The sequence below is a fragment of the Furipterus horrens genome, unplaced genomic scaffold, assembly GCF_987537825.1.
Source record: "Furipterus horrens unplaced genomic scaffold, mFurHor1.1.pri manual_scaffold_5, whole genome shotgun sequence".
Taxonomy (NCBI): Eukaryota; Metazoa; Chordata; class Mammalia; order Chiroptera; family Furipteridae; genus Furipterus; species Furipterus horrens.
The window spans coordinates 142232911-142299345 of NW_028327175.1; the positions used below are offsets into that span (position 1 = coordinate 142232911).

Consider the following 66435-nt stretch of genomic DNA (forward strand, 5'->3'; position numbering starts at 1 on the left):
GAATAGAGAACATGTGAGGAGCAATATGGGTTCCTTGAATGTGCTGAGTTCACAAATGTAGAAGCAGTGATAAAAATATGTCATACATACCCACTACACAAAACAAAGAGGTAATAGTGGTACCAAAGGTAAAAATGTACCATATAGCACGGGGTCGTGTGAAAGAGTTATTTGTATTAGGACTTAATTTGTTGGTGTGAATTAGTGGGAAAACTTGGGATTTGGAGTCAGGCAGACCTGAAGTTAAGCCTGGTCCAATGTTTGCCTTAAGATTTTGCACATACAGTATATCCTAAGCATCCATTCTTTGTAAAATTATTATAATGTTACCTATTTTGTACCATTTTTGTAGGAATTGTGATGCCATATTAAAGTACTTAGCAGTTGTAATTTTCCCTACTTTACATTTGTGAACTTTTTAAACACTTAATTACATTTTCAAAGATAAAATCTTCACAATTTTTAACACAGGGACTTAACATGCTAAGTAAAATGAGCACAAGCACCATCTACTGATTAGAGTAGGTAAAAATCTAAGTTTAAAGGGAATATTTAAGCAAATCTCTAAGTCTACCCTCTTGTGGCAAATTTGGGTAACTGCATAGTTTCTATAAATTGTTTTTGTTGTTAAAATTGATTGTGAATATGAAAATACGTGTTTTTAAATAATGGTAAGTGCTTTCCTTATAAGAATAAGTTACATGTACCTGTTTGACCACTTCCAAACTTAATAGAATGGTTAAATTTTAGAGCTTTAAAAACAAAACCTGCCCTGTCTGCTGTGGCTCAGTGGATTGAGTGAGCCTGTGAACCAAGTGTCGCTGGTTCGATTCCCAGTCAGGGCACATGACTAGGTTGCACGTCAGGTCCCCAGTTGGGGGCGCAAGTGAGAGGCAACCGCACAGTCATGTTTCTCTCCCTCTCTTTCTCCTTTCCCCTCTCTTCAAAAATAAGTATATAAAACAAACAAATAAATAAGTAAATTATAATAAAAAAATGTTTAAAAAAAAAAAAGATAAGGAGGCAAGGCAACACAACAGAGCCACCCAATTCTTTGCAGATATTTTTGCATTACACTTCTGCATGACGTAGGTATGAACCTTGTCACAGTGACATGAAGTGAATAAGTTAGGCAATGCGATGCTGCTGACTCTACTGGCATACTTGAATTGTGTTCACTTCAATAAAGAGCAGTGGATTGTTGGAACTTGTAGGGAGACCTTGAATCAAGGAACTTTAAAGAAGCATAAATGTCTCTCTTAAATGTCAAGCTCACAGATAGGGCAAGTTAATGAACTCCGGTTTGGAGATCCAAGTGGATGATATCATAGATGAGATGAGAATGTGGGAAGAATGAGCAGGCAAACCAAATGAATACAAGAAGAAGAAAAGAAATTTTTAGATGCTTTTCAGTGTTGGCAATAAACCTTGAAATAATTACACAAGAAGCTTAAAATTCAGAGTAATATAATTCACTAAGTGCCAAAATGTATAAAATTAAAATGAAATAATTAGATGGAGGCCAACTGGTTCCTCAGATTGGTCTATCTTGGCTCCCTAATTCTGTGTAAACTTTGACTTTCCATTTTTATTCATATGACTTAATTAATTTACATAAGATAATCATGCTTTAAGGAACTGATTTATAGTAATCAAAATCACAAGCAGACTGGATAACCAGACTATCAATGCTTTATGTGAACAGAGAAATCACTTGCTGTTTAGAAGATTAGACACTTATATTGGCTGCTCTACAAATTCCCACTTAGTAGGCTAGTCTATCTTGAAGCCAGGTTACTAGAAGAAAATTGTGTCGTATATGAGAGGAAGGAAAGATAATCTTAACAGGGAGTTCCTTGAAGCTATAAAGATAATGAGTACTACTGACTGAGTGCTGCCATGAATCATGCACTAATTGGAATGTCTGGCATAGGGAAGCCACTCAATAGACATTTGTTCAATATATGACTAAAGAAATCCTCACAACAGCCTTATGAGGGAGATGTGATTATTATTTCCACTGAGGAAATTGAGGTTTAGGAAGGTAACTGTTTCCATATAATAAATTGTGACGTAGGACTTGAACCCAGTTCACTTTGACTTCCTAGTTTATGTGATAACAATTTTGTAAAAATGCTCTCTTGAAAATGTACGTATTCTGCTCTACCTTTAAATTGACAAGAATATACTCAGTTTGACATTACCATATATCCATAATTACTCAAGATCTTATTATGACTTTACCTTGTCATGATGCCTTGAGTTGTTTTACAGTTTGTTTTAGCTATAATTTAATATTTATGATGAGATTTTGGACTCACTGCTATTACCAGCAACTCATCTGAAAACTACTTTTTAGGGTGGGTTATTTAGCAAATAGAGCCCCTCTCTTTTATATTTTAATTTGTTTTTCTAAGAGCTACTTTGAAAAGAAAATTCTAGCATGCCATCTTAGTTGTATGCCTCAAATGCTTCTCCCAGCTTAGTTTAGATCATACGTGGCTTTTACAATCTGACTGTTACAGAACCTCAGCCTGTGCTGTTCTGGAACAGCTGTGGGGTTCGACTGCCTACCACCGAGAAGCACGACTCTCAATACAAAAGTTTGGTGGAAAAGAAAAGGGGGGTTATTAAAAAGTTTTACAGGTTCAGAATAATGACGAGTTTCTGCTGTTAAGTCTCACTCCCTTTAAAACACCCCCAAACACATAGTACTGCTTCCCTCTGCCAAACCAGGCCAGTTTCAGGTTACGCCAGCAGTACTGTCCTACAGAAAAGCTGAAGTCCACAGCTCAGCATTCCCAGTCACAGTTCAGCATTCCAGGCTTCTCCCACTAATCTGTGCTTGGTTAGGCAGGTCCCCACAATTCTAGTCTTATCAGCTGTGCCACCATGTTCTCCAGGCAGGTTTCCCAGTGGATCCCCTCTTTCTTACTCCAGCTCTTAATTCCAAACTGCTTGGCACCTTCTTCCACACCAGACTTCATGGTGAGGACAGGGAGGAAGGGGCACTTCTACATCCTTTCAAACCTCATGGTCCCCTTCTTCATGGCTCCCCCCTAATTTTAATGCTGACCTCAGCACCATAAGTCATTGTTATGAAAAATATCTTAAGTCATATCATCTGTCCTTTTACCTGTGCAGCAGCCAAGCTATTATTTAGCTATCAGCTTGCCATAGATGTGCAAAGTACTGTAAAAGCTGTATTATCTCCTTCCCTTACTTTCCAACCATGGACAGTGGGTACTTAGGGGATCCCTCCCCTGCTCTGTTACAAGATCATTTTGAGTAGGGCCAGGACAATGACCAACTGAGACATGGCTAAGCAGATGAAGTTTACATCCAAAAGCTCAAATTTCTTCTTGGGACTTCCTTTCTTTACTTTTCTCTTGTCTGTATTTCTTCTTCCTCATTGTAACATCTATCCAACCACCTCTACTTTCTCCCACACTTTTAGAGAAAGCTCATATTTGGCTGGCATTTTTTTCTTTCACCAGATATCTGGGTACAGCCTAGTAACTCAGATGTCCAGTATTGCCCTGAATATTGCCTCATAAAATCCTAACTGCCTCCCTCCCCATCATTTCTCTCCCCCAGATACTTCTAGAAATATTGATTTTGACAATGTAACACAGCTATTTATGCCAGCTTTGTGCAGCAAAAAGAGAAGGCTACTTGGACTAGAATATGTGGACTCAAGCCTTGACAAAGTCAATTACATAACATTGCTTAAGGTACTTCACCTCTATGAGCTTTAATATCAACACTGAGAAGATTATGAGACATGACTAGGTAGGGTTTAGATCATTTTTAAATTTAAAATACCATGACTTTAAGAAATGAGTCATTATTTCTCATAGGTTTTAGATTATATAACACAATTCTCTGTTCATATGTATTGGCCTTCATGGGAATTATGCACAGAACATAGATACCTATCTACAACCCCCAGATAAATTAGGCAGAATTTTGGAGGAGAAAGTGAGCAACAATATGATGGTGCAAGTTAAGAGTATATTTGAGACATAATGAAGAGATAATTTGACCAGAAGAAAGGCTACACATTGAAATAGTTGAAGAAGAAATAGTATAGATAAATGACTCTTGGTTTATGTAAATTTGGGATGGCAGGTTGAAAAATTCAAACTGAAGAAGTTGAAGAATGGAAAGAATCTTAATTAGTTTAGAATATTAAGCAAAGAGACTAGAGAAAGAAAGACCACTTAAGATGCTAATGAAACAGTTGAAGCCTTGTATGTTATAGATATAACAGTGAAGGAGGAGATAAAGAGCCGATATTTAAAAATAAAACTTAACTGAAGAATGAATATGAACACCTGATATATTTTATTTTAAAAATACAGTGGGACTTCAGTACTCATTGTTAATTTGTTCTGACACGTGGCCAGCAGGCGAGTGTGGATGAAGCCTTTTCTCTGGTGGGGTGCTGCGGTGACTCATACCAGTTCTGGCAAGTGCGGTGAGTAGAGAGCAAGCGTCAAGTGCTGAAGCATTTTTTCTAATTAAAATGCGACAAGTACCAGGCTTAACAAATTCGGAAATCGACAAGTATCAAGGTACCACTGTATTACCTAGCTTCTCTTCATTGAAAAGGCATAAAAACAATGACCAACCCAATAACGATGATTACCCTCACTAGTAACAAATAATTATTCTCTAAAAGGAGCCACGATTTCTTAGAGAAATAATTAATTCCAAAGCAGAAGCAGCAAACATATAAGAGGCAGATTTGGTCAAAAAGACTTTGGAGGCCATTTATAGAGGCTCTCAGAAGCAATAGCGGGAGTAATTTTAATATCAATAAGGAACAAATTATTTTGAACTGAAACATATCAAAATGCATAGGAACATGAATTTATTACGATAGTAAGAAAAAATGTTAATTTTGGAAATTGGAAAAGATATATGCATTTTGCATAACCAAGTAGTAGATGAATGAAATTTTCTCTTATGGAAGTACCCTAGCTGATAAATGAAGAAGAAATAATTAAATTAGGATATCACCATCCTCTAACCTTTAATGAACTGTCAGAGATAGGGCCCGAGAAAAAAGGGCCACTGACATCCTAAAATAGAGACACAAGCATTATGACCTGCATTATAAAAAAAATGCAACATGGCTTATGAAGTAGTTTTTAAAAAATAAAATCCTTAATGTGATCAAGGTTATAATTCCTAAGAGTTGTTTTAAATGGTGAGGCTGAACGCTGTTGCCTCTAAGGGGATATTCAGCAACATCTGGGTACATTTTTGGTTGTCACAACTTGGGATGTATGTGTACTAGGGGAATCTAGTGGGCAGAGCCTGGGATTCTGTTATAATACTACAATACTCAGGACAATAAAAAATTGTCTGGTTAAAAATGTCAGTAATGTTGAGGCTGAAAATTCTGAATTATGGGAAATAAAGGAGAGAAGATATATTAAATGATACAGCCAGAATATTAACAGCAAAATCTCAATTGTATATATCGGCAGCCATCCGTCTCGAAAGACGATGGTGTAGCTTCTTAAGAGTCTATCTGCACCGCCGAGAATGGCTGTGCAGTCCGACTCGGGAGTGACGCGGTATCTGTCTCCTCCCGTGTTGAATCGACATCTTGCGATGACGCTGGAGTGTCCTCTCCAGTGAAGCTGAAGCTACAGAGCCTGGGCAGGGTGATATGGAGGGTCTGCTGTTGCCCATGCAGCAGACCCCCCCTCTCTTCACAGCTGAAGGACCCAAGGGAAAGACGGAGTCAATACAGCTTGGCTTCAGGTGCGCCGCAGGAGTTGCCGGTGTTGACTACAACGTCAAACCGCCTTAGGGACTCCGGCTCCGGATTTTCTGTCGGGGTTTACTCCCTTAGCCTTTCCCCTGAAGAGGTATGCCGCAAGGCAGCGGAGGTTTTTTGGAGTCAGAGTTTTCCTTCTCTGATGTGCCCTGACTGGAAGATCGAACCAGCGACACTTAGCTCGCAGGCCGACGCTCAATCCACTGAGCCAAACCAGCCAGGGGGGCTCAATTGTATAAAACTATGTAAAAAAAAAAAAAAAAAAGACAATTCTTCCAGATGTAATTTAAGAATTAAAGGAATAAAACGAAAAAGAAGAGGTAACCTATAGACCTAAAGAGACAGATAGACCAACCAATATAAGGTGAAAACCTTATTTGCATTCTGATTGAAACAAACTAAAAAAAATTGACATTTATGAGACATATAGAAATTTGAGCACTGATTGGATATTTGATGATATTAAGAAAAATTTTGGTGTAATCAGGTATTGTTATGATAAAGAAAGAGATCTCATCTTCTAGACATACATCCTGAAATACTCATGAAATATGTGATGTCTCAAACTTGCTTAAAATTAATACAGGAAGAGGAACACGCCTACAGAAATAAATCATTGAAGATCAGCTGATACATTGACACTTCAGATTAGGAATGAGAGATATTAGCAGAGCTGCTATGGGAGCAAATATATGCACTTGTGTTCAAAGACCAAAATCAAAGCTGCCTTTGCTAAATACAGACTAAGAGAAACACAGTTAGCTGGAAAAGCCCAGGGGACTGTAAGAATAGAATGATTGTTCTTTCTTGAAGAGGCAGGTGATAAAACATCTGACTCCTTAATTGGCTACATCACCATGAATATTTAACACTAGTCACTGAGATTCTCATGCCAGCTTTTATTTATTTATTGTTTTAGCTTTTAGTTTTATTAGTATTTATTTTATGCTGAATGTATTCTCTGGCCATAAGTTTTTGTTTCTTTGGTTTCTTTTAGGATATCTTTTTCTTCTGTGCAACTTCGTCTTAAGTTTAAGAACAATCTTCTCTTTTTCGGTAAAAATTATCTCAGGGAGACAAATTCTCAGGGAGAACTCATGTGTGGGTTAATTTGCTCACGAGCTCTGTAAGTTCTGTGCCACATCTTGGGAGCTTTGTTCACCTGGATGTGTACATTGAGTAGAGAATCTACATCTGAACCCTTAAGTTCAGCATTATTCTCTGCATTTTAAACATGTTCAGCAGAAAATTGAGCACTCTCCTTGAGACACCTCCCTGTGTCTAGCCCCACTGTTTGGTCTGGACACACTTACCAAGTCACACACTGCTTCTTTAAAGTGACATCCTTCAGCTTGTGTGGGACTTCCGGGCAAGATGGGGGCTTAAATTGACACACTCGGTCTCCCTCTACAACTAGAGAGGGATACAACTACCTCAAAACAAAAGATAAGTAGAAATTCCAGAAAATAAAACTACACGAAAGCCCAACGTACGAAGTTATAAACCAGCGGCGCTCGTTGGACAGGTAGGAAGAGCGAAAGGGGGTGGTGCTGTTTGCGGTAGCACCTGGGACAGCGGCAGGGAGAGCAATCTCAGCTGCAGTCTAATCCCGGCAGCTCGCGACCCCAACGCTTGGAAAAGCAACCACCACATCGCCCCGAACAGTGAGGCTCAGAGGGCGGGAGGACGGATCCCAGTCTTCTAGCAGAATAACTGCGGGAATCCATCTTGGACCCTCACCCTGACATAAAGTGCCACAGCGCTGCGAAAAAGGTTGCGGATCGCCACCAGTCGCTGCGTAGTGACGACAAAGGGCCACAGCGCGGTGAAAAAGGTTGCGGATCACCGCCAGTCGCCGGGTTGTGATGACTACATGGGCTCCGCCCACTATAGCCTGCCCAAGAAGCAAAACAAAACACAAAATCTGTCAAAATGAGGCAGACAACTATAGAAATCCCGGTGACACAGCTCACCAGGCAGCAGATGAAGAATCTGACAGATGAACAAATAAGAAACCTATCAGAGGCTCAATTCAGAGCTATAGTCATTAGGTGGCTTACAGAATTAACAAAAGATTTGGAACAAGACGAGAAAGGATTGAAAGCCACTCATACTGAAAAGAATGAAAACACATATGAGACAAGTGGTGAGGAAATAAAATCCAGAGATCAAATCAACAAATCAGAACATAGGGAAGGAACAAAGAGTCAATCAGTGTGGAAAGAGGAAACAGAAAGCAAGGAAAGTGAGGAGAGGATCAGAAACCTCTGGGACAGCTATAAGAGATCGAACATAAGAATTATAGGATTGCCAGAGGGTGAAGAAGAAGAACTAGAAATTGAAAAACTAAGTGAAAATATAATAAAGCAGAACTTCCCAAACTTGGGGAAGGAAATAGACTTACAGGTCCAGGAAGCACAGAGAGTTCCAGAAAAACTGGACCCAGGGAGGAACGCTCCAAGACACATTATAAGCAAATTGTCAAAAATTAAAGATAAAGAGAGAATCTTAAAAGCAGCAAGAGAGAAGAAAAGAATCATGTACAAAGGGGTCCCAATTAGGCTATCAGCTGACTTCTCAAGGGAGACCCTGCAGGCAAGAAGAGACTGGCAAGAAATATTCAAAGGAATGAAAATCCAAAACCTACAACCACGAATACTCTATCCAGCGAAATTGTCATTCAGAATAGAAGAGCAGAGAAAGTGCTTCCAGGACAAAATAAACCTGAAAGAGTTTATTAGATCCAAACCACTATTATATGAGATGTTAAAGGGACTGGTTTAGAAAAAGGAGGATCAAAACTATGAACATTAAAATAAAAACTGCATCACAAGGACCAACAACAGAAGCTAGGGAATTGAAACAAAGGCAAACTAAGTAGGCAAGAAGAGTGGAAAAAGAACTATAGGTATGGGGAACATACTGGGGGGAGGTCAGCAGGGAGGGGAAAGGGGAGAGGGAGAGAGATGATGCAGGAATTAAGAAGCATAGTAGGAGGGAATGGAGTAGACAGGAAGAGGTTGAGAAGAACTATATGCACAACCAATGGACATGGACTAAAAGGGGGGGACAACTGGAGGGAGGGGGGACACTGGATGGAGGGGAGCAGAGGGAAGGGAAATTGGGACAACTGTGACAGTATAATCAATAAAACATATTTAAAGTGACATCCTTCAGATACTTGGTGGCTTTTCAAATATGCATGCTATTGGTGGCCTGGGCAGTTTCACAAATGCTTTTAAAGTGAACACAAGGATTTGAAGCTCTTGATTTGTATTATTTTGTGGGGTTTCCGGGTCAAGTGAATAGTGAACCATTTTCAGAGATCACCTCTGGCTACATAAGGGAAGAGCCCCATGCCAGCTTATTAAAGGCTGCTATCAAAGTTCACTGAACTAATTGAAATAAAACCCCTAAATAATACTCTTTTAGAAATTTTTTGTTTCCACTTAAAAAATAAAGGCAGGGGGATGAAAATAAATAAGAAAGCTTAAGGCTTTCTAACAAATGTTGAGGGACATGAAAATATAATAAGAATCATTAACAGATTTTCCCTGAATATGAACTTTGTTCTCTGTACTATGCTGTATACAAGGTATTCTGGGCTTATTTATATTTTATACATTAAACCCTACTATACCATGAAAAGTTGGATCCAAAAAAAAAAAAAAAACTGAATTGCATAAAATATGAGGTCACAATGGGGTTAATAGAATTTCTTAGATGAGGCTGTGCTTAGGGAAATTTTATGAGTTTGGGGGAGCCATTATTTGGGGGGGGCAGGGCATCAATTGCAGGCAGTTGTACATTCTGACTTAACTATCCGTGGAAATGTGTTTGGATCTTGTGACTGCCAGGACAGTGGCAGTTATTTTTAAAATCTTTTGGTTAGTTGGTACCTGTTTTGAGATTGAGGTCCAGGGCGATGGGAACAGAATAGCAGTAGGAATGGATCACACATCCTTTACTTCCCAATGTTTTGAACCAAGATTGTCTGTTTCTTCCTAACCCACCCTTGTTCTCTTCACCCCAGGAAGTGAAAGTGAGGTGACTTCAACTCAGTTTATAGCCTAATTAGCCTTTTCATGAAGTTAAACATGCAAAAGGGCCAGTGATATCCCAACTGTGCAGATGGAAAGATTGAGCTTCAGCAATTGTAGACAACAGAAAGCAATGCACTCAATCTCAAGCATGCATAGCAGCTGTCAGTACTCACCCCAAAGGCCGTCTTTTGGAAACACTCATGACTTATGGGTCATAATCTATGCTGAGTTTAGAAGATAAAGTGAATAACAGGATTGGAAGAGAAGTTTCATCTCTCCAGGAATGTACTTTTTCAAGCGTTTCTAGATAAATTGTTCAGTGAAAATCACATTCAAAAAATCATTTTCAATTAATAATGACAAATAGAAAGGTTTTTGATGCTATATATTTCCAAAGTCAAAATTATAGCAAGAAGCATTGCATCTCAAACATACAGAAAATCATGTGTGAGAGAAGAAAATAGTTTGAAAAAAGTTAATGAATAATTCTTCAAATCCGGAACTAATTTTTATCTTTTTCCATCATAGAAACAATTTCATTGTAAATTTCTTGAGGGGCATTTATTGCCCAGAGAAAGTCCCAGTGGTTGTAAGAAGGAATCTTCTTGTGGTAAATAAGATTAGAGAGTTTTGGAAGCAAAAGTTCCACATCTCGAGGGTCAGCCACCCAATCATTGCCGCCGTTCCACACTGCAATTGGCACATTCATGTCTGTCACATTGTAGTTGGGAGGTGTGGACTAATACACAAGAGAGAAAGAATCACAGTTTTTATAGATATCTGAACTTTATCCCTATACTGACTCTTTGAGTAAATGATAAAACATTAACTAGCATATATATTTTTTATTGAGATATAATTGACATAATCAAGGTATGAAAACATTGTATTAGTTTCAGGTGTACAACGTAATGTTTTGATATATGCGTTAGTGTGAAAGATCATCACAATAAATCTAGTTAATATCTTCAGTTTTTAGGGTTGCTGTTTTTTTCTAATGATGATAATTTATAAGATTCACTTTCTTGGCAACTTTAACATATACAAGAGAGTATTATTAACTACATTCACTGTGCTGTACATTACATTCTCAGGAATTACTTATTTTATAACTGGAAGTTTGTAACCTTTTTAGTTCACTTTCTCATTTTGTCCACCCTACACCCTCTGTCTCTGGCATCCACCCATCTATTCTCTGTAACTAGGAGCTCATTTCTTTTTCTTTGTATTTATTATTTTAGGTTCCATGTACAAGAAATCTTTGTCTGACTTATTTCACTTAGTGCAATGCCCTCAAGTTTTATCTGTGTTGCCACAAATGTCATGACCTACTTTTATAAGTAAATTCTAAGCAATGGTTGCTCAGAGAACATCACCTTTATCTACAGAGCAAAGTGGATGCAATATGATTTAATCAGTGCTTCTCAAATTTAACAGGCCTGTGAATCACTTAGGGATCTTGTCAAAATGAAAATTCTGATTCAGTGTATCTGGGGAAGAGCCTAGACTCTGCGTCCCCAGGTGATGCTGATGTGGCTGGTCCTAAAGCACATTTTGAATAGTGAGGCTTTCAATAACAGTTCTTACAAATTGAAAACATAGATTTCCACTCCCACTAAAAGTAGTGAACTTGATTGGAGTCTAATTGTAATACATTGTTTCTCCCCAAACACTCTAAACTATGATCTCCTCAAAATGTCTTGAATCATTTATTTTAGCCTTGTAAAGACTTACCATTATGGTCAGGCTTTAGATAAGTTCAATTAAGGAATTGAATTTGTTAAATACTTACCTGATTTTACTTCCTATGGTTCACATTCTGAGAAAAGCTATATCATCAGCCCCATACTCTATTTCTCCAAAATTGCCATTTACACATAGTCTTTATAAAGGCTCATAAAGAAGGACAATTTAATAAGAAAATCACTGCCAATTTACCAAAGGAATTTTGTTAGTTTTTTATACACTATTCCCCAGAAAAGTAATTCCATATACTACATTTTTCTATTCTCACCTTATGTAAAAGCCAACTTGTCATAGCAAAGGATTTGACCATATGCAATTCTCCTTAGTATTTTAATACTTTATTATACTTGAAGATATCCTGAGCTAATATTGCTTTTCTTGGAGACAGTGTGGATTTGGGATTAGACTATTTTGATCTCACTTAATGCTCCAACATGGAGTCCTCTGGTTATTGATGGTAGAGGTCAGGAGAAAGATTGATTCAAATCAAGTCTCAGTTTTGAGGGCTTGGTGAAGTGATAGTTGGGAGGAAAAATTGTTTTCAACCAATGTTTGATCTGTGGTGTTCTGAAAATCTCTTTAAAGATAACAAAGACGTAAAAAAGGTTGGGGGCTATCTATTCTACACCTAAAATATTGTGGTTAAAAGACACAAATCCCTTTTAAATACTGAGTCATGGAAGCAGATGAAAATCAGTACTTTTGTTCAGCTACTACCTGGGTGAAAAAAATTGGGATTGGAATAAGGAAGAGAAGGAGAGAATCACACCAAAAATGTAGGCATTTCCTTTGTTCATATTTAGCCAGTGGTAATTTGAGAGTTTACCCTGAGAGAAGGAATTATTGACATTATCCCATTAAATATTGTCAATAGCTCCCTGTATGTATGTGTAGAGATAAAGAAGTTATTATCTAAACTCATATTGACCTCAAATAGGGCAGACTCCAAAAATTAGGTGCTTTGTGCTACAAAAAGTGGGAGGAGTGCACAATATGTCTGCCTATACCACATGGTGCCTTCTGCTGAAAAAGATTTCCAGCCTTGACCTGCAAGGACACCATCCTTCTCTTGTATCTGGAAGTGTCATGGAGTCATTACCCTGGCTGACAATGAAAGAGAAGATATTGTCTAAAAAGACCAGATAATAAGTGAATTTGGCAAAATAGCAGGGTACAAAGTCAATATTCAGAAATCGAAGACATTTCTGTACACCAACAGTAAAATATAAGAGATAGAAACTATAACAGAAATCCCATTTACTATAGCAACAAGAAAAATAAAGTACCTAGGAATACACTTAACCACAGAGATAAAAGACCTGTACTCGGAAAACTACATAGCATTGAAGAAAGAAATTAAGGAAGATACAAATAAATGGAAGCATACACCATGTTCATAGATGGGAAGACTCAACATCATTAGAATGTCCATACTACCCAAAGCAATGTATAGTTTCAACACAATCCCTATTAAAATACCAATGACATATTTCACAGGCCTAGAACAAATACTTCAAAAATTTATATGGAACCAAAAAAGACATCGAATAGCAAAAGCAATCTTGAGACAGAAGAACACAGTAGGAAGAATTACAATACCTGATATCAAACTATACTACAAAGCCACTGTAATCAAAACAGTCTGGTACTGACATAAAAACAGACATATAGATCAATGGAACAGAATAGAGAGCCCAGAAACAAACCCAGGTCTATATCATCAACTAATATTTGACAAATAAGGAAAGAACATAAAATGGAATGAAAAGAGCCTCTTCAACAAATGGTGCTGGGAGAACTGGACAGGGACATGCACAAAAATGAAACTAGACCACCAACTTACACCACACATCAGAATAAACTCAAGATGGAGCAAAGACTTAAATATAAGCTGTGACACCATAAAAGTCCTAGAGGAAAACATAGGCAGGAACATTTCAGATATCCCACGTAGCAATATTTTCACTGATACATCTCCTAAGGCAAGGGAAATAAAGGAAAGAATAGACAAATGGGACTACATCAAACTAAAGAGTTTCTGCTCAGCAAAAGAAAACATCAGCAAGATGAAAAGGGAACAAACCATATGGGAAAACATATTTGCCAATGAAACCTCAGACAAGGGATTCATCTCCGAAATATACAAAGAACTTATACAATTCAACACCAAGAAGACAGACAACCCAATTAAAAAATGGGCAAAGGACCTGAACAAACACTTCTCCAAAGAGGACATACAGAGGGTCCATAGGCATACAAAAGAAAGTCAACATCACTAGCCATCAGAGAGATGCAAATAAAAACCACAATGAGATACCACATTACACCAGTCGGAATGGCCATCATCAACAAATCAACAAACAGAAGTGCTGGCGAGGACGTAGAGAAAGGGGAACCCTACTGCACTGTTGGTATGAATGCAAACTGGTGCAGCCACTATGGAAAACAGTATGTAATTTCCTCAAAAAACTAAAAATGGATGGAACTGTCTTTTGAACCAGTGATTCCACTGTTAGGATTATACCTGAAGAATCCTGATACCCGAATTCAAAAGAACCTATGCACCCCTATGTTCATTGCAGTGCTATTTACAGTACCCAAGTGCTGGAAACAGCCTAAGTGCCCACCTGTAGATGAGTGCATCAAAAACTGTGGTACATTTACACAATGGAATACTATACAGTAGAAAGAAAGAATGAAATCATACCATTTGTAATAACATGAATGGAACTAGAGAGAATTGTGCTTAGCAAAATAAGCCAGGCAACAAAAGAAAAATACCATACAATATCACCTAGTACAGGAAACTAATGAACAACATAAACAAATGAGCAAAACTGAACCAGAGGCATGTAAAGAAGGAAAAGGCTAACAGTTACCAGGGGAGAGCGGGGGAGAGAGAGAAGGGGAGTAAGTAAAGGAAGGGTTTAGTAAAGGAACTAGTATAAATGACCCATGGACATGGACAACTGCGTGGGGATTGACTGTGGGAGAAGGGGTGGGCTGGGTGGTGGGCGGGAGCAATGGGGGAAAAAGTGGGGCAACTGTAATAGAAAAACAATAAATAAATCAAAAATTAAAAAAAATTAACTTGGTAATGAAGCTATAAATTTATAAATACAGTACTAACTGCCCTCTGGTGTTCAGACTAAGGATTTCACTGATGAACTGTGCAATGTAAAGTATTCTTGTGCGGCCGGGGGGAGACTAAGGTTCTAAAGAAGCCATTTAGGGTCATAAAATAAAAGTAAAAAATAAAAAGACCAGAGATTCTAGCTTCATCTCATGAACAATTAGAATTATTTGTTTTTTATATTAGTTAATGCACTTCAGAAAGGAGAGAACAGCAGACAGGGGATTTGGGATACATGGTAGGTCTATCTAATGAGATGAGGGTGATTAAATTCTAAGAAGTCTCTCATATGTAGCGCTGTGGTATTTTGAGGGCAGCCTGAATGAGCCCAGCCACTGGAGCATGAGAGCACACTCAAGAACGAGAGACAGGGGTGGCGCTTGACATGATGAAGGAATTACAAGGGAATATGTCTCTGCTTTATCATTTCCTTATGGATAGGAATAACCACCAACATTCCTCCAGAAAATATATGCAGTTATTGTAATTTATCTTTAACCTTTTAAGCATTTGTCTTTCAAAATGTGAATGATTTCAACTGGAAAAGCTTACCTGATTATAGTGCATTATGTTCTGAACTATGCTTCTCCAGTCAAAAGCTCGCAACTTCCCAGACTTAGAAACCTAATGTAGAGAAATTAAGGACACGAGGAAATATAAACTCTGCTTGCTATGTGAAAAATAAAATTCAAACACTTCCAAGTAGTGTGACTTTAATGAAAACTGTTATTAAAACAATTTTTATTTTAAAATAAAATCTATTAATCATTCAACAAGGTAGTCATGCAAGTTTATATGCAGCTTTGCTTTCATAAAAATTACTCATTTCTTTACTGACCAGAGTACCTGTTCCCACACGATTTACATTCACATGGATTGATGGTGATTTTCAGCTGGTAGTCACATGCCAGAAAAATTTCTCACCAGGAGCATTTGATAGAATATTTTAAGAATGTGCTTGAAATAATTGAATGGCATTTGAGAAATGATACCTGGTGCCAGTGGATTATGTTTTGAACAGAAGTTCCCGCTGGATTGTGTGCTAAATACACATCCACACGACTCTAGAAAGAAAACACACATGTTCACATTCACACTTAGAACTATATTCAGTTTCTCAAACCTCTAGTGTAACTATTTCTGATCCAGTTCAAGCATTTAAGGGCAGCGTTTAATGGAAGTATATGAATAACACCATTGTATACCATTTTAAAGCTTACAAAGTGCAATTGCACAGGCTAACTCATAATTTGCACTACTCATAGAGGGGAGTTATCATTTCTATTTTATCAAAATGCAAATTGGGACTCAAATGAGTTCAGCAAAATATCCAATGTCACTCAGACAGTTGTAGCATAGAGCCAGAGACATTAATCTAGGTCATTAGTCTAAATCCTCAGCATTCTACTCTTCTCTACTCAGTGCCAAGGGGCAGTGAATAAATTGCTCACACACAAACCTTTTGGTTTGCAGAATTGTGTGTGTGAGTGTACATATAAATAAAGGTCATTATATATAGTAAGTTGTAATTTGTTTTCCTACATTAAGGGACAATAGGGTGATGGACGCAACCTCAAGGGGACAAAATTGGGAGAAATGACCTGTGATTTGTCTTGGGCTATTCTGCATATCATGTACACATTTTGAAGCTACTGCTATTTCTGATAAATTACCATTTTTAAGTGATGATGGGACAAGAAATCAAAAAATGTTGCTCCACATATTCAGAATAGAAATTTAATGCATACAAACCATGTTGAAGTTCTTAGCATCGAATCCAGAAAAAAGAAATAAAACATTGGTGCAGAGGACCTTTAGTATCTCACGGGAACATATTTCAGTGGCTAAAAATTGAACAAAATCATCATGTGGCAAGAGTATTTTGTTACCAAAAATAATCTGAAAAAGAAAAGCATTAGAGGATTAGAAAACCAAGTTGCAGAAAAGACTTATTAATTTGTCTAATTTTCTGGTACAGGTATGAATACGTTGTTGATATTTTCATAATTTTATGTTGTTTTAGGAATTTCAAATACTTTCACGTAAATCCCACAATAAGTTGTGGAATGGGCAGAGCATATGTTAATATTGGGTATTTATGGTTGCATTGAGAACCATACTGATTGCTGAAAAGTACAAGACACAAAGGATCTTGTTGGGGTAATAAGAGTTATGAAATAAAATCATAAAACTGAATGGCAGAATGTCACAACTAAGTGTCAAGATGTGTGATTTCAACAATAAATCATGAAAAGATCAGAAAGGGCAATGGTGACTCAGAGTCATATTTTCAGCCATGTCTTCAGAGAGAAATGCAGCTAGGTAATTTAATAATTGAAAGGATTGGACCCAATGCTTCTTGAGGAATATAGACATTTTTTCTTTTGTCATCCCTATATTATACACAGGAGAAAGCATGAGGTTAATGATTATTCATGACCTTGAGCTTATTAGAACTAGAATTATGACCCAAGCCCCAAGCCTCTGACTTAAGGGCTTGTGGAGTTTTTTGTTTTTGTTTAGTTTTTTTTTATCACTCTCTACATTGCCTGTGAGAAAATGTAGTGCCGGTAGAAAATAAGTTTTGCATCAATGTAGTCAGGATCATCATGAAATCTTACATTTTGAATAAAATCTTAGACTCTAAATAAAGTTTCTTAGGTGTTAGACACACGTTAATTATTACAAGTGAAAAGAAATGAATAGTACAAAATCAGACAAGGCAATGGCATCATTCCATTGTATAGTTTGAGGTTAAACTGTTCTATTAAAGGAAACTGTGCATATGTTGGTTTTGTGGATGGGAGAAATAGATGATCAATCTTTGGAAAAAATAAATATTAATTTTTTGGTATGTATAGCTAGTTAATATTTATGCTTTTGAAATCTATGGTACCACCCTATGAAATCCCTATTTAAAGAGAGCGGAGCTCTTATGAAAAGACTTAGAAAGCCAAGAGTATCTGAAGAGTGGTCTTAAAGTCTTGGTCTCACTCAACCATTACTTTTCTTTTTCTCCCTTTTGCTTTCATTTCTTTCTCTTCCCTTCTCTCCTCTACCCCTTCCTTCCCTTCCTATCTTGTTCTTCCTCTTACTGGTTTCCTTGGCCCAATTAGTTTCAGTTCTTATTGGACTACTTTGTTTTGTTTCTATTTCTCTTCCCCTGCATCAGAGGTGGAATCACGGTCTTGACAGAGCTGTGTGGAGTGTTTGGTAAGTGAAACATCTGTGAAGGCATTGCCAAGCCATGCAAAGTAATCAAGAACAAAGAAATATACAGGGATCTCACAAGCTGTAGTGGGGATTCAAACATGGTCAGTGCTATTCAAGAAATAGTATAATAAATGCATACATTTCCATTCTGGATGTAAACATGATTGTTCACCAAGTGGTTTTGTTTCTTTCCATCACCTTGAAATCCAAAGACAATTCAATATCTTACATTCATTTAAAAAGAATCACGTACCTTCAAAAGGAGTGGAGGAATACGGAAAAGTTCATTCAACAGTCCTTTCATGTATGTCACGGTAGCAACTGGAGCTAATGCATAAAAGGCTTTGATTCTTTTAGCCAGTTTGGGATTAGTAGAAAAGGCAATAAGACCTAAAACAGAATAACAAAGAAAGGGGGGAGTGTCAATGTTACAACTGAGACATGATTTAGGGTTTAATAGGACTGCCATCTGAAGAAACTGAGAAATTGACCATTTCTGTTTATCCCAAGTGATTAGATTTTGGTATTTTTCAGCATTTGTTTTATTTTCATAGATTCTCCATGGGAACATGAGGCTAGAACTTTTAAAAAGTTATCATAAACTCTTTTATCTGACATAAAAATAGGCCAACCTTAGGATAATCATATGGTGACAAAAAAAAGTTATTTATACTACACATAAATTGAGGTATTTAAATTTATCATCAAATGAGATAATTAACTTTAAAAATGAGTAGGCTATCTGAGCATAAAAGTCAAAAGCATTAGTTTGAAATGTGACTAAATAGGATTTGAATACTGGCTCTGTGGTTTATCAGCTTTGTGATCTTGGACATGTCACCTAAACTCTAAGAACCTCGGTTTCCTCAGCTGAAATATGGGGATAATAATGAGTGCTTCATTAGGTTGTATAGGAACTATACAAGGTGAATAATCATGTGAAGTATTTACCAGGATACTTGGTAAATAGTAAACGTTTGAGAAATGAGTAGCTAAGATAATTCAAATACCAACATATAGCAAATAGCTCAGTCTATAATTAATTGGTTTAATATATATAATATACAGAGAGTCAAATCTTTATTATTAACTCCCCAGGTACCCATACCCTTTCATCGAGGTCACTATTATCTCTCGTATGGGTAACTGTAAGAGTCCTCTAACTGGTTTCTCTGCTCCAGCCTTTGTTCCCCTTCAGAAACTAGAGGGATCCTGTTAACAACATCACATACTCTAGATTCTGTAGAAGATCAATAGGTAGGATCATGTAATCTTTCTATTCAAAACTCTTCTGTAATTTCCTCTTTCGCTTAAAGTGAAAGCTGAAATTCTTACGGCAGCCAAAAAGCCATGAACAGTCCTCCCTCCTAAACTTCTCCCCCAGCCTCCTCTCTCTGTCTGCCTCTCTGTCTTCATATGACTAATATACACAGTGAATAGCCTTACTACCATTTTTTAAACATGATAAGTGTAGTCCAGTCTCAGACTCATTGCATTTGCCTGTCCCTCTTCCTGGAATATCAGTGTTTCAGGTTTGCAGTGCACGTGACGCACTGCCTGATCTCCTTCATGTTGTTACTTAGAGAGTGGTTGGTGCTGCTCCCTACCTAAATTCTTGTGTACACTTCTGATGCCCCCCAGTATCCCTCACTGATTTATTATTTTTCTCCACAGCCTATCATTATCTAACATACTTTATATTTTACTTTTTAATCTTTATTATTTTTTATGCCTCCTCCCACTAGTTTATCAGTAGTAGGAAGAAAACATTTTGGTCTATTTTATTTTTGCTCTATTCTAGGACACATAATAGATGCTCCAATAATACGGTTGAGTGGGTGAAATCAATTCAGTCCAGAGTCTGTGTGGCACATGGTTCAGAGCATGGGCTTGGGAGTCGGAGTGCCTGGACTATATCTGAGCTACCCTATTTGTAGCAACTATGTTACCTTATACAAATTATTTAACTTCTGTTTTGTTTCCTCATGTAAACAGGAATAATTGTTCTTATACCATTGGTTCCTATACATTACATTATATGATGATGGAAAGTGATTAGCACAATGTCCAACATGCCTGTATAAACACTAGAAAGAGGTTTACACCAACTAAACCACCTACTTGGATGGCTTTTACCTACTAATGGTGGTGCCCTGGGAATGGCCAATGTAATGTAGCTTTTCCTGTCCAGTTTTCTTTAAGATGAAGTCAATTGTGGAAGGAAGGTCATATTTAGCCATTTCGTCAAAGCTGAAAGAAAAAAGGACAAAATAAAACAATACATTTCTTGCTATAATTTCTAAAAGTCAAACATATTTATAGCTAAGCTCTGGTTGAGAAATTGAATACTAGATTCTCTAGTCATTGCTCCTTATAGATCATTAGTGAGTTCTAGGTGCTTTTTGTGGTGGCTTCCTATAAACATTTGACATTATTTCTGAAGCCCAGTATTCAAGCCACAATTTAATCAAAATGAAATAATATCTAGCTGGTGATTATTTCTATACCTAAAACACTGTCTGATTTAATAATAATCTGTATGCAATGCTCCACTGACATTTAATATAAACTACATCCCTCTCTATTTTATTCTGCACAAATCAGCCAGAATGATCTTTTGAACATAAAAATGGAGAAGTCTTCTGGTCAAGATGGAGGCATGGACAAACACGGCTCACCTCCTCACACAACCACATCAAAATTTGAACAACGATCACTCAGAACTGTCAGAAATTGAGTTGAATGGGAATCTGACACCTATGGAACTAAAGTAAATACATCCATTCAAGGAGGAGACATGGAGACACGGAACGAGCTAGCCCCAAACCCATGTGCTGGATAAAAATTTGGGAGGAATATCTCAGGATATTGCAGCCCCCCACTAGGCCCCTCAACCCAGGGTTCCAGTGCCAGGAAGATGGACACCCATAAATTCTGTCTGTAAAAATCATCAGGCTTATAGTCAGTGACAGTCACTAGTGGAATGCCAAGCAGTTCCTCTTAAAGGAGTCACACATAGACTTACTCATACTCTCTCTGAGCTCCAGCACTGGGGTGGCAAGCACCTTGAAACACAGCAGCAGCATATGGGGAGAAAGAGAAATGTCTAGCAACATGGTGAGAGCTAGGGGGCAGCTTTCTCCAAGACAGAAAGGCTGGCAGAGGCCATTGTTCCTTTTGAGCCCTCCGCAACAGAGCCACAGATCTGGCAGGCAGGGGCCATATTTGAGACTCCATCAACCTGGCTAACTAGGTTGGCTCTGCCCTGATGAATGCCTGAGGCTCTGCCTCACTCAAATGATGGCCCCACCCAAACTGTTAACTGTGGCTTTTCCACAAGAATGTCTGGTTTAGGCTCAAGCTTCACATCTTCCTAAATACTTTCAAATAAGCAACAGCCAGGCTTAGACACCACCAGTTCCCATACCTTGGGCTAAGTGACCCCAGGCCTGGTACTAGCAGCAGCCAGCTTTGAATCAGAGTTCGGCTTCTAACGGGAGCCTCCTAGCTCAGCACAAGTAACAGGCATATGCAGATTGCTTTATAGCACAGGCCAGGTAGTCCCAGGCAGAACACAGTTGGTGGTGACCCTGGCAGGGAACCCCAGAACCTGTGCATCCAGAAGACAGCTATAGACCACATCAGAGCACCACCACTCTGCCCTGTGCATAGCTGATCCTTCACAAAGGGCGGAGGTTGGTGGTCAGTGGTCACTGCCAGTCCTTGCTGCTGACTGACCTGGTAAATTCTCCCATTGACCTTCCAACAACAATCAAGTCTCAATTACAAGAGGAAGGTGTACACAAAGAGTGTGCACTTTGAGCACCCTGCCTGGGGGAGGGGGAGGCTGAGCCACAGACCCTTACAGTACACCTACTACATTAGGCCATGCTACCAAGACAGGGAGTCATAGCAGCTCTACCTAATACATGGAGAGAATCACAGGGAGGCTGCCAAAAAGAGAAGACGAAGAAACATGGCCCCAATGAAAGAACAGATCAAAACTCCAGAAAAAGAACTAAACAAAATGGAGATAAGCAATCTCTCAGATGCAGAGCTCAAAATATTGGTTATAAGGATGCTCAAAGAAGTTAGTGAGGACCTCAACAGCATAAAATAGATCCAGTCAAAAATGAAGATACACTAATTGAAATAAAGAAAAATTTACAGGGAAACAACAGTAGAGGGCCAGAACACCCAGTGGAAAGCTACAGACCATGCTGGAGCACTACCACCCTGCCTCTGCACAGCTGATCCTCCATGGAGGGCAGAGGTTGGTGGTGAGTGGTCACAGCCAGTCCTCACAGCAGACTGGCTTGGGTAAATCATTCCTATTGACCTGCCAACAGCAGTCAAGGCTCAACTACAAGGGTGTACTCAGTCCACATGAAGGGTTCACCTTGGGTACCCAGCTTGCGTGATAGGGGAGACTGTACCTCTCGACCCCACAGGACAACTACTACATTAGGCCACAATACCAAGAAAGAGAATCATAGCAACTCTTCCTAATACATAGACAAATACATGAAGCTGCCAAAAAGAGACAAAGAAACATGCCTAAATGAAATAATAGATCAAAACCTCAGCAAAAGAACTAAACAAAATGGAGATAAGCAATCTATTGAATGCAGAGTTAAAAACACTGGTTACAAGGATGCTCAAGGAACTTAGGACTTCAACAAAATAAAAAATATCCAATCAGAAATGAAAACCCACTAATTAAATAAAGAACAATTTACAATGACACAAGAGTAGAGGTGATTAATCAAGAAAGAAAATCAATGATTTGGAACAAAGGAAAGCAAAAAACAATGAATCAGAACAAGGAGAAGAAAAATAATCCAAAAACAGGATAGTATAAGCAGCCTCTGTGACAACTTCAAGGTCCAACATTCACATCATAAGGGTGCCAGAAAGAGAATAGAAAGAGCGAAAAGCTATTTGAAAAGATAATGAAAGAAAACTTCCCCAATTTGGTGAAGGAAATAAGCATGCAAGTCCGGGAAGCATAGAATCCCAAACAAGATGGCTGCAAAGAGGCCCACTCCAAGACACATCATAATTAAAATGTCAAAGGTTAAAGATAAAGAGAGAATCTTAAAAGTGGCAAGAGAAAAGAAGTTAGTTACCTACAGAGGAGTCCCATAAGACTATCAGTTGATTTCTCAAAAGAAATTTTGCAGGCTAGAGGGATTGGCAAGAAATATTCAAAGTCATAAAAAGTAGGAACTTATAGCCAAGATTGCTCTACCCAGCAAAGCTATCATTTGAAATTGAAAAGCAGATAAAACACTTCCCCACCAAGAAAAAAACTAAAGGAGTTCATCATCACCAAACCATTATTATATGAAATGTTAAAGGGATTTGAGAAAAACAAGATCAGAACTATAAACAGTAAAATGCCAATAAACATACCTATCACAACTGGTTCAAGAAAACATGCTAAGCAAACAAGAACAGAGACAGAATCATGGCTATGCAGAGCATTCTGAAGCTTGCCAGATGGGAGAAGGATATACGGGAATGGGTGAAGAGGTGAGGGATTGAAAGTGCAAATATGTAGTTACGGAATAGCCATGGGGATGTAAAGTACAGTATAGGAAATGGAGTAGCCAAAGAACTTATACACATGACCCATGGACATGAACACAAGTTTGCAGATGCCTGAGGGAGTGGAGGGAACAGGGTAGGAGGGCAAAAGGGTGAAAAATTGGAACAACTGTAATAGCATAGCCAATAAAATATAATTTATAAATAAATAAATAAAAGAATAAACACACGATTAAGCCACCCACTTGTTTTCAGCAGCCCTGCCTGACCTGGCCCATGTCAGCACCTCTTATCTCCTCACTTCAGTCAGACACACAGGATTCCTTCCAGTTCCCAGAATTCTCAGAGCATATTTGTGCTTCAGCATCATCAGCTGAACTTTCTTCAGTTCTCCACTTCCATTATTAATTTCCAGGAATAAGGCAAAGGTGGGATAGTGATAGAAGAACCTTTGATAATCTTTCCGCAGGGTTGGATTGCCTCCGCCTCCACCTTGATATTGATATTGTCTCAGATTGTCATTCTTCAACCCCCAATTGGGTTTTAAACATCCTCTTGAATCCACATGGATGTTTTTTTTTAATCAAATCAGGGCAGAAAATTTCTTGTTTCAGTCATTTTGCTGACTCCACTTGGAAAAATTTATTCAGAGAAACCCTTAAGACTGGTTAATGAGATCACAGGATGTTTGGAGAAAAGGTTACCCTTGCAATGAAGTGTATGAGATAATCCAAGAAAGGAAAAGAATAAAAAATGGCTTCCTTCTTTTCTTACTTGGAGTGTAATTATTAAATGGGACTGAATTGGAAGGGTAAGCATACCCGTGTTTTATAAATTCAATATTTATTTTTAAGTGTCCATTGATAATTGTTCTTTTTTCTTACCTGAAAGCCCAGAATTCGACTGAGTCTGGTGAATAATACACATGTCTCCTGGCATAGGTGTTTCCTCTGCTGTTCCCCAGCCACACATCATAACCAGCATCAGCCAGAATGAAGCCCAGGCTGTTGTTGGGCAGGTTGGAAACCCAATTTGTGGCTGATGTGAGCAAACAATGTTGCAAAAACACAACAGGTTTCTGGCCTAAAGAAAAAATTATTTGAGTGCATAAACTCATTTTTTATTCCAAGACAAGTTATAAAGTTAGAAACAGGCTCTCATTTGATTAGAATTAAATGATTTGCTTCATTGAGTTGACTATTTTTGAATATCTTATTTTCATTATGGTGATGGTTTCTCAGATGACAAAACTTATTAAAATGTACACTTTGAGCATGTGTAGTTCATTGTATGCCAATTATGTCTTCCCCAAAAATTAAAAATATATATCCTAAAGAAATTAAACATGATGTTAATTTAACTGGTCTTGCTTACTTTTATACTATTTTGTACTTCACAAATATAGCTAGAAAAAATGACTTTTATCTGTTTAGGAAATGAGCCTTGAATTGTCTCCTCATTCCCCCTCTGTAACAGGCATCCAGGCTACCTGACCCTGATCCTCTAGGACTGAGCTCAGTTTCTTTTTCAAAGAACAACTTTTCCTTGACTTCCCATAGTTAAGTGCCTATCTCAGGACTTTTAGCTTAATATCCTGTGCACAAATCTAGCATTGCTCTGATCACATATTATTATAATCATGTTTATTTATCTATCTCATTTGCTTGATGATCTCCTAGAAGACTGAAGGTACAACTTCATCAGTGTGCATTACCAGAATGATCAAGACTCATTAAGTGTTCAGGGAAAAGTAAAAGGAGGAAAAAAGGGAAGGGAAATAACAAGGAAGTCATGAAGGGAGGAAATGAAAGAGGGAAAGAGAAAGGAAAAACAGAAGAGGAGAGGAGGTTTATACCTCTATTCTCTGAATTATTCTTCCCATAAGGAATTCTGTAAATCTCAAGAATATAACCGTCTTCAGTCACGACATCATATTCTTCACTTGGGTATCCCCAGTAAGAAATCATCTGACTCTGATGAGGAAAAACAAAACCTTTTAAAGCTTACTTCTTAAATGCATCTGGTAAGTATATATTATTGTATTTAATTCAGCATGTAAAAACTTAAATCTACTATAATTTGAAATCATGGTAATCTCTTGATTTTATAGTTGTATTTTAAAAAATCTTTTAATAACTTACAGCATTCATAGATGTTTCAGGGCTTGCAGGATTTGATCCTCCAAAGAAACCACGTGTAGTTCCAAGTGCAGATATCAAACTCACCACTCTTAGTAGTGACCACATTTTGGTTCTGCCTGAAGTAGAATAATAATTTGTGCTATGGTTAACCTATGATACTTTCATAACACTCCTATTTCATGTTAATTTTATCTTCATGTAAAGTAGAGAAATGCTTAGGTTTCATTATATTTATTTTGTTGAGAAAACACCTGGGACATGTGGATAATAGCACAGGCGTTTTAATGCTTAACATGTGTTCACTCTATTTGATTCCTTCTGCTTAAGAACATTTTCCATTTGGTTTAGAAGTGATGTTGAATGAAACTTAATTGATAAAGTTGTATTCTATTCTAATTTTCTAGCAGAATATTATATTTTTCTTATGCCTTTTGTTAAAACTTTGGCCAACTTATTTTGAGATTCCAAAGTTGGGGAGGAGTGAGGCACTGTGTGGGCATTTGACCCTTCTAGATTCAATCTCAATATAATATGTATTCAAAACTATCATGATATTTATAATATTGTTTATAGTATTCTCCATAAACATTTATTGATTTGAAGTAATTATGTGGATTTAAAAGCTACCTCACCTTCTAAATGTGCTACTGTATCTGGAGTAATGTGTGAATATAACTTTAGGAAAGTTTTTGCTCTTTTGATATTTTTTATGTAATATGACCTGGTTGAAATTACTTAGGTAGGCCTTGACAAATATTAATTGACAATATATTGGATAGTAAAATAAATGTTTTTCACAAGTGTTTAGCAATTAAAAGGGAAATCAGTATAAAATCAGTATCACGATTTGAGAATTATTCTAGCTACTTCCCAATTCAACCCACTTATATTTTACAGGTAAGAAATAGCAACCTATTTCCTAGATAATTTAATGATAATTTCAAGTAAGCTAACTTAGTGCTATTGGTTAAATGATCAATCTTTCACATAATTGCTTTATCAAAATTGGCAGGCTTTGGAAAGGTATTTTAAAAAGTCAAAAAACATATGTCAAACTCCAAAAAGAATCAGCATATCTTATGATAAAAGATTAATTTCTGTACTATCTAATTAGCTTTTACAAATCAGTAAGAAAAAAAACCACAGCAATTGAAACTGGTATAGTGTATGTAAAAACTTTTCATAGAAATAAAAGTGTCTTAAAAGCTTAAGACTTAAAAACATTTGCAAAAATTCTCAATTTAATTTTTCATCAATATAAATTAAAACTACTGTTACAACAATTTTCACCTATCAAATAAAGTCTGATAAATTACAGTAATGGCAAAGTTAGATAAAATAGACACTTAAATGTTGTTTATGAAAATATAAATATTTGAAAATGTTTAAGGAATGTGGCAATACTTATGAAAATTTATAAAACACTTATGAAAATTTAAGATTCATATCCCTTCCAATCCACATTTAGAAATTTAACCTCAAAGACAATTACAGATGTGTCTACCTATTTGTACTAGAATGTTCAATACAGCATTGTTTATAACAGGAAAGACTGGGAACAATTTCAATGACTATCAGTAGAGAACATAATTTTATAAGTTATTCCACAACCATACCACAGAATGCCATGCATAGTGTTTAAAAGAAAACAGTGAGGAGATACCATTTTACACCAGTCAGAATGGCCATCATCAACAAATCAACAAGCAACAAGTGCTGGCGAGGATGTGGAGAAACGGGAACCCTACTGCACTGTTGGTGGGAATGCAGACTGGTGCAGCCACTATGGAGAACAGTATGGAATTACCTCAAAAGATTAAAAATGGAACTGCCTTTTGAACCAGCGACTCCACTACTAGGATTATACCCGAAGAATCTTGAAACACCAGTTCAAAAGAACTTATGCACTCCTATGTTCATTGCAGCACTGTTTACAATAGCTAAGTGCTGGAAACAACCTAAGTGCCCATCTGTAGATGAGTGGATCAAAAAACTGTGGTACATTTACACAATGGAATACTATGCAGCAGAAAGAAAGAAGGAACTCCTGCCATTTGCAACAACATGGATGGAACTAGAGAGAATTATGCTCAGTGAAATAAGCCAGGCAAAGAAAGAAAAATACCATATGATATCACCTAATACAGGAAACTAAAGAACAACACAAACAAAGGAACTAAATAGAACAAAGAGCAGAATAGCAGTCAATAGGGGGGAGGGGAGAGGGAGAGAAGGGGGATAAGTAAGGGAAGGGATTAGTCAAAGAACCCATATAAAAGACTCATGGACATGGACAACGGGGAGGGCTATGATTGCGGGAGAGGGGGTGGGTTGGGTGGGGGAGAGAAATTAGGGGAAAAGGGGACAACTGTAATTGAAAAACCAAAATTAAAAAAAAAAAAAAGAAAGAAAACAGTGAGGTAGATCTGTGTGTGCTTATATGAAAAGTTATCCGAGAGGGACTGTAATTGCAAGGCATAGAAAACAGTGTATTTAGTATATATAGTACAGTAGATATATTTCTGTTTATGAAAATGAAAATGTATCATTTAAAAAATAAAAATAAAGCACCAGAATTGTTAGGCTTTTTGTAGCTATAAAGCAATACAGGCCAACAGAATAGTCACAAAGAAAATGTATTTGCTAGGAAATAAATAAAATGTTTTGCATAGAAATTAGCTTAACTGATTAAACGTACTTACTAGCTCTAATCTCTTATAAAAACCTAGTAGGTTTCAAGTTACACTGGGTTTTCCAATGTAAAACTTATCAGTCTTGCTTGTCAACATGTGGTCCTTGGAGCAAATGGAGACAATAACTAGGAATTTCACATATACTCAAACTCAGTAGAACTGAACTAGTATTCCTTCAATTTTTACATTTTGAATAAAATTACAACTTATAAGCTTTCTTTTTCTCCAAATGACCATTTTGACAGCATTCTACTGTTTTGATCTTCTGATGGCAATTGTCACTTGTTTCTCAGCACAGACAGAATATTTGACATTAGACCCAGAGCATCTAAAATTCCTTCTATGTTATACACAAACTACAAGTTTGACAATTTTCAGATATTAAGCTGGGGAAAAGGCTCCAAGGAAGAAGAGATATTTGTCTTCCAATATTTGAAGGAATGGTATGTGGAGTATAGTTTTATATCAATTCATTTTCAGTGTTCCAGAAACAAATAATTCAATATATATATATATATATTTTTAAGAAACTACAGCATCTTAGGAGCAATATTTGGAGGTCACACATGGAAAGATTTAAATTCTATATAGTGAAGACTTGTAGGATTCAGATTATTGGAGTTCAGTGGCGTTCTTTGGAAAGTGATGAGTTCTCAGTTGCTGATGATATTTCAACAGATGCATAATACCATTTGTCATAATTCATGTAGAGCACTTAGCATAGTGCCTGACTTAGAGTAAAACCAGACTGGAACTCTCAAGACCTAAATCTGACCCTCTGGTCTAATAGTTTTGTCTCTTATTTAGCAAAGGATTTAACTTAATGTGATAGGATCTCTTAAAAATAGATTTTTAAATGAAAGCATTTCATTACAATAATATTTTAAGAAGGGACAAACTAATATGTAAAGACCAACCAATAGTGTTTTGACATTCAAACCAGAAGGCTTTGATCAAACATTTCAGGTATCCATAATTTCATACCATTTATTGCCTCCACTAAGTGAGGACATTGACCAATAGTTTGAGTTATCAACCATTCCAAATACCCAGTCATATACATGTGCTCGAAGATGTTCAGAGGCATAATAAATATCCTTAAAATTCCGATGACAAGTTCTAGGATAATAACAGTAACTAACATTTACAGAGTGCTCACTATGTGTTAGGCAGTGTTCAACATATTATATGCGCAAGCAAGTTACCTTCTCTAAGATGGTTTTTTCTTCTATAAAATACAGCAAGTGTATGTCCTGAAGTTATATGAGAATTCATTAAGATAATAAAAGTAAAGTTCTTAAAAGCATGTTAGGCATCTCACAAACCCTGGATAAATGCAGTTATAATTTGTATCATCTCATTTAATTCTCATTCTGGCCCTATGAGATAAGTAGCATTATACTCATCGTTTTACAAATGAGCAAGCCAAAGATGAAAGAAGACTTCCCCAATAAGTGTGTGGAAAGCAACTGAGCTCACATTTGACACTAGGAAGTCTGTTTCCAAAGATATGTTCTTCTCCATCATAATGTTTTTTAGGATGACCCTAGGCCAGCATCTGTAATAAACTACTTGGGATATCCCCAAGGATAGTACTTAATTTGATGCACACATACTTTGGGGGGTTTATAATTTGAAGATATATATTGTAGTCTATGAAATTTAACAATAGTATTATTAATATTTAATTAAATCACTATAATTTGTGTGAAATTAAATTGTTCAACATAACATATTAATACAGCCAGTTTATATGACACCAGAGGGCTGATCTATTGCTTCTCAAAAGGGAGAATAAGAGATACAGCACTTTCATATTAGACATTCATAGCAAAAATGCCAAGTTAATAAACAAATTTGTCCTCTAGTAATTAAGAATTTCTCTAGTAATTAAGAATTTTATGTAGATATAAAAATACAAGAAAAAATAAATCCAATTCCAGAGGGTTAAGCCTTAGATTATATAGATTAATATGCAACAAATATCTAGGTTTTTAAAAATGCACAGTTGGGTCGTGGAAAAATGAATCTAATAATTCAATATCAGTTTTTCTCAGCAGAAATTATACTCAAAGTCTCCTAAGACATTCAATTATGTTTCTTTGGATGTTTAGTAGTGTGGTTAAACTTGTATTTACTTCTTATATAAAAAAGATTCAACAATGTCCAGAATTACTCATCTACTGATTAAATTGATATAATGTCTTTAATATACTACATATCAGGATGTAAAAGGACACACCTAAAAATCAAACACTGCATTCAATTTGGCATAGAGTTGAGTTCTCACTTTTAACTTTTAATAATCACAAATATCGACCAAAGGAATTATGATGATTAAGAATGATTTAGAAAACATTTCAAATGTCCTTGATAGTTTAAACATATAAAACTGTTGAACCAAATGTACAATGTAAATTATTATGTAGTATGGCTCAGATGAAGAGGCCTAAGATGAAAAAAAATGTCCTCTTTTACAAACAGTGCTTAAAATATTCAGACTGCATGGTTAGACAACCACCTGCAAATACATGTAAATCAGGAAGGATTCTTTATTATGGTCTTTGACCAGGAGTCTCCAACCCTGCAGATAATGGTCTAGGTAATATACAAAACCCAGCCCTCACCTTTAAAAACATATAGAGATGCCTGTGTTCCTGGTTGCTCACCACAGTGCCTGGTGCCTAGAATAGTTGGTTGTGAGAGAGAAGGAGCTCTCAGCTTTTCAAGCTTCCAAGGCTCACATGTATCTGAAGGAGAAAGAAGAGAGTAACAAGAATTCGGGGCAGTGTGTTAAGTTTTATGTGACTCTCCTGCTGACCTCCATGTGAGTACCTGCCACGCTGTTGGTTGGAACAGTTGACATTGTGGAATATTTATGGAGCTTAATCAAGTGCTTGTAAGACAGGAAGCGTGTGAGGCAATTTTATACTTTGCTGAATAAAGCTCCAGAATATTTGTACAGGTTTTATGGCAGGCATTCTCCTATGTTCATGATGGGTTAGATGCTAGCAGAAAGGACCAGGAGGCTGATTATGGCCAAATAATATACACCACAAAGTATTGTCTCTTAACTTCAGTGAATGTCACATCAAATTTGTCAGGTAGATATTCATGCAACATTGAGCGATGGAGTAGGTCTCCAGGTCATGGGTTTTCTCTCTAATGGTGGACAGCCATAGAGGAAGTTTATGCAAACCTTTGTTCTGGCTTCTGAGGGATTGGTTCCAAATAAGTTTTACATTCACAATGATATGTTTTGTTACAGGATGAAGTACTTGGTGATAACTAAACCAGCACTTTAGGGGGAATCAGAAGATGTAGAAGAAGAAGAAGAAGAAGAAGAAGAAGAAGAAGAAGAAGAAGAAGAAGAAGAAAGAACTATGTCCAGAACCTGTACAAGAAAATGCTAACGGTGGACTCTATGAAGCTCACCCTGTGACTAATTAGAGAAGTCTAGTTCTCCTACCACTGCTGAGAGTAGATATTAAACCATAGCTGTGTTTCAGTAATCTCTGCTGAATGAACAAGGAACCAAAAAATAGCTTGTTCTCATCCAAGGGGTCAAGACCAGGCAGAGTAGATATAGAACAGAATGAACCTGATCACTGTAGAATAATTCATTATCCTGTCAATCATCAACTTTTTGTTGCCAATCTACCACATGATATTGATGAAAATGAACTGAAAGAGTTCTTCATGACTATTGGAAATGTTATGGAACTTCACATCAAAACCAAGGGTGGGGGAAAGTTTCCAAATTTTGGTTTTATAGTTTTTGATAACTTTGAACCAGTTCAGAGACTCCGAATTGCAAAACCAATTATGTTTCAAGGGGAATTGTTTAAATGTGGAAGAGAAAAATAAAGCTGCAAGAGAGTGAGAAGCTAGAGATGGTGGTGATGATAGAAGGAATATAAGGCACAATAATTGAGGTGTTGGTGGTGCACATGGAATAGTGGGTGGTAGGATGATGTGTGAGCAGAATAGAATAGGACCTCCTCCATAAGGTGGCCTGGCACGGACACTTGGCTCTCAAAGAAGAACCAGGCAGGTAGAAGGCCACTTCACAGGACAGTGTTGCTGATGCCTCACTTTGGCAAAATCTTTGCATCAATACATGCTTCATCATGTTTTCACTCTTGTTAATTTATTTTGGCTTAGGTTAGAAATCTGACACAGTCTTTTTGATCATTTCTTTGATGTGAAACACATCTTTGGTTTTGAATTAAATTGAGGTGGACATTAGTTCCCCAATTTCACAACAGGATCCACATTGTTAATTTATAAATCTAGACTTGGAGAATTAAGGACTGAGGAATGACCTTATCTTGAACTATTTACAATGAAATGAACTTTTTAAGAGGACATGCCCAATAAATTCATGTTCTTTGAATCAAAAAATACTCTACCACATATTTTAAGTGTTACTGTTTCTGCCTATTAATGTTGGAAACACAAATAGGGCAATTGGGAAATCTTGCCTTTTTTTCTTGGCTCCCCCCAAAATACAAACCAGCAGAAACTTATTATGTAGGCCTCAAACTGCACTAACACATATTCTGAACTAATTAACATTGATATCTGCAATAGGAGGCAACAGGGGCAAGAAAAATACTTTTCTTTTTTTTCCAGGAGAGAGTAGTTTGAGAAATGATGAAAGCATTTTCTCTGCTTGTTATGACCAGTGTGTGTACACATAAGCCGTAACAAGACTGCACATGTAGTCTAGAACTCCACATGCTAGGATCTTGAAAACGAGAGCAGATTTAGTAGCTCCATATCTCATATTTTTTTACCTGCCTCTCTTCAGTACAGGGATGGCTAGCAGCTCAACAAACTCTCCTCTTTTTCCTTTCTTTAAGCTGTGTCCAGTGAAAGTTGTCTTTACTGTATATTTGTAAGACACATCATTGTGCTTTTATTAATATATTACAGCCCTGCTGGTAATTTTAATACAATATAATGTATGAACTCCTGTGCTTCAAAGTAAAACAACTGCAAAATGTTGAAAAATCAGTGAAGCATATAAAAATTGCAGTATCTTTAAAATAGTAAAATTGACTAGTATATTATTCATTTTTTTTTTGATAAAGGAAAGAAGTTTTTATTCAAAGGCAGTCACTTAAGTCTATCAAGTCATAGCTTTAATCACTTAAACTTATCAACTAAGGCTAAACTTTAACTCCTGGATTCACCTATCATACCCCATATTAGTTTTAATTATCTCATATCTATAGGGTTAGTTTACAAACTAAAAGAACATAAGATACAAAAGCTACACAATTTTGGAAGAATGGCAGGCTTCTGCCTCAGAGTTCATCTCCTCTAGAACATCCAAAGAATGAACCTGCCACCCACTGCCTGGCCAGCCCAACCCTAGGCTGCACCTAGAGTTCCTTCCCAACCAAAATATACCATCTATTGGGAAATGCAGGCAGCTGCAGCATGATCATCCAGGCATCCTTGAGGAAGAAGATACAGAGAGCCAGAAAGATCCAGCCTCATCTTCTGTAGTTAACAGCTTTCTGTTCTCTGTGGGAGGGAGTCTCATGTGTTTGGGAGGGAGAGGGGAGGAGGAAGTGGTTATTTGAATAAGTCTCTTGTTGACTGTTCTCTTAGCATGAGTGTGAGCATTGAAGTGGATCTCTTGAGAGCTGCTTGGAAAAGCCAATCAACTTGATGTACATAATTGACATTTAAAAGCACTCAGATTCCATAAATGGCAAGTAAACCTGAAGTGAGGACACTGCAATTTTCAGAGAAAAGAACAGCAGCTCTTAAGTGTTTGCATTTTCTATTTGGGAGCAGAGTAATGTCATTAATTGTGCACAGTTCTTGAACTGATGTCAGCAACCAAGTAGCTCTGAATTTAAGTCTGGGATGACATCTTTTATTTTTAAATGGATCTCTAAACAATTCTGTAAGAAAACTTTGTAGCTACTGGATTATTGTCTGTCTTCATAGCAAGTTCGAGTAAACCTCATGAATGGCATGCGGTACATATAAGTTTCTGATGTTTCAAGCCAGAAGTGGTAAATAAGCGTGACCACTTAAAGGGGCTTGTTAGCATGGAAGACTTCTCCATTCTATCTTGGGAAAAACAAAAATGCACTTGACATGGTAGCAAATTAGTTTTGAATCATGAAAACTACTATTTAGTAGACTAGTAAACGATGCACATGCTTTGTTTTCACGTACTGGGCAATATAAGTACAATTAAATCTGTCCCTTTGTTTCTTTTGAAATGAGGTCTTCCATGTTTGAAGAAAAGTCTTGCCCTATTGCATATCTTTTGTGGGCACAGATATCTAATGATTTCTATTTGGGGGGGCTTACGGATGACTTATTGTCCTTTTTAGAGCACTTTTCACACTTTCTACGTATAGTACATAAAGTTATTACCTGAAAATTAAGTTTGAGTTTTGAAACCTTTATCAAACTACATTTAAATTAGTGGTTTATTATCAATGTTCCTTATAGCATATTTTTCCTCTACTCCTTTACTTCTTTCTTCCCATTTCATATATCTAAAATTTCCAATCCAGGATATGGCCTTCCTCTGGCACCAAAAGTAACAGCAGATGTTAAGTAAAATAAGAAAGTAGAACAAAGTATCATTCAGCTTCAGTATTAAAATACCATGAATAAAACATTAAAACAAGAACTGCACTAGTTCCCCAGGGGCCCAGTCTTCTACCTTTATGCAGTGGTGCTCTGGTGTTGACTTGCACACTCTTGCAAAAGCCTATGGTGCACATCTCTTACCAGTTCTGTTTTTGTAATATGTTAACATAAGAGACGTTCAAAACTATAGAGAATTTTTATGAGTTTATTTGAGTCAAACTGATGACAGTTGTGGGGAAGCAAAATCTCAGAGAATTAAGAAAATGCTCTCAAAAATGGCAGTTTTTGGAGATCCAAGATGGCGGAGGAGTAAGTGGAAGCTACACTAACCTCCTCCCAGGACCTATCTGGAATTACAACTTAATTGTGGAGAAATCACCTGGAATAACCCACTGAATACTAGCTGGAAAGAAGCCTTATAACCAAGGACAGACAGAAAAGGCTGCTTCATCACAACATGACTGATAGGAAGTATGAGATGGGAGAAGTCTGGCTGGGCTCCCATGGGTAGCAACTGAAGGGACAGAGAAATATCTCAGCAGCCTGGAGATCCCCCTGAGAAGGGTGGGATCTAACCCCCCAGCTGGACTTCCCAGCCTATAGCAACAGAGTAGAAAATAAAATAGCGTCCAGCTGTGAAAAGCGAGAAGCCATGGGTTTTTTTGCTGGTCTGAGAGAAATGGCTCAGGACTACTCTTAAAGGGACAACATATAAAAATATATTGGCACTCACTTACCCTGGGCTCCAGCAGAGGGAGGGCAGAGTGGACTGGAGATGCTTAAGGAAAGTTTGGGGCAGTGGCTTTGAGGAGAGAAATGAGGGAGCAGTCAACCAGGTCCTAGTGCTGACTCACTCCACACACTGCCGGCAAGCCACTCCCCTCCAAGTGGTGTCAGCCTGAGGGGAAGCAGTAGCTCCGCCCACAGGAATTAACCTTCCCTGCTCTCAGTGCTTAAGCCTGATGGATGACCACAGATTGAATATATTAACAATTTAAAGAGACAGACAAAGACAGTAGATCACTGGTAGTCTCAAAGAGGCTATCTAGGCAGAGACTGGGACATGATCTGACATCACCAGGGGTAGATCCAGGAAGTAAAGAAAGTGCACCTCTATAACAGTATGCAAGACATGGTAGGAGGAGTGACTCTCAATCAACTAACTGGAGGAAAGGACCCACCAGAGAGCAACACAACACAAACAAAACCCAAGTACAACCAGACAGTCCAAATAAACAGCATAAAGAGAACCTCAAGAGCATCAAGTTCAGGAGATCAAAGTGACTGCACCACTGAATCCAACAGGTCTCCTACCACAGAAGGTCACAGCACAAAGACAGGAAGTCAAAGTAGATCAATCTAAGAAGCAGAAAAAAACAAGAGCCACCAAAATGGGGAAACAAAGAAACAACCCTCCATTAAAAGGAAAAGAGGAATCCCTAGAAAGACTGCTAAATGAAATAGACATAAGCAAACTGTCAGACATGGAATTCAAAATAATGATTATAGAGAAGCTCAATGAACTCAGTGAGCTCAAAGAAAACTATTAGAACTCCAGGAGAACTATGAAGAACTACAAAGAAGCTATAAGAAACTTACTGAGAACTATACCAGCATTAAAAAGGACATAGAAACTATCAATAAGAGCCAGGAGGAAATGAAGAATACAATTTCTTAACTGAAGAACATGGTAGAAGGAATCAAAAGCAGGCTAGATGAAGCAGAAGATCTGATCAGTGAGCTGGAGGACAACATAGAAAAAAATTCCCAGACAGTACAACAATATGAAAAAAGATTTTAAAACTATGAAGAAATTTTAAGAGCTGTGGGAAAACATGAAATATAATAATATCCATATCATAGGAATACCATAAAAAGAAGAGGAGCAAGATATAGAAAACCTGTTTGAAAAAGTAATGACAGAAAGCTTTCCTAACTTGATGAGAGAAAAAGTCACGCAAGTCCAAGAAGCACAGAGGGTCCTGATGAAGATGAACCCAAACAGACCCACTCCAAGACATGTCATACTTAAAATGGCAAATCTCAAACACAAAGAGAGAATCCTAAAAGCAGCAAGAGAGAAATAGCTAATAATATAAAAGGGAGCTCCAATAAGGCTATCAGCAGATTTCTCGACAGAAACACTGCAAGTCAGAAGGGAATGGCAAAAAATATTCCAAGCAATAAAAAACAAGGCCTACAACCAAGACTGCTCTATCTAGTAAGGATCTCATGCAAAATGGAAGGTGAAATAAGGAGTTTCCAGGCAGAAAAAGGCTAAAAGAATATATCTCCACCAAACCAGCATTGCAAGAGATGCCTAAGTGTCTGCTTTAAGAATATGAAGAAACAGAGAGAGACAGAGAGGATCACAAGTACAAAGGGGGAAAATTACAATGAATAAGTACCTATTAGTAATAACCTTAAATGTAAATGGATTAAATGCTCCAATAAAAAGACACAGGGTGGCTGAATGGATAAGCAAACATGACCAACATATATGCTTTCTTCAAGAGACGCACTTCAGAACAAAAGATCTACAAAGACTGAAGGTGAAGGTATGAAAAAAAATATTTCAAGCAAATGACATGGAAAAAAACCTGGGGTAGCAATACTTATATCAGACAAACAGATTTCACAACAAAGGCCATAAAAAGAGACAAAGAAGGGCATTTCATAATACTTAAGGGAACAATCCATCAAGAAGAAATAACCCTTATCAACAAGTATGCACCCAACATAGGAGCACCCAAATATATAAGGAGAATCTTGGACGACTTCAAGAAGGATATCAACAGCAACACACGTACAGTGGGGGAATTTAACACTCCATTGTCAACAATGGCCAGATATTTTAAGCAAGGAAATACCAAGAATATTGTGGCACTGAACAACACTCTAGATCAAATGGACTTAGTTGATATATACAGAAATTTTTACCCCAAAGAAACAAAATATACATTTTATTCAAATGCATATGGAACATTTTCAAAGATAGACCACAAAACAAGCCTTAACAAATTCAAGGAAAATGAAATTATATCAAGCATTTTCTCAGATCACAATGGCTTGAAACTAGAAACCAACCTCAAGGAAAAAACTCAAAAACATTCAAATTCATGGAGATTGAATAACATGCTATTAAATAATGAATGGTTAATTATGACATCAAGGGATTAATAAGAAGGTTTCTGGAAACAAATGAAAATAAACATGAGAGAGAGTCTGGGTCCCTCAGAGTGGATGAAGAAACTACTCAGACACTCTCCATCTGTGAAAGGAAGGGAGGAAGTCTTCTCTAGTGGAAAATCACCCTCGTTTCTTTATTAGCTAGGGTTTTTATCCACTTTCCAAATGCGGAAGTACTTAAGAAAAATATGCAGCCCTTCCCCAAATGGTAGGGAGTGAAAGGGAAATGCAGATCAATACAGGGCTGAAACATCCAGGTATTTTACACAAGTTCAAAAGCATTTCCTCTTACTTAATTGTTCTGTTCTTCACATTTTACTGACAAAGATTTGAGGCTTTACAGAGAAAAAAAGAGCAGGTTTCCTTTTTCTTAAAAGCCACTTTGCATTTCTGTTCTATCTTTAAAATCCCCCAGAGGGTGGGATTCAGAGCAGGCCTGAAAGACAACCTGCCAGCGAAGGGCCCAGTGGGGTGCGGCTCCGTACAGCAGTCAGAGTCTTTTAAACCAAGCCTGTCTGATTCCCACATCTCCCATGCCTTTCTGTCCCCCACATAAACACGCAACAGCCCTAAACCTATGGGACACAGGAAAAGCAGTCCTGAGAGGGAAGTTCATAGCAATATAGGCCTACATAAAAAGGAGAGAAGAATCTCAAATAAACAACCTAACCCTGCATCTACAAGAACTAGAGGAAGAACAACAAACAAAGCCCAGAGCAAGGAAGGAAATAATCAAAATCAGAGCATAATTAAATGACATAGAGACTAAACAAACAATTCAAAGGATCGATAAAACCAGAAACTGGTTCTTTGGAAAGATAAACAAAATTGACAGGCCTTTATCAGACTCATCAAGAAAAAAAGAGAGAAGACCTAAATAAATAAAATCAGAAACAAAAGAGAATAAATCACACCTGATACCACAGAAATACAAAGGATTATAAGAGATTACTATGAACAAGTACATGGCAAGAAATTTGACAATGTGAGTGAAATGGACAAATTGCTGGAAACATATAATCTTCTAAAACTGAATCAAGAAGAAACAGAAAACCTGAATACTGATAACAAATATTAAAATTGAAGCAGTAATAAAAATCTCCCACACACAAAAGCCGTGGACCAGATGGATTCACAGGCAAATTTTACAAAACATTTAGGGAAAAACTAACTCCTATCCTTCTCAAATTATTTCAAAAAATCCAAGAATAGGGAAGAGTCCCAAACTCTTTCTCTGAAGTCAGTATTATCCTAAATCCAAAACCAGGTCAAGACACACAAAGAAAGAAAACTACAGGACAATATCGCTGATGAACATAGATGCTTAAATCCTCAACAAAATATTGACAAACCAGATCCAGCAATACATTAAAAAGATCATACACCATGATCAAGTGGGATTCATTCCAGGGATGCAAAGATGATACAGTATTCACAAATCAATCAATGTAATATACCACATAGACGAAATGAAAGCCAAAATTCACATGATCATATCAATAGATGCTGAAAAAACAGCTGATAAAGTTCAGCACCCATTTATTATAAAAATGCTCAGCAAATTCGGGATAGAACATACCTGAGCATAATAAAGGTCATATAGAAGAAACCTACAGCCAACATCATATTCAATAAACAAAATCTAAAAGCTTTCCCCCTAAGATCAGGAACAAGATAAGGATGTCCACTCTCTCCACTTCTATTCAACATAGTTTTGGAAGTTCTTCCCTGAAATATACTTAATGTTCAAAATGAGAACTTGAGAGACTGTCCAATGAAAGAAATTCTTTACTAGAAGAAAATATAAAGGAAAAAGAAATGACTTTTATTTGAACAATTAGATGAATAAGCAAAGTAATCCGTTATGTATTCTGCTAGTAAGTGGCAGATATAGGATTATAACTCCAGTGCCAAATGCTAGTGCCTTTTTTTTGCACCTCACTCTGATGCTATTAATACACTTATTGTTGTAATAAAGAGCCATGAGGCTGCTATCCACATGATCTCTTTGCTATTGCTGAAGGAGGGAGTCATAATTATGAAAAAGACTTTTCCCAGCCATTCTTCAGTCCTACAGAATAATGCTATTGTGGTTCAGAGTGTTTCTAAGCCCTAATTAAACAAGTCCCAGAGAATCAACATGTATGAGTAAAGTGACCCACAAAGAAAATTTGGGAGAAACTACTTGTGTTTCACCACACTTTGAAACCACTCTGTGAACAGTAAGACAGTGGAGAATCAAACTCTCTTCTTGAGGCATGTAGAGAGATGTATGAGGGGTAAAGTTTCACTTAACATTCAAATATTTTCTTGTCCTAAACTCACTGAGAAGAAATAAAAAAGTTAAGAATGGCCCTAGAGAGTCAAAAATTTATCTTGAAATGAATACCTGAATTGTTATCATTTTTTGTCCTTCCATAAGGAATTCTATAAAGGCCAAGGATATAACCATCTTCAGTTACAATATCATACTCTTCATTTGGGTATCCCCAGTAAGAAATAATTTGACTCTATGAAAAAAGAAAAGCAAACCTTTCAGAATAAGATTGTTAGTCAATTAATATAAACTAATTAATCTAACTTATTAATGTAATAATGAACTTTCATATTCTCCTAACTTTGGTGCTGTTTTTATCTTCACCAATTCACTGATTTATTCAGTAATAAGTACTTATAGATACCTAGTAAGCATTAACCTTATACAATAGGAATTTTTGGATATATAAAAAACAAAAATCTCTGTCTTCAAGGAGATATCTCAGAACTAACCCATTATTCTTTTTTTAACTACTAATAACTTACATTTTTACCTACTCACCCATACATATACAATTTTAAAGTATCTGTTTATCTATAAATGTTTGCATGACTAGGCATATAGCTAACTGTTCTTGTTATATTAAATAAACATGGCTGAACTTTTTCCAGACACACTTCGTATTAGTTGACCTATATAAAAATAAGAGTGCAGAAATATAAATTTGACTATAAATCTGTTAAATAAAAAATAATAGAATGGTAGCATTCACTGTTATTTTACCAGCTTAGCACTTATTTTTTAGCAACTTACAATATTCATTTTTATTTCAGTGTTCGCAGATCTTCGATATTGAAAGGCACCATGAGTAGTTCCAAGATTTAGTATAAAACATATCACTTTGAAGAGATACCACATTTGGGATCTACATATAAAAGCAGATGTTGATACTATTAAAATTAGAGCAAGTAATACCATTTGACTGTTTAAATAATTTTATGGGGTAGAAAATATTTCCATTTTCAGATAAGAAAGCTGAGGCTCTGAAAAATTAAAGAATTTGTCTAAGGATACACAATGTGTAATTGTCAGTTAGGCTTTATATTCAGGACTGCTTCATTTCAAAATCCATGATTTCCAGCTACCCTGTTTTGTAGCACAGACTTCTTCTTTGAAGTCTGCATTATTAGCATTGTTTAGCCCAACTCTGAGAGCTTTATCATATATTTAAAGTTAATTAAATTCATAAGGTATCAGTATTGATATAGAAAATATGAGTAAGACTAGCCAAAACCTTGATTAAATAAACTTTTATGGAATATCACACCACAACTTTTTTTTAAGTGCACAAGGAATATTCACTAAGAAAGGCCATATGTTGGTCATGAAGTACTACTAAATTTCAAAAATATTAAAATATTGCAAATTATGTTCTCCGATCACAACAGAACTAAATTGGAGGTGAATATCAGTTTTTAGAAAATGTAGAAAAATCTCAAATATTTAAAGTGCAAACAGTGCATATATGAACATATGAATAAGCCAGCGGTCCAAAAAAGATATACCGTGTAACATTAGAGAATATTTTGACCAAATGACTAGGACAGTATACTGTTTCTTAATATGTTGGACTTAATTGAAACAGGGCTTAGGGAAAATTTATAACTGCTAAGATACCTTGTTCACATAATAATAAATAGATGACAATAGGAGAACTTCTGTTAAACAATGTCACTTAATTTTGTGAACTCTTGAATTACATGTCAAAAATATAATGACTTGAAGATGGTGACATAGGAAGCTCCTGAATGTCCCTCTTCCCACGGACATACTAAAGAAATATCTACCTACACATGGATTTCTGTAAAAATCCAGAAACTACCTTAGCAACTTCTGCACATCACACAAATAAGAAAATATCCACATCAAAATGGGTAGAAAAGGCTGGAACACACTCACACCATAAATCCCACTCAGCACAACATCATACAATTTAGAGGGATTCCCAAACTCCCAACTTTTTCCTGAGAGCAAAAGGTTTCAACACCACATCTAGGGCCCCAACTTTTAAGTCATTCACCCCGGCAATGGACCACCTCTCCCAAACACCTAGGTGTGAAAGCCAACCAAGCTTTCATCCTCGAGACACATAAGGCTATAGCAAACAAACAAGCAGTTATTAATGGGCATGAGCACTCAGTGCACCTGTCAGTGTACAGGGAGCTGGGAAAAGTGCTCATCTCTGTGTCTTTCCCTAAAGGGGGTGGGTCTATATTTTGCAAACTTCCCAAACTGCTGACTGAGGATCAGGCAGCTGATTTAGCAAGTATCTGGGCACTTACTGTTATCCTCGCCTTTGGGACACTGATAAGTCTTGGCATGGTCTCAGTTAGGGGGAGCCACTGAGAACAAAAGTGGCTTGGCTAATCACAAGGTCAACAACTACAGTATGGGTCAGTCTGATTCATGAGGTTAATCACTTACCTGAGACCACTCTTTCGAGACTAGCAGAGGTGACTGTTTTAGCTGATGCACAGAAGCCAAGAGAGTCAAGAAAAGTGAAGAAAGAGGGATATGTTTCAAACACCACTAGCCATCAGAGATGCAAATTAAAACCACAATGAGATGCCACGTCACATCAGTCAGAATAGCCATCATCAACAAGTGAACAAACAACAAATGTCGATGAGGATGTGCAGAGAAGAAAACCTGAGTGCACTGTTGGTGGGAATGCAGACTGGTGCAGCCACTGTGGAAAACTAAAAGTGGAACTTCCTTTTGATCCAACGATTCCACTGCTGGGATTATACCCAAAGAATCCTGAAACTCCAATTCAAAAGAACCTATGCACACCTATGTTCATAGCAGCACTATTTAAAATAAGCAAGTGCTGGAAACAGCCTAAGTGCCCATCAGTAAGTGAGTAGATTAAAAAACTGTGGTATATTTACACAATGGAATACTAAGCAACAGAAAGAAAGAAGGAACCCTTACCTTTTGCAACACCATGGATGGAACTGAAGAGTAATATGTTAAGTGAAATAAGCCAGGTGGCAAAAAACAGATACCATATGATTTCACCTATAAGAGGAACTTAATGAACAAAACAAACAAATGAGCATGAACCAGAGGCATGGAAACAAGGAACAGACTCACAGTGACCAGAAGCTCTCCTACAAGAAGTGGCGTGGCGGAGAAACTTGGCTCTGGAAGTGGAACTGGGCAGATGGAAGGCCACTTCACAGGGCAGTGCCAGTGAAGCTCCATTGTTGGCAATCTTGACATTGGTACATTCTTCATTGTGTTTGTGTTCCTAATTTTTTTTTTTTGCTTTTGAATGTGACACAGCTTTTTTGATCATTTCTTTGGTGTGAAAAGTATTTTTTGGTTATGAGGTGGACATTATTTCCCCAATCTCACAACAGGATTCATTCACACCGTTAATTTATAAATCTTAGACTGGAGAATTAAGAACTGAGGAATGACCTTATCTTAAACTATCTACAATAAAAGAAAGTTTTTAAAAGGGCATGTCCAACTGAATTCAGGTCCTTTGAGTCAAAAATAAAAAATCCTCTGCTTCACATTTTGTTTAAGTGTTACTGTTTCTGCCTATTAATGTTGGAAACATAGATAATGCAATTGGAAAATCTAGCTTTTTTTATTGGCTTCTCTCCACATCCCAAAATACAAACCAGCAGAAATTGTTGTGCACTCGTCAGAATGAACTAATGTGTACTCTGAACTCATTAACATTGACATTTGTAATGGGAGGCAACAGGGGAAAAATTCTTTCATCCTTTTTTCCAGTAGAGAATAGTATGAGAAATGATGAGGGCATTTTATCTGCTTGCTGTGACCAGTGTGTACACATAAACATTAACATGTCTACAAGTATATTTCAGAAGGAAATCATTTAGTTTGAACTAAATTTTAAAAAATCAAAACTTTAAAGACTATGGTCTTCAATACTTGACCAGATTTAGTATCTAAGATTTTTCTACCTACCCCTCTTCAGTACAAGGCTGGCCGGCTGCTCAACAATCTCCTCCTCTTCTTCTTTTTTTCGTTAAGCTATGCATAACGAAAGTTGTCTTTACTGTATTTTTGTTGTTTGGTAATGTAATAAGCATGATGATGCCTTCTATTAACACATCATTCCAGTCTTGCTGGTAATTTTGTACAATATAGTGTGTGAACTCCTGTGTCGCAAAGCAAAACTGCAAAATGTTAAAGAAGTCAGTGAAGTGTATAAAAATTACAGTATCTTAAAAATTACTAAAAATTGGCTTTAGTTAACAACTAAAATTAGTAAAATTCTTCCTTTAATTAACAGCTTTCTGTTCTCTGTGGCAGGGAGTCTTTTGTGATTGGAAGGAAGATGAAAGGAGGAAGTTGTTATTTGAATAAGTCTCTTGTTGACTGTTCTCTTAGCATGAATGAGAGCATTGAAGCAGATCACATGAGAGGTGCTTGGAAAAGACAATCAACTTGATGTACATAATTGACACTTTAAAAGCAGTCAGATTCCAACTATAGCAAATAAACTGGAAGTAAGACACTGCAATTTTCAAAGAAAAGCACAACAGCTCTTAAGTGTTTGCATTTTCTATTTGGGGGGCAGAGTAATGTCATTAATTGTGCACAGTTCTTGAACTGATGTCAGCACCTAAGTGGCTCTGAATTTAAGTCTGGGATGACATCTTTTCTTTTTACATGACTCTCTAAACAATTCTGTGAACAAAGTTTGTAGCTGCTGGATTGTTGTTTGTATTTACTACAAGTTCCAGTAAACTGCAAGTATGACAAAGGATATTCAATTTTATGCTTGAAGAATTCAGTACATATCAGTTTCTAATGTTTCAAGCTAGGAGCGGGGTAAATAAGTGTAACCATTAAAGCTGCTTGTTAGCATGGAAGACTTCTCCATTCTATCATGGTAAAAACAAAAATGCACTTGATGTAGTAACAAATGAGTTTTGAATCATGAAAACTGTTTGCTATTTAGTAAGCTAATAAATGATGCACATATTTTCTTTTCAATGTACTGGGAAATATAAGTAAAATTAAATCTGTCTTTTTTTTCCCCTTTTGAATGAGGTCTTCCATGTTTGAGGAAAAGTCTTGCCTTACTACATATATTTTGTGGACACAGATATCTAATAGTTTCCATTTGGGGGGACTTAAGGATTCTTCTTTGTCCTGTTTAAAACACTTTTTACACTTTCTGACATATAGTACTTAAAGTTATTATCAGAAAATTAATTTTGAGTTTTGAAGCCTTTATCAAACTACTTTTAAATGAGTCATTTATTGTGCTTTTATAGCATATTTCTTTCCTTTACTCTTTTATTTCTTTTTTTCCCATTTCATATATTTAAAATGTCCAATCCAGGTCATGCCCTGCCACTCATGAAAACTGTGGCTCCCAAAGTAATGGCATGTTTAAGTGTAATAGAAAATTAGAGCAAAATGCCATTCAGCGTCAGCCTTTACATACCATAAACATTAAAACATTACATGGACAAATTTATTTGGTGATTGTTCACCTACCATACTGTTCACTTTTAACATTTGTCCACTTTCCAGTGAACCACAGTAAAAATATTAATCTACCATTACTGTAATTTGATGATTTTTATGGTACTATTCTTTTTTTTTTTTTTTCTGTAGCACAATTGAAATGTTTTACTTTTTTGATAAAGCATAGCATAATAGAAAAAAACCTCATTTCCAGTAATATCTATATCTCTATTCATAATTAAGTCTTCCATAGACCTGTTACCTGGAAACCAAAGCCTGTCACAATAAGCAAAGCTTTAACCAGAGTGGCTACTTTTCGTGCCAGAAAAAAGCCATCCCTATAGGAGGAATGATGTGCTATGGAAAAGGGCTGGAAGGCCACACAGCCTTGAGGGCACTAGAAGTATATCACCCTATTATTCCACATTAAGTAGTTTGGTGAATTGCAAATATCACTATCTGCAACCATGCTGGCAACCTTTAATATTTCCATCAGATAAAAAATAAATTAAGGAATTCCCTAAACCGATGTTCTTTGATTCACACTGTTAAAAGATAACACAGTTCATTAACACATAATTCTGGCTAAGAATTATACTTGAGACTCCTTGTTCAGGTTTTGGTTAACAGTAAGACTTTCAGAAATTCAAGTTCTTATTAATAATTTGTCAGCTAGAATACATTCAGGCATCGGCTGCAACTACAGAATAGGTACACTGCCTCAGTGCTTTGGGAAGACACTATAATCTAGAACACTACTAGCAGACAAAAAATTATCTGTTACTGGATAGCATAAGTGCAGTACAGCAAGACAAAACATATTCATATGTTGGTTTGTTTAAGCCTCGAGTCCTCCATCCTTTGTTGAAATTCAGTAATTTTATTCCTGTGGTTTAAAAATCAAGCTCCACGTGGCCTAAACTGGAATTTGTACTTCAAACCAAATAGCAGTACAGTCCGCTACTGCTGAGGCCGAATATATACAGACTCCAAGACCAAGTCCGTAAGACAGTTAGTACATAATTCCCCTAGAAGGTCTGAAAAACAATAACTCATATACATAGCTGGTCCTTTAGTGCTTTTTACCTATAACATATCTTTGATGGAAGTTATTTAATGTAGTCACAAATAACTATAACTTACTGATCAAATATTTGAATACTTATACTTACCTGGGATTTCATTTCTGCTGACAGAAATAGGAAGAACAGGACTCACTTTAAAAAAAAAGCAAACCTTAGAAAGGGAGGCAAAAATTTTATCACACACTATCAGTCTGGCAGCAGCATAGAGGGGCAGTTGACGGTAAAAACACTGGTGAAGTAGGTGAAAACTAAGCCAAAAAAAAATCAGTATTATTATCATCAATGATAGTACCACAACTGTGCCCTTCATAATTAATAATCATTCTTATGAATTTCCACTTGGCACCAGATAATGTGTTTCAGAGAAACACTCCGGGATGTTCTGAATCAGACTTGGTTTTGTTAGCTGAGTTACGGGAGAAATTTTAAAGTAGGGTTAGGGGAAGAAAATAGACTAGAAAAACAATTCTGAGCCATCATCTAAACCAACAAAGCACTGATAGCTCCAAACATTAGGTTAGACAATCAAACAACTGATATAGACTCAAGTGGTTTATAAAACCTATAAAAGACTACACCAGCAAAGTTTCCATTAATCTGTAGAACTCAGAAACTAAAGCAAGGAGTAACATTTTAGCTTAAAACCTTATCTCAAGAGAATCATATATACTTCACATGAATAAAACACCTGAAACCAAACATTTTTAAAAACTCCAATACCCAAATATAAAGAAGAAATTAATTCAGAAGATTCAATCAAGCCACAGAATCACAAAAATGGCTGGACAGTTCAGATCTCCCTACCACACTAAGCATCCCATGGCAGACCAAGGGCGAGCAGACCTTCCAGACCTATGCACCATCTGGTTGCTGCAAAATTCTATGGAGATTCCTTGTAGAACAGCAGTTTCCATCTCTTGGGTCTCTCCCTATCTTGCACGAAGCAACTCCGGCTGTGCTATTCTATTATCATTATTTGTCACCCATCTGTAGCATGATACTTATACAGACAAGTAAAAGGTCCATTATCTAGTTCCCTTTCCCCTGAAGGTTTAGGCTCAGGTAGGGAGGCAATTCTGTTGTGCACAGTCTTTAGTTAGGCCGACTCAGTGACTTCAACAGGCTTAATCAGGTGATCGGGTTTGTTGCCAGCTGCGTAATGCTCCCACATCTGTAGATAGAGCCGCTCTAGTTCCATTGTGTATTGTTTGGTGTTGAAGAGAGGGGTAGATATTCTCTGTTTCCAGACTTTGCCACGAATTTTCTTCAGGTATTCTAGATCAGTTCCCAGTTTCACAGCTATATCTTCATATTCTTGTCTATTTTTAGCAATAAGCTCAAGACAACCTAAACAAGTGAGCTGGGAAGCTGCTACTCGGGAAGCCAGAGTTTCTCCTGGCATAGTCACCATGGGTGTCCCAGCCCACAGGACATCCATGCCTGTAGTGTGCCCATTACAGAGTGGGGTGTCCAGGCAGACATCTGCGAGCTGGGCTCTCCTGACATGTTCCTCTTTAGGAGCAACAGGTGAAAAAATGATACGGTTCTGGGGAAGGCCCATGTTTTGTGCGTACTGTTGGATATTAAGTTCTCCTACTGCTGGAAACCGCAACAGCCACAGCACGCTATTGGGAACACGCTTCAGAATATTTGCCCACATCTGCAAAGTAGAAGGGTCAATTTTATATAACTGATTAAAGTTACAATACACAATGGCATCTTCCGGTAACCCGTACTGAGAACGTGTGGTTACAATAATGGTACGGGGAACCTCCTCTCCAGTGGCAGCCTTATTGTTGATCTGGGTAGTTGCCAGTCCGTTGCTAATACTGAATCCATTAATTGTTACCTGAATTTGTCCTCTGTTAATCATTTCAATAACTGCTTCTGCAATAGTATTCATAGGGATAACTGGCATATTAAGAGCTGTATTACTGCTTTCTGCATTGTCTCCTCCTTCAGGACATTTCATCTTGATAATTTTCACATCTGGTAAACTATCAAGAAATGCTTTGAGGTGAATGCCATTCAGAACAATCCGATTGTCATAAATGTGCCCATTGGACTTAAAATCGATGACTGCCTTTTTCTTCAGATGAGGGAACATATTAGCATGATCCCCAATAAAGAAAGTATGAGGCATATAAGCTAGTTTCTCAGAATACTGCTCAGCAACTTCAGCTGGTGAGGTCTCCTGATCAGTGATGATATAATCCATGAAAAGTGCCCCACTAGTTCCAGGGTATCCCAGCCACATTGCCTGAATAGGAGCTGGCCTGAGAGCAAAGAGCTCATTTCGAGCTCCCTTGGTATAACCATTCATGTTCACAAGAATGTGTATACCATCCTGATGGATGCGATCAGCTGCTTTTCCATTGCATGGAATCTGAGAAAGATCAATGAAATGATTAGCTTCTGCCATCACCTTCGCTCGGAAGTTTGTACCATCATCTGGGCTCAGAGCATAACAGAACACCTCAAATTTATCAGGATTGTGCATGCCTGGGATAGACTGCATGAGGTGAGAAGTAGGATGATTCCCAAAGTCAGAACTCACGTATCCTACACGCAGTCGACCATCGCTGAGCTTCAAGTCCTTTGGATGTTCATATGGTGGTTTATGAAGGACATTAATGTTATCCAAGCAGAGGTTCCCATGCCTCTCAGCAATAGCCTTCCTGAAGCCATGAGAAAGAGGATAAAGCATACTATGATGAGGTTGCACAGAAGGCAGCCTATTCTTCTCTAACTGGTCAGCCACAATGCTGACCAACTTCTTCATTCGCTCATCATAGTCTGTCCAATCACAGACAATCTGCAGGCAATGAGCCAAGTTGCAATAAGCATCAGGAAAGTCAGGTTTAAGTTTCAGAGCAGTGCGGTAAGAAGCTATTGCTTCTGGAATATTTCCCAAATCCTTGTGAATAGAAGCCAGATTGCTGTGGGCATCTGCAAATGCAGGGTTAATCTGAATGGCACGAGTGTAGCACTGCAAGGCTCCCTGGACATCCTGCATCTCCTTTAGCGTGTTTCCCATGTTAGAGTAGGCATCGGCAAAGGTAGGACTGATTCGAATAGCCTCTTTATAATGCATCAGCGCTTCCTGCAGTTTTCCCTGCTGCTGCAGTACACTTGCTAAATTTGAATGGGCAGCAGCAAACTCTGGGAAGACTTCTAATGCTTTACGATACAAGCGAACTGCTTCTTCAATGTTTCCCTGTTCTCGTTTGATGTTGGCTAGGTTATTCAGTGAGTCTGCATGGGTGGGACACAGCCAGAGAGCTGTAATATAACAATATTCTGCCTCAGCAACACTGCCCTTCTCTTCGAGAACATTGGCTAGGTTGCAGTAAGCATCGGGGAAATGTGGCTGCAGTTCAATAGCTCGCCTGTAGGTGACTATTGCCAGATCTATTAGGCCTTGCTCATAGTATACACAAGCCAGGCTGCCGTGCACCACTGCGTGATTTGGACTCAAGCTTAGAGCACGAAGGTAAGCTGCCACAGCTCTGTCAAAAATCCGTGCCTCTTTCAAGACATTTCCTAAATTGATATAAGCATCCAGAAAATTGGGATCAAGAGTGACAGCCTTTTCAAAATGATGAATTGCAAGCCAAATCTCTCCTTGTGCATTGAAAACACAGCCAAGATTACTCCAAGCTACTGCAAAGTTCGGTTGCGTCTCAATTGCTTTCAAATAACATGCCTTGGCTTCTTCCAAGCGACCCAGGGCTTTGAGCAGGTTCCCCAGGTCACTGCAAACACAGTACAAATCAGGACCGTACTGAAGAACAGAGACGTAAGCTTGTACTGCCCCTTCCATGTCACCTGCTGCGACCAATGCGGCTGCCAGGTTGATATAACCATCGATGAAATCTGGCTTGAGACGCAGTGCATGCCGGTAATGCTCAATTGCTTCCTGCAACTGTCCTCTTTCCTTGTACACGTTCCCCAAATTCGAATAGGCTTCTGCCAGAAGGGGGTTCTGTTTAATTGCCAGAGTGCTAAAGTGAGCAGAACTGTCCAGCCTTCGACACTGGAAGTGTATAGACGAAAGTAATAAAAGCACACCAGTATTGTCTGGCTCTTGTCTCCAGAGCTGCATGCAGTGTCTCTCAGCTGCCTCAAAATCTCCTGCCTGATACTCTCGATGTGCCAACTCAGCTAACCCTTGGAAGGAAAGCATACGTTTCGTTGGTTCTGTGCTGTCGGCCACGTTGCCCACGGAAGACGCCATCTGGAGCTCCTTAAGGGAAAGCGAGAAGGGGGTGGATGAGTCCCGCTGTGCCGCCACTACTTGCACGAACGTTTCTAGAGGTAACAATGAGAGGGCAGCAGCCGTACCAGTGCTCTGGCAGGCTTGAGCGGTGGCAGCACTTACAGGCTTCGAACCTTAGGAACTCGGGCTGCCTATCTACCTCTCACGGTCCTGAAATGGCGGCTACGGCTCCTCCCTTTTATGGTACTATTCTATCCTAATGACACTATTGCAACTATCTTGGCTTTTGTAGGTTTAGAAGACAATGGATTGTCTAATCTTTATTACTGTAATGTGTTGGGCATTATATGCTAGTAGAATCTAGTTTAATTGTTTCAGGTAAAAGTATTCTTTCAGTTTTCATTTTGAATATGTTAGGACTAAAGAAACAATAAACAACTGGTATCTGTAGATATATATCTAATCTATATCTATATATAATCTTGAGGAAGGAAATCATCATTTAATAATATGTACCTCATTTTGAGGACTGCTGTTCTACAAAATACTTCAATTTCTTTTGCAATGTCCCCCATTAAGTGTTCATCCAGTTTTTGCTTGAAGGCTTCTGAACCAGCAAAGCTACTTAATGAGAAAATCTGTTTCTTTTTGGATGTATCTACCTGAAATTATTCCTTAAACATGTTATTTGAGTTAAGACAGAATCTACTTTCTTGTAGTTTTCATTGGTTGTTTCAGGATACTGAAAATGTTTAATTCTTTGTCTCCCTTTAATGTCTTTCACATATTTGAAGATAAGTTTCATGTTCTCCTTAAGTCTTTTCTAGCCTGGAAATCTCTATCCTCCTTAGCTGCTCAAATAAAGTAGTTTCAGGCCTGCTTACCATCCTGGTCACTTTTTTGGGGGGGTGACACAACTTTCTGAATGATCCTCTTAAAATCTGGGATCTAGCACTGAATTTAGCATTCTAGATGTGGTCTGGCCAGTCTAAAGTACGGGATTATAACTTCTCTTGGTCTGTACATTACAATTCAAATCATGGCACACCCTCATATTTACTTTTTGTCTTAACACCTCTATTATACTTATAATGCATAATGACTAGGGTCAACCAAAATTCTAAGCCTCTTTCCTTGATTCAGTAAAATTAATTTTTAGACACAAGGGTAAGATTTTTAATATCCTTGTCCAATTTTCTTTTGGTTAAATTTGTTTCAGTGACTGCCTATTAAAATACTTAAAACCATGATTATAAAATAGCCCCATGAGGGGGGGACCAAGATGGCCGCGGAGTAGGAACAGTGTTCTCAGCTCGCTCCTGTTAAGGAGACAATCCAGGAGGAACAAACTTGGGGAGGAATGATTGAGTGAGTGGGAATATCTGATAACGTGAACGGGGAGGAGATCGTGGGAGCAGCGTGGAGGGGGGTGGAGGGGTTTGTCACAAACTGCAGGCTGAGTCATTCTGAGACTCCGTGCGTTTGCAGTATCAAGCCGGAGAGCTCACTAGCCGGGAGTGAATTCTTGTAGGGAGTTAGGGAGAGGATTTGGCCGAAAAAGCCAGAGGAGGGAGAGAACAGTGAACAACCAGGACTGGGAGAAACTGTGTGACCTGAGTCTAGAGAGAAACATCCTCAGCTGCAACCTCCGACGGAAAACTCGGCATCCCGGGCGCGCCCAGCACTAGCGTTAGGGCCCTACAGAACAAAGGAGCAGTTTTGGGGCAAGGAGACGGGCCGCACAGAAAAACTGCTGCGGAACTCCGGACCGGGGGAGAACTGTGTTCTTGAAATCAGTGTTTGCTCTTTAGTCGCGCTAGAATCCCACAGAACAAAAGGCAGGTTTGGGGCTAAGAGAGAAATAGGATGTGCAGGGAGTGTAAGTAGGGAAGAGAGCGGAGGCGGAGGTTCTGGAGGGGAGACGGTTTTAGGGCAAGGAGAAGGGCCCGCAGGGCGGCAGAGAGCTCCGGGGAAGGAGAGTGCTGCGCTGACCGACCACACTAGAGTCCCACAGAACAAAGGGACGGTGCTGTGGTGGGAAGAAAGATAGAGCGCGCAGGCCGATAGACAGGGAAGCCAGCGGAAGCGGTAGCTCGGAATAGAGAAAGTTTTGGGGCAAGGAGAAGAGCACAGGCAGGAAAGCCACTGCAAAGCTCCAGACTAGGGGAGAGGCCCTGGGCAGGAAAGGGCCACTGGGCCCGGCACTTTGACCGACTGTGCCAGAGTCCTGCAGAACAAAAGGACGATCTTGAGACAGGGAGAGAGGTGGGGTGCGCAGGCATATAGACAGGGAAGAGAGCAGAAGCTGTAGCCTGGGAATAGACAGGACTGGAGGCAGGGCGGGGATTGCTGGCAGGCACAGGCTGGACCAACAGAGGGAAGGAGTAGCTGCACAAGCCTGAGGAGGGCTGAGGCTGCCTCAGGAGGGGACTACTAAAGGCAGCTCACAGCAGAGCGGTGGTAGGCCCACGAAAAAAAAAACTAGCAACCCCAGAATCAAGCAGAACCCTCCCACAGCCAGCCAACCAACCAGAAAAGATTTGAAACTCATGGAATTTTGAATAGGAGCAGACTCAGGAAGGAAGCAAGGAAAAACCAAAAAACAAACAAACCAAAAATACCCAGAGACTGTGCATAAAAGTTGAATTGAGTTAAAATCCTCATTCTTTTATCTCTCACTCTCTCTCTAACTACCCCTACCGTCAGTCCCTTCTTATTCTCGCTCCTTTTCTCCCCTCCCCTTCCCCCCGTTCTCTCCCCTTAGCATTCTCCCCTGCATCCTATTCTCAGTTAATTTTATAATTTTAAGTTCTCTCCCTTTCTCACCCTCTCCTTTCTCTGCGCTACGCACCTTCAACTTTATTAAATTTCTTTCTTTATTTTGTCCCCCTTCAGTCTACATTCATTTTTCTTTCATCTCTTGTCCTTATTTTCCTTCTCTCCCTATACATAATCTCTCTCTCTCCCTATTACACTTTATATTCTAATCTCTTAATATTCAAATTATAATTCTAATCTATCCCCCTCTCCCTTTACTCTCCTATTCTTACCCCTTCTCTTTTTCTACCCCACCCCCCCCACTTCTTTCCCTACCTCTTGTATTTCTCTCCTTCATCCTATCTTTTGCCAACTCTTCAATTTCAATCCTCCCCTCCCTAATATCTCCTCTTCCTCCTGATTTCCTTCCCTCCTCTGAGCTCTTTTCCTCCCAAATCCTCTTGCTTTCCTATCTCCTATTCCTCTCTCTCTATATTCACCTTTTCTCTCTATCTTGCAACTTTATATCATGTTTTAATCTCCTAATCTTTTTTATAACATATAATTTAAAAAAGAATTTTAATCCAGTCCCCTCTCTTCTACCTCCCCTTCTTCTTTTGTTCTCTCTCCTACCCTTCTCTTCTCTACTTTCTCTCTCTCTTTCCTCTCTCCCTTCCTGTCTTGCTATTTTCTACTCTGTATTTTTATCCTTAAAAAATTCTCTCTCAATCTATTTCCTACCTTCTAACCTCCCCAGCCCTCTCTTTCAATTTCTGGCTGTCTGTCTACCTGGATGTCTGTTGTGTCTACCCTACCTCCCACGCTAATCATATAGTATATACCGATTATATAATCCTAATACTATACACTTCCACTTTCACACTCCACACTGTAACCCTCCCCTCCTTTTCAAACAGACAGTGTAAGTGTTAATTGCTGTCTTACATAACCTTGATCCCAATTGCTAATATTAATACTCTATCAACTTCCAGCTCAAAAATTACCCTTCCTTCATTTAAAACAACTCCTTTCTGTTTCTCCTACGAAATAAGAGTCCCAGTATCTCCACAAGTATATTAACACGGGCTCATTTGCAGCCTATAGTGGGATTGTATTTGGGGGAGACATTGGAGGGTGTGGGTTTCTTGCCTGGGTTGTGTAATTATGTTTTAGCAGCACCTTCACAAAAGATCTCAAGACAAGGTGGGCAGAGTGACTCTCAATCAACTAACCAGAGAAAAAGATCCACCAAAAAGTAGCTGAAATACAACCAGACAGATTAAAGAAATATCATCAAGGACAACACAGACGGAGATCCAAGAGGGCGGAGGAGTAAGTGGAAGCTACACTAACCCCCTCCCAGGACCAGCCAGTGCTGACTCAGCCCCAGTACAGCAGACAGACCATCCCCCTCCAAGTGGTGTCATACTAAGGGGAAATAAAAGCCCTGCCTACAGGAATTAAGTTGCCACACCCACGGTCCTTAAGCCTGACGGCTGATCACAGATTGAGTAGATTAACAACTAAAGAAGAGAGACAAAGGCAGTAGATCCTTGGAAGTCTCCAACAGGCTGCCTAGGGCCAGTCTGGTACATGATCTGACGCTACCAGAGGCAGATCCAGGAAGAACTGATCATTCTAAGAAGCACCAACAAACAAAAGGAATCACAAAAATGGGGAGACAGAGAAACAACCCCCCATCAAAAGGAAAGGTAGAATCCCCAGAAAGAGTGCTAAATGAAATAGAGGGGAGCAAAATATCAGATACAGAATTTAAAACATGGATTATGGAGAAGCTAAATGAGCTCAGCGGAAACTACAAAGAACTCCAGAAAAACTACAGTGAACTCCAGAAGAACTATAAGGAACTTACTGAGAATTATACCAGCATCAAAAAGGACATGGAAGCTATCAATAAGAGCCAGGAGGAAATGAAGAATACAATCTCTGAATTGAAGAACACAGTAGAAGGAATTAAAAGCAGGCTAGAGGAAGCAGAAGATCGGATCAGCGAGCTGGAGGACAACGTACACAAAAACTCCCAGACAATGCAACAAAATGAGAAAAGACTGAACAAGACTGAAGAGGTTCTAAGACAGCTGCAGGACAACATGAAACGTAACAATATCCGTATCATTGGAATTCCAGAAGGAGAAGAAGAAGAGCAAGGGATAGAAAACCTCTTTGAAAAACTAATGACAGAAAACTTCCCTCACATGAGGAGAGAAAGAGTCACGCAAATCCAGGAGGCACAGAGGGTCCCAATGAAGATGAACCCCAACAGGCCCACCTCAAGACACATCATAATTAAAATGGCAACATCCAAAGACAAAGAGAGAATCCTAAAAGCAGCAAGAGGGAAACAACTAATAACATACAAGGGAGCTCCAATAAGGCTATCCTCAGATTTCTCAGCAGAAACACTACAAGCAAGAAGGGAATGGCAAAAAATTATTCCAAGCAATGAAAAACAAAGGCCTACAACCAAGAATACTCTACCCAGCAAGGCTCTCATTCAAAATAGAAGGCGAAATAAGGAGTTTCTCAGACAAAGGAAGACTAAAAGAATACATCTCCACCAAACCAGCAATGCAAGAGATGCTAAAGGGTCTGCTCTAAAAAGATAAAGAAACAGAGAGAAACAGAGAAGAACACGAGTACAAAGGGGGAAAATGACAATGAATAAGTACTTATCAGTAATAACCTTAAACGTAAATGGATTAAACGCTCCAATTCAAAGACATAGGGTAGCTGAATGGATTAGAAAGAATGACCCACATATATGCTGTCTACAAGAGACCCACCTTAGAACAAAAGATCTACACAGACTGAAAGTAAAGGGATGGAAAAATGTATTCCAAGCAAATGGACATGAAAAAAAAGCCGGGGTAGCAATACTTATATCAGACAAAACAGATTTCACAGCAAAGTCCATAAAAAGAGACAAAGAAGGGCATTTCATAATACTTAAGGGAAAATTCCATCAAGAAGATATAACCCTTATAAATATATATGCACCCAACTTAGGAGCACCCAAATATGTAAGGAAAATTTTGAAAGACTCCAAGAAAGATATAGGCAGCAACACACTCATCGTAGGGGACTTTAACACCCCATTGTCAACAATGGACAGATCTTCAAAGCAAAGAAACACCAAAGATATTGAGGCAATGAACAACACTTTAGATCAAATGGACTTAGTCAATATATATAGAAGTTTACACCCCAAAGAAGCAAAATATACATATTTCTCAAGTGCACATGGAACATTTTCAAAGATAGACCACATGGTAGGACACAAAACAAGCCTCAATAAATTCAAGAAAATTGAAATTATATCAAGCATCTTCTCAGATCACAATGCCTTAAAATTGGAAATCAACCTCAAGGAAAAAACTCAAAAACATTCAAACTCATGGAGAATGAATAACATGCTATTAAATAATGAATGGGTTAACAATGACATCAAGGAAGAAATCAAAAAGTTCCTGGAAACCAATGATAATGAACACACAACAACCCAAAACCTATGGGATACAGCGAAAGCAGTCTTAAGAGGAAAGTTCATAGCAATACAAGCCTACCTAAAAAAGCTAGAAGAATCTCTAATAAAAAATTTAACCCTACAGCTACAAGAACTAGAAGAAGAACAACAAGCAAAACCCAGATCAAGTAGAAGGAAGGAAATCATCAAGATCAGAGCAGAATTAAATGACATAGAGTCTAAAGTAACAATTCAAAAGATCAACAAGAGTAGGAGCTGGTTCTTTGAAAAGATAAACAAAATTGACAAGCCTTTAGCCAGGCTCATCAAGAAAAAAAGAGAGAGAACCCAAATAAATAAAATCAGAAATGAAAGAGGAGAAATCACAACTGATACCACAGAAATACAAAGAATTATAAGAAATTATTACGAACAACTGTATGGCAAGAAATTTGACAACCTAGAGGAAATGGACAGATTCCTGGAAAACTATAGTCTGCCCAAACTGAATCAAGAAGAAGCAGAAAGTCTGAATAGACCAATAACAGCTAGCGAAATTGAAGCAGTAATCAAAAAACTCCCAGCACACAAAAGCCCAGGACCAGATGGCTTCACAAGTGAATTCTACAAAACATTTAGGAAAGAACTAACTCCTATCCTCCTCAGACTCTTCCAAAAGATACAAGAAGAGGGAAGAATCCCAAACTCGTTCTATGAAGCCAGTATAACCCTAATTCCAAAACCAGGTCAAGACACAACAAAGAAAGAAAACTACAGACCAATATCGCTGATGAACATAGATGCTAAAATCCTCAACAAAATATTGGCAAACCGGATCCAGCAACACATTAGAAAGATCATACACCACGATCAAGTAGGATTCATCCCAGGGATGCAAGGATGGTTTAATATTCGCAAATCAATAAACGTGATACACCACATAAACAAAATGAAAGACAAAAACCACATGATCATATCAATAGATGCGGAAAAAGCATTTGATAAAGTACAACACCCATTTATGATAAAAACTCTCAGCAGAATGGGAATAGAGGGAGCATACCTCAACATAATAAAGGCCATATATGAGAAACCTGAAGCCAACATCATACTCAATGGGCAAAAACTGAGAGCATTCCCCCTGAGATCAGGAACAAGACAAGGATGTCCGCTCTCTCCACTCCTATTCAACATAGTCTTGGAAGTTCTAGCCACAGCAATCAGACAAGAAAGAGAAATAAAAGGCATCCAAATTGGAAAAGAGGAAGTAAAACTGTCATTATTTGCAGATGACATGATAGTGTACATAGAAAATCCTTTAGACTCCACAAAAAAACTACTCGATCTAATAAGTGAATTCGGCAAAATAGCAGGATACAAAGTCAATATTAAGAAATCGAAGGCATTTTTATACACCAACAATAAAAACTCAGAGATAGAAACTGAAAGAAAAATCCCATTTACCATAGCAACAAGAAAAATAAAATACCTAGGAATAAACTTAACCAAAGAGGTAAAAGACCTGTACACAGAAAACTACATAACACTGAAGAAAGAAATTAAAGAAGATACAAATAAATGGAAGCGTATACCATGCTCATGGATGGGAAGAATCAACATCATTAAAATGTCCATACTACCCAAAGCAATTTATAGATTCAATGCAATCCCTATTAAAATACCAGCAACATATCTCACAGACCTAGAACAAATACTTCAAAAATTTATATGGAACCAAAAAAGAGCCCGAATAGCCACAGCAACTTTGAGGCAGAACACAGTAGGAGGAATCACAATACCCGATATCAAACTATACTACAAGGCCACGGTAATCAAAACAGTCTGGTACTGGCATAAAAACAGACATATAGATCAATGGAACAGAATAGATAGCCCAGAAATAAGCCCAGGTTCATATGGTCAACTAATATTTGACAAAGGGGGAAAGAACATCAAACGGAGTGAAAAGAGCCTCTTCAACAAATGGTGTTGGGAGAACTGGACAGGGACATGCAAAAAAATGAAACTAGACCACCAGCTCACACCATACACCAGAATAAACTCAAAATGGATCAAAGACTTAAATGTAAGCCGTGACACCATAAAAGTCCTAGAGGAAAAAATAGGCAGGAAAATTTCAGATATCCCACGTAGCAACATTTTCACTGATATATCTCCTCAGGCAAGGGAAATAAAGGAAAGAATAAACAAATGGGACTACATCAAACTAAAAAGTTTCTGCTCAGCAAAAGAAAACATCAGCAAGATGCAAAGGAAACCAACCATATGGGAAAATATATTCGCCAATGACATCTCAGACAAGGGATTGATCTCCAAAATATATAAAGAACTCATACGACTCAACACCAAGAAGACAGACAACCCAATTAAAAAATGGGCAAAGGACCTGAACAAACACTTCTCCAAAGAAGACATACAGAGGGCCCATAGACATATGAAAGTATGCTCAACATCACTAGCCATCAGAGAGATGCAAATTAAAACCACAATGAGATACCACCTCACACCAGTCAAAATGGCAATCATCAACAAATCAACAAACAACTTGTGCTGGAGAGGATGCGGAGAAACGGGAACCCTGGTGCATTGCTGGTGGGAATGCAGATTGGTGCAGCCACTGTGGAAAACAGTTTGGAATTTCCTTAAAAAACTAAAAATGGAACTGCCTTTTGAACCAGCAATTCCATTGCTAGGATTATATCCAAAAAATCCCGAAACACCAATTCAAAAGAACCTATGCACTCCAATGTTCATAGCAGCACTATTTACAATAGCCAAGTGCTGGAAACAACCTAAATGCCCATCTGTAGACGAGTGGATCAAAAAACTGTGGTACATTTACACAATGGAATTCTATGTAGCAGAAAGAAAGAAGGAACTTCTACCATTTGCAACAACATGGATGGAACTAGAGAAAATTATGCTTAGTGAAATAAGCCAGGCAACAAAAGAAAAATACCTTATGCTGTCACCTATTACAGGAAACTAATGAACAACACAAACAAATGAGCAAAATTGAACCAGAGGTATGTAAACAAGAAGTAGACTAACAGTAACAAGGGGGGCGGGGGGGGAGGAAAAGAAAGGTGTAAGGGGATGGGTCAAGTTAAAAAATATATATATATATGAATGACCCACAGACAGGTGCAACTGAGTGGGGACTAAATGTGGGGGAGGGGAGGGACAGGGTGCAGGGAAACAAGAGGGCTAAAAAAGTGAGACAACTGTAATGGAAAAACAAACCAAAATTTCTTAGTGGGGGAAAAATGAAAATATGAAGAATGGAAATGCCAGTTCAGTGAATATTAGGACAAAGATTTTCCTTCACGTTGTATATTTTTCTCCCTATTTGATCCCTCCAGAGTTTGGCATTCTAAACAAGTAAGTAATGACATAAGTTCCTTTGCATAGAACTAATAAGACCAGTTGTCAACAGAGGTTCTTTTTTTTTGACCAAGTCTTTGACTGGAATGTCAAGCCTAAAGGAAACATACTTGGGCTCAGATTGTTACCAGAAAGCCCTGAGGAACTGGGAATGACTTTCAAAGGTAATAAAAGCCCGTGAGATAAAAGGCCTGGTACCATGGTTGGTTGTGCGGTCCACAGCAATCTTTCCAGGGAAGGAACGAAGGTTGTTTTCCTGAAAGATGGCTAGAAGGGACCTTAAGGCACAAGGAAAGACCAGAAAGACTTGGAAAAAAACAGGTGTGTACAGGCAAGGATGAATGCCAGATATGTGGCACAGCTTCTGTGCCCTGAAGAACAGACTGAAGGTCACCCCAAATATTCCTTGGGTAAGTTCCAGCAAAGCAGAACTAAAGATCATAAGTGATCATTTGCTGCTCTTGTTATGTTTATGCAAATGAACAGGATAAATTAAAAATGGACTTAATGTAGTCCCTTTAAAGACAAGGAGGGTAACCTTAGGGAGAAAAATTAGTATTCAAGGAAAATCACAATGATCAGTAGTAGAGTATAAAACAGGGCAACTAACCGTCTTAAAAGTTTCTTCTCCAGATTTAGAGACTTGTTTGCGGGTTATGTTACATAAATTAACACGTGTTTTTTGTTTTCAAAGGGCATAAGCCTATGATCGCATTACCTGAGTGATTATCTGTATGCATAAGCCTCACTTAATCCTCTCTGCAGCGCTGCCTCCTGAGACTCAACGGTTTGGCTGAACTAAATGGCTGGGTTGGGGAAGAATGGGGTGGTCTGTGGGCTTCACTTTAAAACGGGTTTCTCTTTTCTATCCTAATGGCTTGGACAGAAAAGGCCCAGAGGTCTGAGAGGGGGAAAAACCTAAACTATTTACCTCAGCCCAAACTAAGTATAATGGGCAAAAGGGTTTTGGACAGGCGAGATGTGCCTAGCACACCTTACAAAGAAGCCTTTTTTTTTTTTTTTTTTTCCCCTAATATGGAACATTGAAAAATTAATCCCTGCCTTTTGTCATCTAGTAGTTATGGATTGAATGATGTCTTTTAACCCTTTTCGCCAAATCTGTTGCCCTCAGAACACAACAAGGACACCAGCCTGTTAAACCAAGCACGCTGTTGACCGGAGGCAGCCAACTGACCTGGAGTCTGCACGATCCCTCCCCATGTGGGAAGGCCACCCTCCCCTCCACACCCCCACTCTTATTAGGGTTTTCTGGACCCAAGGGTAGGTAGGACGACGACCATGTCCAGCTTGAAGCAGCTAGAGGAGCTTGAGACCTTCGCCCATTGTCCTTTACAAGATTACAAAGGGTCCTAATATTTGAGAGGGGGGGGTAGTTAATTTTTATGAACCAGGGGTATGGACTTGGAGGGGATTGCTGGGGGAGGGGGGTGCTGGGTGGAGGGGAACAAGGGGGAGAAAATTGGAACTGTTGTAACAATATAATCAATAAAAAACATTAAAAAAATAATAATAAAATAAAATAGCCCCATGAACTATCCATCTTGTTTTTACACCATCTAAAACTGTTAGATATGTCATCAAAGGTTATCTAAGTTATCAATGACACAATTAAGTAAAGATAGAACTGTGCATCAAATGAGTAGATATTCTCTGCTGACTGGCATATTTTATATTATTAAAGTCATACCATTAAAAAACACTCTATGAGAAAGGATATTTAATATTGAAATCATCCAAATGAATTACCATTCAGCCTACCTTACTTTAAGTATTACCTTCAAAAGGCTTGTATACCTTCTAGGCCAAAAGTTAGTGAACTCTCAGTTTCTGAGAATTCTATGTTTGATTCTAGTTCCCAGGGATACTGTATTGAATATGACAATGTCTCTGCCCTCTTGGTTCTTAAATTCTAGTAGGAGAAAGACAATAAATAACAATAAGTAAATGGGTATAAAAGCAAGATAACTTCTAAAAGTGATTGTTATGAAGAAAATAAAACAGGTTAATGGAGTAGTCAGTCACTGAGTGGCTGTTTTAGGTCAAGTAATTTATAGAAGGCCCCTTTAGGTGACTTGTAAGCTTGACTTGATTAACAGAAGGAGTCCACTTTGCAGAATCAGGAATAGGAAAGCAGTTAAAGGAAAAGGTCAAGGTGGCTAGGAAGAGTAAATATAAGTACATCTGTCCCAGCTATTTTGCAATACTACTTTCTCTAGGTCACCTAGTTATTCCCAACTCTCTTTGAAAGATAAATGTGTGCCAGTAGCCAACCATGGACCAACAACACTATAGTTATAGTTCTGGACTAATGTAACCCATCTGGAGGTTGGGAATGGGGAACAAGGTGGTAGTAATTAAAGTAATTAAAGATTAAAGTAATGAGAATCACAACCACCATGACTAGCTCTATTCAATGGTCACAACAATCCCAAATTCTGCCTTTTTTATTTTTAAAGATTTTATTTATTTATATTAAGAGAAGGGAAATGAGGGAGAGAGGGAGAGAAACCTTGACGTGCCAGAGATACATTGATCAGTTGTCTCTCACACACCCACAGCTGGGACCCTGGCCTGCAACCAAGGCACGTGCCCTGATAGAGAATCAAACCAGTGACCTTTGGGTTTGCAGGCCAGGACTCAGTCCACTGTGTCACACCAGCCAGGGCTCTGGCTAACTTTGTAAAGAGCATACTGTTGATCACAGGAGAGAAAAAAAAAAGATAGTGAAGAATTAATGAAAATTCACAACTCCAGGAAACACATGTCAAAAGTTCTTGAACATAAACAAAGGTTTACCATTTCCACTGATACGTGGACAATCTGAGTATGTGCTCAATGAAGATAAAATAATTCAATTTAGCTACAGCACAGGGCATATGCAGATTATCAACATAAAATATAAACAGGTTGGGGGAATATCACTGAATACTTCTATGCCAAGCAGTTAAACTTGATTTTGTATGAAATTGAGAGTTACTAAAAACTTTTTGAGGATGGTGGTGTGACTGATCTCAAAGCTTGGTGCAGAACAGACGAGGAGTGTGGAGACCAGTTAGAAAACTATGATAATAGTAGTAATAATAATTTCAGTTAAGAACTTAAGTAATGGTTAATATGTTGGTGATTACTTTTCAGAGTGCAAAATGCCCACAGTTGACAAGAATGCAGTAAAATAGGTATTTTAGTACATTTCTGGTGGAAGTGGAAATTAAAGACTTTTCTGGGGTATAACTGCATGGGATTGGATTACAAAGAAGAAGTCCAAAGGACCAGAGGACTGATAGATATGACGCATGAGGAAAGAGAAGCTATTGAAGATGATTAAGAGGTTTTAGACCTGATTGTGAAGATGATCAGACTATTAACAGAAATGAGGAAGCAAGAGATGGTGGAAAAGAGCAGAACAGATTCAAAAGACTATGAGGATCTGTCCTGGCCTCATCATACAAATACTGTGTAATCTTGGGAAAGCCCACTTAAACTTAAGTGTCTATATTTATGAATATAAAATGGTGGTGGCAGAAGGCATTGAAACAGACTACCATAAATATCCTTTCCAGCTAGACAATTCTGAGATTTTAGAATGTTGTGAATCATATTATTGAAGCTTTTAATTTCAGAGAAATCTCTTAAACTATAAACAAATAATAAGGCAGTTACTAGCTTATTATGTTTAACATATTACCTTTATTAACAAATAAATGGTTAGAAATATAAGGGTCTTTAAAAAACATTTGAATTAATAGTACGCTTCCTCTCATTTCTTTGCTACTGCATATGTATTTGTATGTCTCTGTGTGTTTACAAGAATCTGGGATTTTACTGCTTTGTAGCCTTTTTTTCAGCATTATAGCATATATAGTTTCCTATATATCTTGGTATATTCAGAACCATGTTTTTAAAGACGTTTTATACAGGTATGTGAATAGCTATAATCTAATCAATCCTCTATTGATTGTATATATCACTGTTTCTAATAACATTGAGGTAAACACATTTTTACCTACATCTTAATGTATATTTGAACACTATTTTCCCAAGATAAATGTCTAGACCTGGAATATCTCATTTAAAGGGCATAGTTTTAATTTGATATATTTTCAAACTCTTACCAGTAAGCTTGTCTATTACATTTCTACCAGTAATAACATTCAAGTGTGTTTTGTTACATTCTTGCGAAATGTAGGCATGTAACATTTAAAAAAAAGCAATTCCCAACAAGAGTGGCATCTCATTTTAATTTGTATTTGAATGTAGAAGAGTTAAACATTCTTATGTTTATTGGACTTTTGTATTTCTTTCTGTTCAAGGATCTATTAAATCTGTGAATATTTTCCTTTCCGATTGTCATTTATTTGTTTTAAAGATTTTATATAATAAGATTATTAAACTTTCATCCTTCATAGGTGTTCCAAAAATTTGTTCACCATCTATATTTTGTCTTGTGTATTTTAACATACAAGTTGTAATGATTATGCATTCTATGTTTTTCTGCTCAGTTCCACCTTTTATTTTTATGCTTAGAAATGTCTTCTTAGATTATATATGTTCTCCTATATTTTCTTCTTGTTCTTTTATTGGATATATGTAATATTAATCCATCACTAATTTAATGTATGGTAATTTCTTCATGATGTGGACATAAAGTAGAACTTATAATTTTAAATGTTTTCATCATAAGTGGCTACCATAATCAATTTTCTTACTAGTTTTTATAGCTGTTGTTTCCTAGTTTTCTAGGTAAACTTTTTTATCTACAATTCAATGTAATTTAATTCTTTATTTTTTAATAGTTCACACTTCTCATTGCTTTTTGTTGTTTCACTGACAATTTCCAAGACAATGTTGGGGGAGGGCATTAGAGAATTTGTAACATGTTCTGACACAAAACATTATTTACTGGACAGTTATCTAAAGTGTTTTGGTGAATCAATTATCTTTCATCTTCACAAATCTGAAACGTAGACATTATCATTCCCATTTCACAGATGGAGAAACTGAAGTTCAGGAAGATACATAAACACAAAGCCCAAGGGCTAGTTTAAGAAAAATTTTCTTGATTCCAAAACCTTTTTCTATTATGTGAACAGTGGCCATGAAGGCGCTGGAGGAAAGCTTGCTCTGGCGTCGCCGGAATGTCCCCTCCAACCCCCACTTTCAGACTTATCTCGTTGTGTGGGACAAGGCTGGGGACTCAGGTGGGTCGTCTAGTGGCGAAACACCGGAAGAGAAGCCGGCGCGGGCGCCCGCTTCTGATGTGGCGTGGGCCCCCGCGGAGAAAGTCGTAAGAAAATGCAGTTTCTTTAGGTCCCGGCACTGTCTGGCCGGCGCAGTGCGCGCCTCGCCACGTGATCGAAGGCTTCCGCCGCCGGGAAAAGGCTGGAGAGCGGGCGGGCGGAGGACGGCGACCGGGGCTGGGCTGGCTGCAGCGCGCCAGTACTGGGCGCACTTCGTGCCAGACTCGAGCGGCTTGGAAGTAATCCTGACCGGAGTTTGCCAAACTTGGGCCTACCGCTGTCGCTAATAAATAGAGTTTAGATTTTCACCTTGGCCTG

General features: G+C 37.9%; 1 protein-coding gene, 1 long non-coding RNA gene and 3 pseudogenes across 3 annotated transcripts in view; 3 read left to right on the plus strand and 2 right to left on the minus strand.

The window, feature by feature from the left end:
* Positions 1 to 10207: 10207 nt before the first annotated feature.
* On the minus strand, positions 10208 to 35693 carry LOC150010028 (gastric triacylglycerol lipase-like). Of its 2 annotated transcripts, none has more exons than XM_090278015.1 (10): positions 35678 to 35693; positions 25621 to 25732; positions 25335 to 25452; positions 24364 to 24562; positions 20070 to 20179; positions 18183 to 18319; positions 16529 to 16615; positions 15709 to 15780; positions 15269 to 15340; positions 10208 to 10576 (listed from the first exon to the last, which is right to left on the minus strand). In XM_090278015.1, exons 2-10 carry the CDS (start codon positions 25723 to 25725, stop codon positions 10340 to 10342), a joined length of 1137 nt encoding a protein of 378 aa, XP_090134141.1. In that variant the 5' UTR covers positions 25726 to 25732; positions 35678 to 35693; the 3' UTR covers positions 10208 to 10339. The 2 variants fall into 2 exon arrangements, with proteins under 2 accessions (XP_090134141.1, XP_090134140.1); XM_090278014.1 differs by having other exon boundaries at positions 16469 to 16615.
* On the plus strand, positions 31058 to 31763 carry LOC150010029 (ras GTPase-activating protein-binding protein 2 pseudogene; annotated as a pseudogene).
* Positions 31836 to 32468, plus strand: LOC150010030 (ras GTPase-activating protein-binding protein 2 pseudogene; annotated as a pseudogene).
* An 11076-nt stretch (positions 35694 to 46769) lies between the features above and the next one.
* Positions 46770 to 51419, minus strand: LOC150010031 (UDP-N-acetylglucosamine--peptide N-acetylglucosaminyltransferase 110 kDa subunit pseudogene; annotated as a pseudogene).
* A 14628-nt stretch (positions 51420 to 66047) lies between these two features.
* LOC150010032 (uncharacterized) overlaps positions 66048 to 66435 on the plus strand; it is a 1573-nt gene continuing 1185 nt past the window's right edge. Inside the window, exon 1 of the long non-coding RNA XR_016511219.1 lies at positions 66048 to 66078. This is a non-coding gene — a long non-coding RNA (uncharacterized LOC150010032). The remainder of the gene's footprint in view (positions 66079 to 66435) is intronic.

What these genes read in the sequence shown, in the direction of transcription:
- LOC150010028 (XM_090278014.1), bottom strand. Translation starts at nt 25,725, where the DNA reads ATGTGGTCACTACTAAGAGTGGTGAGTTTGATATCTGCACTTGGAACT. An exon ending in GAATAATTCAGAGAATAGAG is followed by an intron (nt 24,563 to 25,334) that starts GTATAAACCTCC and finishes TTTTTTCTTTAG; the next exon opens with GCCAGAAACCTGTTGTGTTT. An exon ending in GTCGAATTCTGGGCTTTCAG is followed by an intron (nt 20,180 to 24,363) that starts GTAAGAAAAAAG and finishes TTTTTCTTTCAG; the next exon opens with CTTTGACGAAATGGCTAAAT.